Source organism: Carassius carassius, chromosome 42 (genome assembly GCF_963082965.1).
Source record: "Carassius carassius chromosome 42, fCarCar2.1, whole genome shotgun sequence".
Classification (NCBI taxonomy): Eukaryota; Metazoa; Chordata; class Actinopteri; order Cypriniformes; family Cyprinidae; genus Carassius; species Carassius carassius.
The window spans coordinates 20,361,507-20,433,595 of NC_081796.1; the positions used below are offsets into that span (position 1 = coordinate 20,361,507).

At 36.3% G+C, this 72,089-nt stretch overlaps 2 protein-coding genes across 9 annotated transcripts; one reads left to right on the forward strand and one right to left on the reverse strand.

Annotated features, from left to right (window-relative positions):
* Positions 1–1,723: 1,723 nt before the first annotated feature.
* LOC132124135 (zinc finger MYND domain-containing protein 11-like) lies at positions 1,724–14,822 on the reverse strand. Of its 7 annotated transcripts, none has more exons than XM_059534983.1 (17): positions 14,628–14,822; positions 12,481–12,612; positions 12,229–12,388; positions 11,035–11,052; positions 10,667–10,699; positions 9,101–9,262; positions 8,034–8,111; positions 7,820–7,912; positions 7,651–7,738; positions 7,499–7,554; positions 7,272–7,349; positions 7,072–7,190; positions 6,557–6,800; positions 6,393–6,461; positions 6,029–6,322; positions 5,705–5,890; positions 1,724–3,772 (listed from the first exon to the last, which is right to left on the reverse strand). In XM_059534983.1, exons 2-17 carry the CDS (start codon positions 12,594–12,596, stop codon positions 3,650–3,652), a joined length of 1,917 nt encoding a protein of 638 aa, XP_059390966.1. In that variant the 5' UTR covers positions 12,597–12,612; positions 14,628–14,822; the 3' UTR covers positions 1,724–3,649. The 7 variants fall into 7 exon arrangements, with proteins under 7 accessions (XP_059390966.1, XP_059390964.1, XP_059390965.1 ...); XM_059534981.1 differs by having other exon boundaries at positions 11,035–11,058; positions 14,628–14,820; XM_059534982.1 differs by lacking the exon at positions 14,628–14,822 and adding an exon at positions 14,466–14,589 and having other exon boundaries at positions 11,035–11,058.
* Positions 14,823–19,639: 4,817 nt separating this feature from the next.
* Positions 19,640–51,571, forward strand: vipr2 (vasoactive intestinal peptide receptor 2). 2 transcript variants are annotated; one of them, XM_059534989.1, is made up of 13 exons: positions 19,642–19,911; positions 25,300–25,402; positions 28,102–28,209; positions 33,135–33,229; positions 39,092–39,189; positions 39,553–39,688; positions 40,804–40,954; positions 42,496–42,556; positions 42,729–42,798; positions 43,807–43,898; positions 44,352–44,487; positions 44,957–44,998; positions 50,617–51,571. In XM_059534989.1, the coding sequence occupies exons 1-13, from the start codon at positions 19,852–19,854 to the stop codon at positions 50,788–50,790; spliced, it is 1,326 nt and encodes a 441-aa protein (XP_059390972.1). In that variant the 5' UTR covers positions 19,642–19,851; the 3' UTR covers positions 50,791–51,571. The 2 variants fall into 2 exon arrangements, with proteins under 2 accessions (XP_059390973.1, XP_059390972.1); XM_059534990.1 differs by lacking the exon at positions 28,102–28,209 and having other exon boundaries at positions 19,640–19,911.
* The last annotated feature ends 20,518 nt before the right edge of the window (positions 51,572–72,089 follow it).

Here is a 72,089-nt window from a genome sequence, read left to right on the forward strand (position 1 = left end):
TCAAAAAGCAGGAAGCAAAAACTGAGAAAAACCGTCCCCTGCTTTTTCCGATTCCTCCATGTTTAATATCATTGTACAAAGCTGAAGGTGAACACAAAGTCGGTTGATATTGTGTAATTATGTACAGATAATAGTTCTTATTTATTTTGCTCTTTTTAGAATTGGTGAGCGAAGACATTTGGAAATGTTTTCCTCATTAAATAATATTGCTGATATAAAACATTGTATCATCTTGAGTGAGTAGTATCACATCAAGTCTATGTAAAAATATAAATATACATACAAATATATATAAAAAAAGAAAATATATATATATATAAAATAAGATCTACGAATCACCAATGATGCATTTCTAATGCAGTACTTCCCACTTTGCATGGTGTCTGTTGTAGAGAGAATCAACTGACCGATCGAACGGTTAATAATAGGAACTCATAGGACTTTCAAGACGATGTCAAACATGCGGAACAAATGCTTCGGGTTTTCTAATGGAAACTAAATCGCTACGCCCTTTCCGAGAGAAAACGAACCCTAAAAATGTGCCTGGAATCTTGTTTACATTTGCTTTTATGACTCAAATCTGCACCGCGATTTGTTGTGTTTTTATTTGCTTGGATTGATTTTTTTTTTTTACTTGTCTTATATCATTTTTTTGTGTGATTGCATCCTTATTTATTGACGAGCATTTTACACAATTGCGTTTTTGTTTACTGCTCAAACATCACATTCGATACCATTCGTAAGCGTTTTTTTAATTTAATGTACTAACACAGATTTTGGTATTTTCATAAAATAACTTTTACGTTGGTGCCTCACAGTTTACTTTCATCCCTGATCAGCTCACGTGAAATTGATCAAGTTCTTGTTTTTAATCGGCTTATGTGGGGAAATCACCTACATGCTAAATAAATGCCGGCATATTGTTGGCACAAGCAATATGGGCAAAGCATGAAACATGACCAACTGGCTATAATAATGCAAACAATAGTGAAGAGAGAAAAAGAAGCGTGCCATTATTCTTTATTGTACCAGCTGCATTAGAAGTACGCATTTTCTGCGCACCATTAAATCGCCATGACAAAACGGAGCAGGCCTATTCAGGATTTTCTTCTTCACATCCTGCCTCAGTGATTGATAACACGGCAGGCGTTAGACAATAATTTAGGAGATCTACTGCAGTCAGATATCAGCACCCTCTGGCCTCCTTGAGGTCTGTCTTTAACGCAACCTTTCATTTCATGTGTCATTGACATCAATTCTGTGTACAGGAACTGAGTTTACCCTTATTCAGAAAGCAACGATGCAATGTTCCCTTTTTTTTGTCTGTTTGTTTTTAAAAGATGAAGGAAAGAAGTCTTAACCTGTTCGGAAGCTTTATTGTTGTCATTCCCATACAAGCAGAAATGTTTCCCCATTTTGAAAAGAAAAAAAAAATGTGCACACAACTTTCAACCTGTGAAGTTATTTCCCTTTTTTTTTTGGAAATCTGGACTTAAGTGAGAGAGTCTGCATGGTGTATGTAAATATTGTTGGTTAGAGAAAAAAAGACAAAAAAACAATTTATTTTGTATGGTGCAGGTGTGTTTGAAATTCTGTTTTGTACACGATTAAAAGTATTAAATTACACTTTTATAGAAGCCTGCTTTGGCCTACGTTCACAAAATATGGTGCAATAAAGTGCTTTGATTGGTAAATTTGCGTTACAAAAAGATGCAAAACAACCACCGGTTGATATGTTTATTTAAACATAGTACTGTTACATAATGTAATGCAAGAAAGGGGAAAACGTTTACATCACATTTTAATTTGTATGCACATGAAAGACAGGTGTTTGTATAGCAGACTTCTTGCTGGGTGTCGAAATTCTCAGTAGTCATTACTCTGTCCGCATAAATATAAGTTAAAAAATAAATTTAAAAAAAGGGTTACTTGCAATTACAAAGTGGTGTCAAATTACCCTAGAAAACCAAAAAGGAGACATACTGCATCACCGATGACACGCAAGAACGCAGATTAACATTTAGGCCAAAATAAGGACACACAACCTGGTTTCATGCAGACTGGAATGGAACATAATACCGTTATCACTTTCTTTTTTTCTTTTTCTTCTTTTTTACAGATTGACTTTATCAAGTACATAGTTAATGTGTTCATGAAATGTACATATGCTAACGTGCAAACGTCATCAGTCACTGTTAGCTGCAAACAGTTATTTACATGTAGTGCAACAGTGAGGCTGGGAAGGGAGCGAGAGAGAACTAGGGCAGGACAGAAACCTGAATGTAGCAGACGTGATTTAAGACGCATCCAGAACTTTAGAGGGAAACAGAATACAGGTTCACCCAGATATGAATCTGTGCAAAAACATTAGAGAAGGACCTCACGTTCCCCTTCATCCTTCAACTGATTGGTTCTCCTGGTCGACATAGTCAAAACTCTCTAAAGATAGATCTTTCTTAGAAATGTATTGCAATAAAGGAATAATAATTTGCCTAAAAATTCTAATTTTGTCATTCATTCACCCTCACATCGTTCCAAACCCGTCTGACTGATGTCTTGCAAAAAAACACAAAAGGAGACGTTTAGCCGAGTGTCCAAGCTGCTCATTTCTGTGCAATGAAAGTGGATGGGGACCAAGCACGGCCATTTACTTTCGTTGAGCAGCATTTCAGAAAACCAAACAGGTTTTAATAATTTGAGGGTATGATGGCAGAATTTTTATTTTTATGTAAACTATCCTTTTAACTTCTCTCTTAGGGTCAAAAAGTGCCATGAACGGTTATTCTTAAATGATAAAACCCTATAGCTTTAATTTCTGATTGTTTAATTTACACTGATCTCTGTACAATCTTAAAAGTCTGATAAAATTTAGATTTTTAATGAGATCTTGTCATGATGAAATCAGGTTTTTTTCTGTTTGGGAGCACTGGGAATAGTTCATACAAACGAATTCGCCCACACTAACAAACCTCTTTAAAGATTCTACTCAGCAAAGATTTAGTACACTTAAGCTACAGAAATGGACCCCAAAATCAGCACATAATTTAGTTTCTTCATTGAAAATGAAGGCGTATGTGTGTAAATGTGTAACCACGAAATGTGCATATTCATTAAAGGAAGATTGTATCATTCAGACAGACATGACTTGCCATCTTTAAACCCTGTTCCCAAAAAAAGACAATGACATCACAACCACTGATAAAAAACAAACTGTCGAGTTTAAAAGCACCAACTTCACTCAATGCAGGAGGCTGACATGATCCGCTTTTATAAAAAGTCAAATATCTACATAGCTTCAGATTAAGTTGTTTAAAAAGATTACTAGTACTTCACATTTCAGCTAGTCTGTATGCAAGCAAGGCTGATTTCCGTCATACAGCAAATAAAAGGGTAAAAACAAAAAGGAATATGCAATGAGATACCGTAAAAAATCCAAACATACAACCATCTTGACGAGGATTGTGAAATCCCGCGCTGGCTGCCCTGTTAGCATTCACCGCAACTCAGTAAAATGTTCTGGTAGAAGTGTCCTACGAGCTGGAGTTTAAAATGCTGGCTAAAAATCAAGAATCCATGGGCAGGGGGAAGGTGGTGAGTGCTAAAATCTATCCAATAGCGTGGCTCGTGGAGTCGCGTGGCCCGCTGCAGCTCATCTCTTCCGGCGGCAGGTACGTTTGTGATCGGCGTGCCAGTGCTCCTGCTGGCATTTGATGGAGCAGTACGACGTGTTCCAGCAGCAGTGGTACATCGCCTCTTCTTCACAGTTGTAACACTGAAAGACAGAATAAAGAGAACAATGAGATGCTAAAAGACTTGCACACGAGAGTTTTGTCCAGTAAAATATCCTCCTGAAATCAACATTCTTATTGGTGCATTTCCTATTGAAACAAGATGTGAAAGCACCCTTTCCCTTTAAAAAAAGAAAGAAAAAATACACAACCTGCATGTCTGTTGAATGGGATCATTAGATTGGACAAAAATCTAAGTGCAGGAGGAGTCATCAATATCTTTGGTTTGTTTTGGCAGTACAGAGACTCAATTTTAAGTGTGTTTATCTGCTAAAAGTTACGTTTTTGTCAACACATAGCACACTATCTTAGAGATTAACCTCAAAGCTAACATGTGGACTAAAAACCCAAAAAAACTCGTTATTTTGAGAGGTTGTGTGTAGAACTGGGGGTGGTTGATATGACCTAAATCTTGGGTCACAAGAAGAGACATTTCACAATAACAATACTAGACTTATTTTTGCTAGAAATAAGGTTACAATAACAATATATGAAATGTAACCATTGATTTGTTTGTTAAATTAAGAGTGTTTGATTAACATTAATAACAGACAGAAGCAGGAATTCCAAATTCTTTTTATGTTCAACTACTCACGTTCAGTTTAAACACAATAAGCAGCGAGAGACTGTGACGCGCTTTGGCGCTTTTTGTCCGTGTGCGAGTGAATGCAGCTCTTTTTCGGGACATAATGTGCTTTTATCAACTACTTTTAATATCATATTTAATATGTTTGCTCCAAGGAGTCATCTAACGCGTATTTGAATGTTTATACATACAGCGATACAAACATTATAGCGGTAACACGACGATATCACGTACTGGAAAAAATCATAGTTGCCTAGTCACGAGGTATTGTTTCAGAGCATTTCCCACAAGACAATTTTGGAGCTCAGGTGAGTAATATGCTGGAGAACCATTGCTCATCTCCTAGCAACACGTAGAAGTTAGAAATAGATTGTAAATACAACATGTTGGCTAAATTCATTTGCATGGGGAAAAAAAACTAATAAATCTAATTAGAAAAATAATGAAGATCAGATTCTTAAGAAGATTTCAGGAGGAGATGCTCTTCAACAGATCATGAGTCACATGTGAAGGAATTTTACCTGAGTTTAGTAATATTATATTAGCAATCATAATGCATTCAAAATCTGCGTACTATTTTTCCATTCCAGAGTCGGTTTCGATCTGGTTGAACGGAAGCTTATAAAAGTCATAACTTTTTTTTATTTTTATACAAATGTTGTATCTGATCAGTAACTAGGGAGTAGTGCATGTGCAAAAATGCGCAGTTTTGAATGTTACAGCATTATTGCTACATTTACCCCCTTTTTATTCATTAAAAAAAAAAGTATGAAATTTAAAAATGTACTTGAATCATCACATTAAATTCATAAGAACAAATAATTTGACTGCTCAAAACCAGTCCAAATTTGATAAAACCTACATGTTCATTTTGTTACAAAACAAGTAAATTACTCTGGAATGTTTCAAACAAAATATAAATATGATACATTTTTCATGCTGCAATGGTTTATCAATAGGGGTGCATATGTTGATGTTTATTAACAAAGTTCAGTTCCAAAAGCATGTACAAGATATAGGATAATCTAAAAATATATTTTACAGAAGTATTTTGACCAAGTCCCTAGATCATAATAAAATGAATAAAATCATGTGGTCAAAGTGGACCTGAACTCAATACTTAATCATTAGAAATTTAAATCGGTGTATTTTCATAGTCTTGATAGATTTTCAAAGTTTGGTACTATAAACAAAGGATTTATTTCTTTTTTTTTTCTTTTTTACTATATCTCTTCCATGTCAAAATTGGACCTTTATGCAGCATGATTCGACTGTCTGGTGGTTCTAACAGTTTGTATTTACACAAAAGATCTTCTGACAATACACTCACCCACTGCTTCTTCTTGGTCTGGGAAATAAGTTGTTTGTGCTGAGCTACCATCTTTTTCATCTCCTCCATGAGCTCCTCTTTGCATTTCTCCTTCACCTGTTTGCACTTTCGGTCCATCTCAGCCTGCGTGCTGGACACTGCTTTGTTCACCGCCTGCCTTTTCTCTTCCTCCATCTCTGCTCGCAACTGTAAGGACAATCACATTGCTGAGTTTGCTCCAATTTCCCCCTTTTCCACCAACTTTCTTGGAGGAAAAGGGGTATCTTTGAATCTGGCCACAAGAGGGAGCCAAATGTCAGTCCGAAATGAAAGAACGTTCCTCACCTTGTCCAGAGCCTCCTTCAGGACGCGTTCGGTTTCACGCTTGTTCTCCGCTTTCATCATTTCTTTAACGTCGTTGAAGATCTTGGTGTATTTGTCGTGGCACATGTTTTGGCAGCTGCCTTCGTTGAGCGTCTGAGTGCCTCTGGGTACCATGCGAGGACCCGGTGAGGAAGAGGACGAAGACGAGCCAGACTTTTTGGTCTGGGTGGAGACAGATGTACGTTCTGGTTGATGTGGAACAGCTGTTGGGATCTCCTGGCTTGAGCTGACAGCCTCCATCTCAGGCTCCGGTTCCTGATATAACAGCAGGTGATGTGAACTCTGTACATCACATCTCATTCAATAAACCGGATATATTACAAACCTCTTCTTTGGGCTCGGCGACTTGGGAACGGCGGCTCTTTTTAGCTTTGGGCTCTTGGTTGCCTTTCAACTGTCAACAACATAAGAAACCCAGATATTAAATAAAGCAAAGCCAATCTTGCGTATTTAAAAATGAAATGGGACTTGTGTCGCCAAAATGCTCACCTGTTCATTGGATGTGGAGGAGATGCTTGACTCCGCCTCTTCTTGTCGGTCTTCCTGTCTCTCGTGTCTGTCCGACCTGTCATGCTTCTCTTCCAGCTTCCCCTTCCAGGTACGGCCCTCCCTCAGGAACCGCTGATGGAGCTCCAGTTCATCACACGCCTTCTTCCACCCCGAGCTGCGCTTTACCTGCAGCTGCTGCACGTTGACGGTGATCTCCTGGATGTTGTCAGAAGGAATCCATGCCCTGAAGCACAACAGAAACAAGTCTGCTAATTTGCCCACATACAGATCTATACCAGGTCAAAACTAGCTTTCAGTAGGGCTGGGTGATACAAAAACCATATTTTTATACAGATATTATTATTTATATACATACACATTATATACACACACATTTACTTATTCAAACTGGGATTAATTAATTGCACGTAACATTAAGATGATGCTTCGGAAGTCTTGTGATTGCATTTTTAAATCAAATATTGTTCATTAGCCTAATGTAACCCGAGGCTCACCTTTGGTGCTGGTGGCCAAAGAACCGGACATCCACCTGACCGCCCTCCCTCTGCATCACCTTGGCTGGCCAGTAACCAAATCCCTTCATCCTGGCCCACACCAGCTCATGAGTCGGACTCTGATCACAGACAAACATCCTTAAGTACATTCACAAATCACATATAAAGCTGCAAGAATTAATGTGTACGTCTGTGCTTACACATGGGTAACAGAACCAGTTGTCGGGTCGTGCATTTGAGAGATAGAAGCAGTGTCTGCACAACATTAACTCGTTCAGCTGGAACAAAAATAATTGCAAAATAACAACAACGAAAAAAATTACCTATTAACATAAGAACATTGTCAAAAATCTATACAGGGAAGCTTAACCATGTTTGTCAAGTGCCTTAAACAAGTTTAAAATTCCAGCTGTTTGCTCAGTCTGACCTCATGGCAAGTGTCACTGTAGAGAAGTCTTGCAATTTCGGTCTGATCACTGTTGACTGTTGACAGAGAATGTGGAATTGGTCGAGCTTACACTTGAATGAAGAGCACACGTGCTATTTCATAAATCACACTTTTGGTTCGTATTGGCTCACCTCCATGAAGAATGGCTGTGTTGTGAACAATAAGCTGAGCGTCAGCCCTGAACTCCTCAAAGCTCTTGTATTTCCCCTCTGAGATGTTCTGTAGGGGAACAGGAGGACATGCTGAGGCTGATGGTGGGACATGATCTTTGAACTGTTTCTCCTTGTGTTTTCTGTGTACCTCTTGTATGTTATCCACATCCAGAGGTGAGTGAATCAGTCTTCTGTATATGGGTTGCTTTGACTCCTTGCCTCTCTTGTGCAGGTCCACAGCCTGAAAGATGATAAAAGAGAGAAATCTGCTTCACATTTCAAGAAAACGCATGTGGGGGAAAGGCTTGATTTCTACACGATTAGTATGGAAAGAAAGTGAGAAGTGAAAGTGTGAAACCCACCCTTTCCTTCATACGTCCAAGAATGAACTTGAGGCATGTTGTCATTTCCTGTTTGCTCAAATTCTTCCTTTTACTGCCCTGTTAGTAAACATCACCACAAGAAACAAATGGCTCAATAACTACATCATAATCTGAGGTGACATACTCTTAAAATGCATTTGGGGGTTTAATGGTCACGGAAAAAAAAAAAAAAAAAAATCACAAACATGCATTTCACATTTACACTACTGAATTTACACTACTGTTCAATAGTTTTTTTAAGAAGTCTCTTATGCTCACCAAGGCTGCATTCATTTGATCTAAAATACAGTAAAAACAGCAACATTGTGAAATATTATTACAATGTCAAATAACTGTTTTGTATTTTAATAGATTTTTAAATATAATTTATTCCTGTGATGGCAAAACTGAATTTACAGCAGCCATTACTCCAGTCTTCAGAGTCCTTCAGAAATTATTCTATGCTGTCATTCTAATTTACTGACATTTGTTTATAATAATAATAATCATATTCTTCCATCAAATAAAAATTATCCTAAACTATTAACCTAAACTATACTACCTAAACTATAAGTTGTTGCCAAAGCAACATAAGAATGTGGCAAATTAGTGTATCAGCTAAAGTGGCTTTGAACATCTAATTCAGTCAGAATTTTCAATCTGAACTACCGTATTTTCCGGACTATAAATCGCACTTTTTTTCATAGTTTGGCTGGTCCTGCGACTTATAGTCAGGTGCGACCTATTTATCAAAATTAATTTGACATGAACCAAGAGAAATTAACCAATAGAAAACATTACCGTCTAAAGCCGCGAGAGGGCGCTCTCTGCTCAGTGCTCCTGTAGTCTACACTGAAAACATAGAGCGCCCTCTCGCGGCTTTAGACGGTAATGTTTTCTCTTGGTTTTTGGTTCTAAATAAATGCGACTTATAGTCCGGAGCAACTTATATAAATTTTTTTCCTTGTCATGAGACGTATTTTTGGACTGATGCGACTTATACTCGGGTGCGACTTATAGTCCGAAAAATACGGGTAGACGTTTTCTAACGATCTCTCTATACCCACCCTGCAGATGCCGCACTGCCAGTGAGAGGTTGTGTCCCGTGGCCTCTGGTCTTCAGACACACATCGGAGGTGGTAGACACGGAAGCAGCCGTCACACTCCAGCACGTCTCCAGGAAGGTGACACTCAAAGCAGTACCAGTCATGACTTTCTGCTTCCCAGTCCTGAAACACACACAGTATAGTAATGCACATCCCCGCCCACCTGGGCCACCGCCAAGCCCCCGGGAACAAAACCACCAATCCAGGAACGATTATTCTTTTCATGACCTGCAAATAAGTTCTTGACGATATGGATTGAAGAACAGCCCTCTTACTCTGAAAAGTTTTTTAAATTGGTGACCAGAGCCTTGAGAGACTACTCAAGCAGAAGTAAAAGCACCACCAACATGCAAAAAGCTTTTCACATGTCAATTAGGTTTTATAAATATGTTTTATCCAATGTATTTAAATTGTTTTAATTCAATATTTTAATATATATATATATATATATATATATATATAATTTTTTTTTTTTTTTTTTGGATCAACATTTGAAGCCAAGAAAACACAGAGTATGAGGGCTGTGCTTCTATAATTAGCAGTTTTTCCAAAGCACCAAGAAAGCAAAAATATAAAACCCGCTCATTAGTTATAATATGTAATGTAACAAACTAACATTAATCAATATGTTTGATATTATGAGAGGAACATAATTATGTTCCATTTTTGCATTTTGGTTCAATTTACATGACCATTTTTATGACTCAATGATGATTCAAATGAAATTCTTATTAACCATTTCCTTATTTACACAGGAAATAGTTCATAAAGCCTGTTTATGGCCTGATGAAAGCAACAAATTTCAAACAAAAAGTTCCACCATGTATTTTCAATCAAATGGCCATTTAAATCAAACCTTAAACATGACTAAATGTTCTTTGAAAGAAATGGTGAGCAATCACATTCTCACATGCCATGATCACATTCAACGCATGTTAAGGCTATCTTCTAAAAACATAATTGTCTACCGCACACACCTCAATACACACCAACACACAGCAGAGATATTCCACCAGATTCACTTTTCTGGGTAAAGTACAAAATCTGCAGGCTTTCACCAAAGTTTAACTTCAGAAAATGCTGCCACTGTGTGCAAATAGTTTTTATTCTTACCTTTAAAATGGGTTTAAACCAGTGTAAGAAGTAAACAGGGGTTTGAAGCAAAAATGCTTATACAGTGACAAATTCACTTTAAATAACTGATATGTTTCTAAAGAAGAAAAATATTAATTATTTATATTCATAAATATAGATTTCTAATTATTTTGACAAGGAATTTCTGTTAATGCATTCGGCATATACAGAACATGCCCTTATAAATATAAAAATGGAGAAATCAGCTCTGAATGTGCAAATATTGTTCTTGAATAAGCAAGTTAACTGCTGACACTGGTCTTAGCCCTGATAAACACCTTGTTAACTTGGCAAAACACAGCTCTGACTGTGACTGGTTCTGACACTGACATACAAATCTTGCAAAATTTGATTTGAAAACATGTAAGATTAATATGTGGGAAGCATACGCACATCTTGGATAAGAGCTTCAGAAGGCAGAGAGGGCTAAAGAAGAGAGAAATCACTAATAATGAGCATTCAGTGACAAAACAAGGTGCACAAAACCTCACACAGCACAGCACTGAAGTGAAACGAAGCTTGTTGATGCCAGTATAAATGGTGTGTATTATCATGATATTTTGATTGGCAGTTAAATAGAAGGTGCATTATTGATTTCAATTTAATGGAAAATGTTACATTTTGGAGGCAAATGTCTAAAGGCCACACAGAAGCTCCCTTCGTTTCAGCTGCTGTCCCATGCACAGGTTACACATACTGTTAACTAAAGGACAGATTATGTTATTAATTAAAGAAATCACAACAACTGGACGTGAACATACCTTGCTTCCCTCTGACATCTGCTCCTGCGATTGCAAGTGATCCAAAAAACATTGTTTAAAATCCTAATCTAAGAGCTGGGGTTGGCTGAAACTAACCACAGGCGCTCCTTGTTAGGAACTCGCAGGTGGGTGTTTGGTGTGTGTGAGAAATAACAAATATGAATCTATATTAGCTTTAATATTTTAATTCCAGGAATGTGGTTGGGAACCACTGACCAATACTGCTCATATATTCACAAATATGTTATGTACAGTAAACAACTATTCCAAAGTTTGGGGTCAGTGAGATTATTTTAAATATTTTGAAAGACGCTCACCAAGGCTGTATTTATTTGATCAAAAATACAGTAATATTGTGAAATATTACAATTTAAAATAACTGATTTCTACTCGATTATATTTTCAAATGTAATTTAGTCCTGTGATGGTAAAGCTGAATTTTCAGCAGCTATTACCCCAGTCTTCAGTGTCACGTGATCTTTCAGAAATCAACTGTAATATACTGATTTGCTGCTGATGATGGTTTTTTATCATCAATGTTGAAAACAGTTTTACTGCTTAATATTTTTGTGGAGATACATTTTTTAGGATACTAAAATGAATAGAAAGTTCAGAAGAACATCTCTTGGAAACAAGAAAAATGTAACGATGCAAAAGTCATGACTGTCAAAGTTGATCAAATTTAATAAAATGCATTTCTTTCAAACTGACCCCACTCTTGTGAATAGTAGTGCATGTAGAAAGGAAGTTCATACTTATCATACATATTTTTTTTGAATGAAGACCACACATCTAGCTGATGAAACCTGGGACAGATATGTATATTTCTAGCTATAAGCCATAGCCCAAAAATAAAGAGTGCTTCCTTCAAGCATGCTCTCTCACACAGCAGAGGAATCACACTGTGCATCTACCATCACTAGTGCACACGCAGGAAGCTGACAGCTGAAAACTCACTGCGAGTATTTTTTAAGCTTATATATAAGCTGAGGAACCAATTAAATGTCTTGCTGATGGTCTTCAGAAACACATGGCTGTGCTGGAGCCAGCAGCATATCTACATTTTGAGCTCTTTATTTAATTTGATTAATGTGTAGTAAAACCAAGCCATGTTTACCTTTAGCATTTTTATCTAGGAGGCATGTAGATTAAAGTATGTTGTTTAAAATAAACATGCTCTGGTTTATATCTCACCATCTCGTCTCCTGGGAGCCAGTATCCCTCCTGTTCGATCCCGGCCTTGGAGCCTTTACAGCCCACTGTGAGCGTCTCCACCACCAGACCGTCTTTCACCGCCAGAACTAGCTGTCTGGCCGTGTCTTTAGGGTGCATCCCATACATACGACTTAAATATCTGCACCAAAAAGCACAATGCCATCTCTTAGACATGGATTTAAATGTATACATTGATATTATTAGTATAGAGAGGAGAATTAAAGCATTTACTTTGAGATTCTATCCATGTTTGCGATTTGTTTCTGATTGCGGATGACTTCGATGGCTGACCAGACATACTGAACCACCTTGGGGTCCGCTTGCCTCTTTTTCACCACCCTTGACATTGTGGCCAGTTTCAACCTAGAATAATTAAACCAGGACAAGCCCTTGAACAAAATCTACACTGCTCACAATAAGCAAAGTACAGTCTGAAGAGATTAGGTGCTTATAAATAAAACAGCAAAATGCTAATATTTGTTTGTTTTGTCAGAAACGCATCAAATTACACACCATTAGAGTGCCTCTTATTGTGCATCGTAGTGGACAAACAATAGATCTACACAGAAAATGACACCAAACTTCATCATTAAGTCTCCATCTAAATTAACTCTGTTCTCTGTATAAAGAGCTCCTGCAACTATAAATCACATGTAAACCTAGGGCAGATATTCTTCTAGGATCTTCATTAAAAATAAAAAAATAAAATACTAACCAGGTTAAACATTAAGCTTTCTTATAAAACTGTTAAGAACAATGGTGTTGATGTCAAAAGATACTGAAGACAGCAACAAGTTCCTCATTATTATTACAGAGGAGCAGATTTACAGTCAAAATGACATCCATTTCTATAAAAACCCTCAACAGACTGCAGTATATTAGAATGTGGCATGATATGACCGTCACATTTATTGCTGTTGTGCATATACTGTAAGTTACAGCTTCTACATTCAACTGCCAGATGGTTCTTACAAAGGATAAAGAGTTGAAACTGCTTTTGTAGGCTGCTTTTTATTCATAAAAGTGCATCCTAAAGAGTTTCCAGGAATCCAAGACACACTTATTAATTAAATTACATAAATAAAGCTTTCAAAGTAAAAGACATCAATCCAATCAGCTTTTTTTACATGTAAATAAAGCCTTGGTTGATAAATGTTCCCCTTTCAGAACAGAAATAACTTAATGTGTAGAAAGAACAAGTAAAATTATATATAAATGTAACACTATAAATTGACTCATTAGGGGAAAAAAGAAAAACTATTTTAAGTCATTTGTACTTTATAACAAATTTTAAAGTGTACTCTTTTTTTTCGTGGATGTTTTTGTTGTGGTCATACTGACTCCTACAGGCCTGGATGCATTCAGTTTGAATACTAAATACTGTTGGTTTACAACAAACCTGTCTGTTATTACACTTTTAAAGCACTTTGGCTGAAAGTGATACGTAGTTTAATATTGTTATTATAATTACTGGCAACTTGGTCAATTGCATGGCTGTGCACGTGACGTCACCATGGCAGCACACATTAAGTGGCGACCCACTCCATGTAGAATAAAACAGCTTTTGTGGAATATATCTAGAATATTCGCCACATGTGTATTTACATCATTTTAATGCTATTAATTTAATTACGAGTCCGCATTTGTAATTAACATAATAATTCACTGAGCACTGTTTTGATGTGACCAGCGAGATCTGTTCGCTTTATTGCGCAATACATACGCAGAAAGGATGGGAACCGATCGAATGTTGGATCAAATGTTACTACAGCAAAGTTACAAGTTTTTGTGACAATCGTAACTTTTTTTTCACACTGTTACGGTCTACAGAATGTTGCCAGTGATTTATAAACCCCCCGCAGAAGACTACAGAACCACAACAGCTCATGTGATCCACAACCCGAGTGCTGGAATGCACGGCGTTAACGCATTAAGAACCCGATAATATTAACCAAGCGATCAAAACAACGTCATTTTAAAAGCCACGATGACTTTGACAGCTGTCTGTCTTATCAGTGATCAATGAAACCAAGCGCATGACCCGCATTTCGCGCACAGTGCCTGAAAGAAACGACAAACGGGTGTCTAACAGTCGCTAAACTATAAACATGAGGACATCGTAAACGCGCGAGCCGTTTTTGACGCGCGCTTCATATAATCAACCCGCAAACAATCGCGATTAATAACCCAAACAAATTGCAAATGGAGGGAAAAACCTTCATCGGTGCCTAGACATTCTTGTTGGTCGGTGAGCTACATGGACGCCATGTTGATCTCCCTCCCTCGCTTCTAGACAAAACCAACCAGTTGGGAGTGGATTTTTTGTTCCTCTTTGGTGCGAATGTCATGAAATCGAGCAGGTTTATGCGCTTACTCACCGCTGTCCGACAGCTGATCAAACGCCTCGCCGTTCAGTCGCACTTTAAGATGTAACGCAGCGCTTCTTACATTTGTGTTTCCGGAGTTAAATGTCAGAATTGTGGTTGGTTGGAGGAGCCCGGCCACACTTGAGAGCTCGGAGGGGGTAAACACACACACACATCTAGTCAGTGGCTGTGGGAGAACTCTAGTGGCTGAACGCTGCAGTTGCGCGCTTCACTTTGCACGTCTCACACATTGAAGCTCTTTTTCTCTCTCTCTCAAGCCTTCCTACACTGTGGTAGTTTTTGTGTATTCATAAATGGAAAATTCCAATTAAAATTTAACTTATCTAGCCTAGTTGTTTATGATTTGTGTGGCCTCTCTGTTAGATATGATGATCACATCATCTCAGAAATGTATTTAGTATAAATCCACAGCATGTTTTGGGGCTTGCAATGTTACATGAGCTGTTTAATTTTCAATTCAGTTTATTGGTTTGCAGCCCTATTAAAAACATCTTTTATTTCAGCTTGTTACCAAGGTAACATTTATCATTTTCATTCAAGTAGGCTACTGAAATAAAACTAAATCAACTAAAACTAATAAATGCAAATGAATAAAAACTATATAGATGTACAAAACTAATAAAAACGACAAAAACAAATGGAATAAAACTTAAAATGAAGTTGAATTAAAATTAACACAAAATGTAAAAGTAAAAAGCAAAATAAAAGGTTATAAGTAACAAGGTTGCAAATTTTACCTGCAGTAATTAAATATTATATTTTGACCAAATATTGTTTGTCGTAGTTGATAAACATTTATTTCCTATAAATCATAGAAAAATTATTTTGTGTAATAATTTTTTTTTTCACTAACATTTTAGGTAACTTTGTTAAGCAAGGTTGAGTTTAACAAATGCAGTAGAGTTTAACAAATGTCAGCAGCCTATGGCACAGGTGCCAACATAAGCATGCAGAGGAACAATCACTGGCACGTGATCAATAGGGAAAACTGTGTACAGACAAACATATTGACTGAGGTAATCATTCCTCATAGTCACACAGTCTGTTTGAATCTATAAATAGCCTACTATTAAAGTGTGAGCATTAACCTGCACTAGTCTACAGATGAGCGTGACTTCCTTACTTTGTTAGCTATATGTAATGCTGTTATGGGCAATAAGAAGTTATGCTATTAAAACCATCTCTATAATTGCATTGTTTTTACAGGTCCAAAAAAAATCACATTACAAAACCTGTAATTTCTTTCTGGAGTGAATGGGATAAACAGACTTTCCAAAAATAATTCGTGTTGACCTTTAGAAGAAGCTCCAGCAGATGGTGCTAAATTAACACACATAGACTGACAGCAACACGTCTGCAACCTACCTGTATAAACAAAGATGAACATACTGTACATAACAAATATTGTTTCTTTACGTCATCGCCTTTTCCAAGTTGTTAGTGAAAGTAAAACTGTTATTTTTCTCTTTGAGGTTTTACTGACATTGTACACTAATAATTCAATGCCCAACATGAATACAAATGTATGTCATAACAGGATGACAGAATGTCTTGGATGTCTGAATTTAAATTAGCTATTTAAAAGTCCCTGCTGCTGTGTCAGAGATCTGAACTCATATTCATAGGTATTCCACTGTTCTACTATTATGAGGCCTGAAGTACTTGGAACCCAAATATTCACAGTTCTCTGTAAAAGGTTTGCATGACCAAATTTATTATCTGTATGTGCTTACACCCCCACCCCTAATCCCACTTTTAATATCACAAGAAAATAATGAATAGTCTAAACACATCTCAATGTTAGACAAAATGTTTGTCATTATTTCTGTTACTCTGGCAGAGTCTGTGTAATAGGTCCTTTTTTAAAAGAAAGAATTTTGCAGGAATGAGAACACAGAAGATACATATTCCTGATCCATACATCACATCATATTTTTTTAACGAGTTGATAATGTTCTTATTGTTGATGCTTATATAAAGCTTAATGGAACAGTTTACCCAAAAATGAAAATTTATCTTTTTTTTTTTGTAGATTAGTTGTTGTTTTTGACTGAAAGTGATTTGAAAAAAAAATTCCATTCATCACTTGCATCTAATGGATCCTCTGCAGTGAATGGGTGCCGTCAGAATTAGAGTCCAAACAACTGAAAACAATAATCCACAAGTAATCCACACCACTCCAGTCCATCAGTTAATCTCTTGAAAAGCTGCATGTTTGTAAAGAAAGTAATCAAAGTCATTCACTTCTGACCAAAATACCAGTCCATAATCAATAATAACACACAGAAATGTTTTGGACTTTTTTCACTTAGAATAGATCTGAAATTAACTTAGAAACTTGATTTGTGCATATTTCTCTCCTGATTCAGAAAGCAGTATTATAGACACAGTTTATTATAATTGATAGCCTGAAGTCGATTACTTGTGGATTATTGTGATGTTTTTATCAGCTGTTTGGACTCTCATTCTGACGGCACCCATTCACTGCAGAGGATTCAGTGGTGAGCAAGTGATATAATGCTAAATTTCTCCAAATCAGTTGCGATGAAGAAACAAACTCATCTACAACATGGATTGCCTGATGATGAGTTTTCAGCAAAATTTCATTTTTGGGTAAACTATTCCTTTAAGCTTAAGCATGCACCAAGACATATTTATGTTTTAACATTAATAGTTCTGTAATATTGTAGCAGCAGTGTTGATCTTTATTGCAATGCAGATTATTTCATATGTTGTAATGGACTATTTTTCTCTCAGAAAAAGTTTTAGAACAGAATATTAATGACTTGTTTTCCCTTTTTTCCCTCAACCTATGAAATATCCCAGAGTGAGACTAGCAGTGTAATATCAGATTCCTGTCTGAGCAGAATCTCTTCATAATGACATGTCCTGGATCAGTCTGCTATCTGTGAGAACTATCAGTGCAGGTCTTACTCTATACTCTTTTCAGTGCACTCTCTGTTAATTTTTCCTTTTCAGACTTTTTGGGAAATGATATACCATTGAATTTCCATAGAAGAAGAGATCCTGTCTGGGTATTAATATGCGCATCTGACGCAAGCTGCATTTTTGGGGACGTAAATGCATACACTAAAAATAAAAAGCCATAAATGATGATCAACAACATTCCTTTGTGAAATGTTCCAGTGGACATGGCCTGGATTTGATAGAGTAATGTCTTCTGTTCATCCCTCCACACTGTCTATGATCATCAGGCTTGATTCAAAATAAAACTGGCTACTCATTTTTTATGCAAATGCATTAATTCAGACATCCTGTGTAGTTTGTCAGACCTCAAAATGTGCAGATTAAATTGTGTTCTTACCTGTCTGGCTATCGTCTGGTTTGCATTTGAATAAAATGCGTTCTCAAACATCACAATTGGGATAGTTTCATCTAAAGCTCATTATATGGTAGATGATTTATCGTGTGTCACATTAGCCCTAGGAGAACCAGGAGAGGTCACTGTCATGTCAAAGCCCAGCCAGCCATCTCCAGATTAACTACAAAGTCACTAAATGAGCAAATTCTCACATTGTATTGCATTCATTTCTTTAACATTATCCTTAAATTCACTCTTAAAAATACAGGGTTCTTTATTGTCATAAGGTTCAAAGAAGAAACTTTAACAATCTACAGAAATTTTACATTCTACAAAAGGTTCAATATAATGAAAAAATTTTCTTTAGATTTTAAAATGTTCTTCACACTAAAAAAGATGGTTCTTTTAAGAACTGTTAGTGTTCAGTGAAGGTTTCTTTAGGGAACCAAAAATGGTTATCCTATGGCATCACTGTGAAAACCCCCTTTGGAACCTTTATTTTAAAGATAATTTAAGAGTATAAATGAGCTGTACTTTATAATTATAACACTTGAGACAGATCTTTTTCATATAATACCATGTTTCTGTTTGATACATTCTTCTCCCATCAGTTCAAAGAGTGGAAAACTGAACTGTACTTCAGTGCTGAGAAAGTTATGATTTATTAAGCTGCTGTTTAGCTCAAGTGACCCGTTACACACACTGGCGGTATCTTTGGTGTCATTTATTGGGTAGATCTTTAAAAAACAGATATTGCTGTTCTAAACGAATCAGGTCCAATTTAATGGTCCATCAGTGTTCAATTCATACACTGTAAAATTATTTTTCCAAGTAATAAAACAAAAATTATTGGAGTATATTTGATAAGAAAATGCAATTTTAGTCTTTCTACGGTACTTCAAAGTTACACATTTAACTTGCTGTTGCTATGTGATTTCCAAAAATAATTAAAAAGAAAATAAATACTTGAAAATTGTTTCAAAGCCAATCCTACACCATTTTTTCAGTGTAGTTTCAAAAGTTAAATAGCAAACCCGACAAGCTTATTTTTTTTATTTTTTCAGCTTATTTACCTAAATGCTCTTCTCTCCAGATGAACCTTTTCACAAGTAAAATACATCAACATATTTGCGGAAGAGTGATTTTGTATGTTACATTTAAATTAGAATATCTTGAATGAATTCTGTCCTTGTGCCATTACAGAGGCAATTCGTTCAAGTTGAGGCAATTCATCACGTGTTTTGGTATAAATTCATTATATACCCTACAATATGTACTGGCGAAAAAAAAAACGTTTTTAATATTTGTGTACATTTTGCTGTTTCATTAATCATTTTATACATGACTGTTTTACTGTTTAAATGTTGATGAAAAGCCATTAAAGGCTGTTTAAAGGCAGGTTCGATTGGGACTACCTAAACTGGGGCATGTTGTCTTTAAAGGTCAAAATGTGTTCAGTGACTGTCGACAAAACGCTTTTGTGTAGCCAATGATTAGAGTATGTGTCTATACAGAGACCGACTTTCAAACTAAATCTACTCTGAGAAATATTTACTGACCTGAGTGACCCAAAATCAGATAAACACTCAAAGTGTTTGAAATGAATGCCAGTTAAACATCTGCCCAAGTGCTGGCAGTGTAAGATGTGTGCATAAGGCTCATCTAAAGCTCTAAAGGAGGAGGAACAGAATCAACCACAGCCTCCACTCAGCGGGCGCACGCGCTCGCTCGCGCGCTCTGCCCGCCTGCACACTGCACATGGATTTGGCGCGCTCAGAAGTGTATTCAGCGGACATCTCGGCGCAAGTGGTTTGTATGACTTCTCGCTCTTGATGCTGAGGACTGCTCAGAACTTACGCTAAAGAGAGATATTATTTATGAAACCAGCAAGGAATGAAGATGAACCTCGTAAACAACTGTTTGGCTTTCCTCGTAGTTTGGCACGCGCACGCGGTAAGTAATGACCCTACCTGCGCCGGTATTTTTAGTTAATCAGCCTCAGGTGCGCGCCTTCAACTGTCAATAGGGAAGATGTGTTTTCATAAGGACCGTGTTTCAGTAAATATCAAATTTGAGTGAAAAGTCCAAACACTACAAATGCGAGTTTTCTCAACTTTTGGTTTTGTATATTGGTTTTAAACCTAGATCAAAACGTTTAACCATTACAGTATCCTCCAAACTACTATATTTTAGCCATAGCTGTTAGGTAAATAAGTTGACACTAAAACCATGCTTGCATGTTCGAGGTATCAACTGTATAATTAAATGAATGAACTCTGTCTTCAGTGTTTTTCACAAAGGTCATGTCAAGTTGACACTTATTTATATTATATTTATAGTTTCAATTTATGAATTAAACAAATATGAGTTACATTTCAAATGTGTTTTGTGCAATTGAAAAGCTTTATCGAGCAGCTTCCTGCTATAAAAATCATGGAAGTCATCTTATTTGAGCTTACAGTAGCCACAGTTTGCCAGGTTGATCTTAGCCCTGCTGATCTATCATTAAAATCTGCTAACTCTAAATGACCAACCTGGTCTAGCTAAAAACCATGTCAAAACCAGCGACTATCAGAAGAATAGCACATAGGCTAACTTTTACATTTTTGTGTATTATTTTGTGCTTTGTAATTGGTTTACTTTTTAAAAAGCATAAAATTGGCTGTTTAATGTCTGGATAAGTTGTGACAACACACCCTATTACGAAATCCACGGTTATTGGGGCATGTTGTCACAGAAGGTCAGGTACATTCTGAAGGTACATTCTGAAAAAATCAGAATTTTATGTGCAATCTAAGGTAACCACAATTTCTTTTTCTTTTTTTATATTTGGTTTATTGATCTTCGCTTTGCAACAATCTCTAAGCTTTCAGTTCTGCTTGTGCTGTTCACTCTTAAAGTCTCTCAAATATATTAAAAAGAGACATATCACATAGTGTTTTAAAGGAGCGGTCAGAACTGGGTCAGGGCTATTCTAGACAAGGTCTCTGTGGTGATTCAGGTGTTTCGCCCAAAGGGCTCTCACAAAAAGACTCATCGGGGCACAGGCTACTCAATTTCATTCTGTGGAGTATAAAACTGGTGGCTTGCAGACAAATAAAAACCTATATGCTTTTTTGCTCAGCTGAAATTTGAATTATTTTCCTTTAATATTTTAAAATGCATGCAAAAATGCTTTAAAAGTACTATCAACATTGATCTCCTAATGGACTTTTGCAGATATAAAGCCTATAAACGGTCACAAGAACAACAACCAAATATTCATGGTACAGTCTCTAAAAAGAAGTCGTAATATCTCATGCATGAAACAGAATGGCTTAGAAGATAATACAAATGAGCAAATAAAAATAATTTAGTGTTGTTTATGCTTTAAACAAGTGAAAAGTACCTAATATTTAAGAAATGTTCTCTGAAAACAAGTCATATTATCTTATGCAATTTTACTTCTAAGGTTGATTTATGTTGTTTTAAGGCTGTTTAGAGTTTTTTTCTGAAAAAAGTTACTGGTCAAAAAAGCAGGTTAAATACCAAGGTCAAAGATAAATAGAAAATTGATGCACCATAAATAAACTTATATAAGCTATTGTTTACAAGCCATTGCTGTTAATCTCGTTTTAAATAAGACAAAGCTTATCTATTCAAAAGTCCATTATTCAGTTACTTATCTTTTAGATAATCAAACATCTCTTTATGACCTTAATTAAAGTGCAACACACTGTCCATATGGCTGCATCCCCAGAGCCACAGATACACCATGTAACACACTTACTTAATGTTAGAATGCTGGAGAATTTTTCAAATGTAATTCATATCTGTGTAGTTTGTCTTCTACAGGGTTTATGCAAAAAGAGGACTTGGGTGAGAATTGAGAATGCACTCAAACATAATTGTTCTGTGTGCAGCATTTTTCATATTTATATAAAATAAAATGTTCTTGTTGTACTACTTTTTTTATTTTATTTACAGTCATTTGTAAAACTCATGGAATTTCTGCTCCCAGAAATCCTTATGATTGCGTCCCTAAAACTAGGTTTTCAATCCATGGATCAAGAGGTATCATCAGATACTGAAGACATATTACACAGAGATCCCATCAAAGCTCTGAGAGGAAGTTATGTGTGGTTGTGCTCTATTAAAATTCAATCCCTGACCAATTTCATACAGCAACATTTAATGCCATTTTTTATTTTGCTACTCCTTGTCCTCCTGTGGTATGATGGTATTGTATCATATTTCTGTGACAGGCTTTTGTGGACCCGAAAAATACAATGTTTTAGTTTTTTTTTTTCTCTCTAAAACAAATCCCAACCTCCTATGCTGTACAAAAATTAAAATAATCCAGAAGATATTTTTTTCACTCAATACTTTGAGTACTCAGGGAATTAAAAAAAATATGTATTTAAATAAATAAATTAATTATAAAGCACAGAATGATTCATGAAACAACAGAAATGTAAAAGGTAGCCTACAGTATGTGTTATTCTTTTGATAAAAACTTAGGGTTTGAAACGACACAAACAACAATATTCCATTAGGTTTTTTCTACTAAATACTGTGAGTAATAATAATAAAAAAAGAATTTCTGCATTGTTTATGATAGTAATAACACAGCTTTCCGTGTGTTGCACAATTTTTTAAACAAAGCAACAAAATCTCAGAACGCTGTTGACCTTGAAATGCATTTCTTATTGTCATTGGGAAAGTGTTTAATTACTTTTAAAGCGATGCTTTATGTTCTTGTGTGAGAAATGGAAAGTTGGCTTGCAAACTAGAAAACAGTTGCACAACTGCTTTTCATCATAAACACGAGACCACACATTCTCAGATAATCAGATGATGACATTTGCGAAGTTTCATGCTTTCCAGCTGACCCACTTCAGCTCTGTAAAGGTCTGCCAGAATCTAGATTCGCCTCATGCATCTTAAGTAATCTTGACTATGTCAGAAGAGAAACAGATTAGCACAGAAACACATTGGCAATCATTAAACTTCAACAGTCACACCGCTTTTGTGTGTGGCATTTCAGAGCAAAACCATGTTTTATGTACTAACCACCCGCAATCCAGTGTAACCAGATGCTGTCTGTGCTGTGCTTTGTCATTGTTTCCAGTGAAAATAAAAGATTAGTAACGACTTTTCATTGTAAGTAAATTTTCCCCATAACCTTCAAATAAATTTGTAGTCTTAAAAAAAAAGCATGGAAATGAGTTTGTTGGCAGTTACTCTTGTGGGGTTTAAGCATGAATGAGCAGGAAACTGTGTCACATGCACAGCTCTACAGAAGGATGCAAAATGAAATTACAAACAAAATAGGGTGACTGAGTGACATTAAAAAGTTCATCTTTGTTAAAATAAAGATGTAAATGCACTGGACATGCTGCCACTCTAAATGTGACTAAATGTTATGGCTACTTCGTCGCATTGTATGGGTCAAAAATGATTGATTTTTCTTTCATGTCAAATTTTTTTAGGACATTAAGTAAAGATCATGTTCCATGAAGATTTTACTTTTTTGCGACATTGTGACTTTTTCACATAAATGTTAACCATATTTACTTGAAACAACTTTTAGAGCTCTGATTATCTCATTTTGACATTTTAGTTACTTGCATCCTCATCACTTAGTTTACTTTTAGAAAGTGCCACTCTCAGGTGCAGCTGTTTTACATGTTTATTGCACCAGATTCTCCCCTTTCAACTGCAAAGTCTCCATTCGTTTTCCCAACAAATTATTTCTGAAAAACATGTCAATTCCCATGAAGCAGAAAGATGAGTCAGAAATGTGCCTGGGTGACCGGCTGCTAAACTGGGACAACAGACTTATCAGTACTGATACATGTGATGCACTATCCTCACAAATGTCATTCAAATAAGATGTACAAAAGGAGCTCATTTGGATATTTTTAGTAGTGCTGAGATGTTTGGATTCAGAGTTTTGGTGATCCACATATTGAATCCATTCTCTCTCCGTGGAAGCTGAGAAATCGATGAAAAAACTAAAACCTGGTGAGAATGTCAAATGTGTTTTCGACTTGGCATTTGCCCTGACCGTAATGATCCAGAATAATCTTGATCCAATCACTCATACCATTAGAGTGTGTGGTTATCTTGCTAGCTGTGATATATAGGGAAGAAAGCCCTGCTCTCGTCAAAGATGTAGCTCAAGATTTTGAAAGAGATTAGCAATGACAGACTAAAAGTGTAGGCTTATGTTGTCTTCTGATCTGGGGCTGATTTGTCTGTGTGCTGCTCGCTTGGAAAAACCTGAAGCCAAAGTGACTAACAGCTTTCAAACACATAGATAAGACGGTGACCTTGCATTAAAAACATTTGGGATTAAATATGTCTAAATCATTTTTAAATACATGTTCTAACTCTTTTACATCAAACAGAATGCTTGTATTTTACATTTTTTAAAATCTACATTTTATTTTCAAACAGCCTGTATTTTCGGAATGATTCTGTATCATTTTCCCCCACATTTATAAAGCAAGATGAGTTCGTTTATTCATTGGAACTGATTTGGAGAAATTTACCATTACATCACTTCTTCACCATAGAATCCTGTGCATTGAATGGGTGCCGTCAGAATGAGAGTCCAAACAGCTGAGAAAAACATCACAATATAACACAAGCAATCCACACGATTCCAAACACTATGTGTTTGTGATGAACAAATTTATAATTTTTACCTCATCATTTTTTTTTTTTTTTTTACTTTAAACTGTTGTTTCCGGCTAAGTTGAGTCTTCTGTCTATAATATTGCTGTCCTGTGACAGTCGTCTTGTCTGATTCAGGAGAGAAATATGCTTGGGTCAAGGACCGTTTAAAAGTACAAACAGTCTAAATCAGTTTCAGACAAATATGTTGTGGATGTTGTAGGACATCAAAGGGGGTGGAGTTTTTCACTGGAGGAAGCGTTATTATTGATTATGGACTCTTACTTTAGCCAGAAGCGACTGTTTCAAATCAAAGCTCCTTGGATTTGTTTCTCACAAACATACAGCCTTTTGCTTCCCAAGACATTAATCGACGGACTGGAGTGATGTGGATTACTTGTAGATTATTGTGATGTTTTTATCATCCTGACGGCACCCATTCACTGCAGAGGATCCATTAGATGCAAGTGATTTAATCATACATTTCAAATCTGTTGTGATGAAGGATGGCCCTGAGAATGAGCAAATCGTTTTTTGGGTGAACTATACCAAAATGAACAATCAAATAAAAAAATCAATGATATGAAAAAACACTGACTGAGACTTTTTTTTGTGTGTTACTTCTTGGCAGGCAGTAGCATTGAGATCACACGGCTGATTTTCTTTCCTTTGCCCCCTAAGGTCAGCGGGAGACATGCAAACTGTCACTTTCTGTATGAGCTGCAGATGGCTGAGAAGGAATGTTTGGGCTTGCTGGCAGATGAGCTGCCTCCACACACTAATGGTACTGTATTAGTTCACGTGTGAGTGCACACGCACAGTATATCATCTTCTAAATCCACTTACAGTGTCTGTTCTGTACAATATTTTGAATGGACAGAATGTGAAACAGCATTTCACTCGGCAATCTTTGAAAGATGTGAAGTGTTGTGTGTATCTGTGTCATGTTCCCCATAAACAGTACAGTGAAAGAAATGTGAATGAGCTCTAGCCACAATGTTTGTCCTACATAATTAGTTAATGTCTCATTGTTTTTCTGTTGGCATGCAGCGTTTGCTCTGGCAGATGTACAATCACATTTACTGTTGGATGATAGTGGTTGAGTAGCTTTTGGCTCCAGCTTTTAAGGTCAATGTTGAATTTTATATTTATATTGTTTGGAATGGACATGACCCACATGTAGAAGCCCATTTTCATTTTAGAATTGTTTTTATGTCTCACAATTGTGACATTATTTCTTGACTTTCTTATTTTAAACTTCATCTCATAATAACTTTTTTTTTATGTTTTTGAAAGAAGTCTCTCATGTCCAGCAAACCTTCATCAAAAACACAGTAAAAACAGTAATATTGTACTATAATAACAGTTTTCTATTTGAAAATGTAATTTATTCCTGTGATGGCAAATCTGAATTTTTAGAATCTATTACTCCAGTCTTCAGTGTCACATGATTTTTCAGAAATATGCTGATTTGGTTCTTAAGAAAGTTTTCTTATTCTTAGCAATGTTGAAAACAGTTGTGCCTGTTATACTTTCAATGAAGAGTATTTTTTGAAAGATAAATTTTTTGTAACATTATAAAAGTCTTTATTGCCTCTTTTGATCAATTTAATATATCCTAGCTGATTAAAAGTATGAATTTATTTCAAACGGAACTCTTAAAGACCTCAAACTTTTGTATGTGTTTTTATACTTCATAAAGTGATCTAGCCAAACCAAATTGATCTAAGTGAGCCTGGATGAAGTAACAGAAGATATATCACTTTTTAATTGTATAAAGGTTTTCATAGTTTTATGATGAGAGCATGCATATCCTACGTTGAAGCTTTTTAAAACCCAGATGTTTCAGAGATGACTCAGTGTTACTGATGCCTGTGTTTCAAAGGACTGTGTTTGAAAATGTTCTGCTTTTTCTCAGCTCATATCATCGCTGGTCATTGGGCAGCAGTCAATAACCATGGGGGACCACTTTCGGCATTTGTTTATTTATCTGACAATTCTAATATTAAACAACTACATTTAAAAGAAGAAGCCAAACACACTATCAATATGCAGTCATAGATCAAAAATCTTTTCTTTATTTTTTAAACCTTTGAGGTGTATTGTTCTTTATGCTTTGCTTCCACTTCGGAATAAAGTCTGAAGTGTGGGAACGACCCTGCTTTGCTTGTGTTTGCCTTTTTGACAGTTGTATGGTGTCCATCAGTGGACAGATGTTCCAATTAATGGTAATTATTTGGCAGTTAATACACACAGGACTTGGCTATTCAATTTGGCGAAATGAGTGACAAATCCCTCTGGAGATGACTGCAAAAAAGCAGTTTGGACCACTTAATGTATCCCACATTTCTGATGGTTCATAAAAGGACATAGTGGACTGAGCACTGACCAATCAGAGACAATGTTTACTGTGTCTTAAACAATGCTTGAAGAGTGACATATTTTCTCTTAGTTTAGATTCCTTATTTTCCCTCAGAAACAGCCGGCTGTTTCAGAGAAGAAGCAGCTGTTTAAAGGAATAGTTCCCAAAAATTAAAACGCTGTCATTATTTACTTGCCCTTGTGACATTCCAAACCTGCGTGATTTGTTCTTCTTTGGAAAAAAAACAAAAGATAAAATTGGCTTTGGCTCTTACCCCAAACTTTTGAACAGTAGTGTATAATATTATAAAATATTTTATACCGGCCACTCTTTTCCATATACAGACTGGGAATGGGTGACTGGCCTCTCAAGATCCAAAAAGCACCATAAATGTGTCATAAAGGTGATCAATGTGACTCGTGCATAATATTCCAAATCCAAATGTGCTATATAGAGTATTCCACAGAAGAAAAAAATCATACAGATTTGGAACCACATGATGGTGAGTAAATGATAAATTATGAATACTACAAATTATGTAGTAACACAGAATTTAAAATGTTTAGGTCAATTATTCTTTCAGTAGGCCTTCATAAAGAACTGCATGCCCTCTTTGCTGTGATGTTTCTGAGAGCGTTGTAGATGATGATGTATGGTGGTGTGATGTCATCGTCAAACCTCTTTGACCATCTTTCTATTTATGTCCAAACCTTCACAACACACTCATCTAACCATAAATGCTGGAATGTGTCCTGTCCCTGTGGGCCAGTCTCATGAGATCCAGTGACTCCCCCCCCCCCTTTTTTTTTTTTGGTTGTACTGTGGTATCTAGCCTATGCCAACTGAAAGGCGAATTTGAGTAATGTTTGTAGGCTTAGCTTAAAAGATAAAACGTATTTAAATACACTCAACACATAAAGCAGAAAACTCTCAAGAACATTAGTCAATTAATGCGGATCTTATCCTAAACTAAACATTTTCCCAGGTTCCTATCAAACACATGTCAACTTTCTCACGTGCATTGCTATAGTAATATTACTGAAAGTTCTGCTATTTCAGCACATTTTAAGATCCAAATGTGTTGAGCTTTTATATTGTTTTCTGGTTCTACCTCCTTACAGGTTGCAGGGGGATCTGGGACAATATTTCTTGCTGGCACCATGCAGATATCGGAGAGGTGGTGGTCAATACTTGCCCTGCTGCCCTAAAATATTTTTTCACCAGAGATGGTACATTTTACTTTAATATCTACAAACTGTCATTAATCCATCTTAACTTGATGCTGAGAACAAAAATCATCTGATTTCATGCCAAGTGAAAAAATGAATGGTTGTCACACACTCAGAAGCATCTGGGGAACCACTAATTGCTCTTTTTAAGATACTTCATATTGTAATAATTGTCAAATTGGATATTAATGAAGAAATGGTTGACAGTCTTTTAAGGAGAGCTGTCCTTAACCAACAGATGCCTAGATGTTCTTCAAAGGGTTTCACCTGATACAAACCTAAACATGTTCTGCCATGGAATTAAGCTATAAAGCCCGATTTTGTGAAGTTTATGATTATGATCTGCTCACATGTGCTCAAACCATATAAGTTATAAGTCCAGCTTTTTGTAAATAAATAGTGTGAACTGTGTTGATTGTGAGCATGCATATGTGAGTGTGAGTAAATTAATGAGGACGGGAGTAAACTGAAGGCTGGAGTGAGTGAATCATGTCTTTCCCCTTCTGCTCGGACATGCTCATTGACCCGTGGACCCGAGCTGATGGCACAGAACCAGCTTTACACCCTTTCTTCCCTACAGAGAAGTTGTTTGTCAAGCTGCAGAGTGTGGCAGTACATACAGCCCTGATTCCCCAATCAGGCTATTTTCAGTCCTTGCGAGCCTTCTAACCTGCTGGCTCAGAGAGGTCATGCAGGAACACATGAACACATGGTGCCACTGGATATCCACACAGTTAAGGAGCCAAATTATCCAAGAACATCTGGAAACACATGCTGACTTATGGTTTTATAGCACACGATTATCATTTCCAATCAAGCTTTCTAATGTATGGCTGAACTTTTTTTAATGAATCACTGTCATCAGCATCATTTATGCTCCATTAGCTGTTACCCCAGATATTATCTGCTGTTTTTTTCCCTAAAGTAGCTCTCAAAAGGCAATGCATTGCACTTTCTCAACCCAGTGTTTGGAGGAATATATTTCCAATCATTTGACAGGTTAATGGATTGTAAGGGGTAGAACATATATATATATACAGTGACAGGTTAATGGGTTGTAAGGGGTAGAACATATATATATATATATATATATATATATATATATATATATATATATACAGTATATATAACTTGTTCTCATTGTACGAGGTAGATTCAGGTGTTTCGGGGGTTGTGTGGGCAGTAAATGGTTCAGCCTCCCTCTCCTCTTCCTCAGCTGAGCTCATGTATGTTACATCCAGGGTCCAGTTTTAGAGGAAGAAAGTATGTGGTGTGTGTTTATATAGTATATATATATGTGTGTGTGTGTGTGTCTATCTGTTTGTGTGTGTCTGTGTGTGTGTGTGTGTGTGTAAACCTAAAATGGATTCCAAATCACAATTATTTTAGAAGTAGCTTTTAACATTATTTAAACAAATTAGCATATTTTGTGGGAAAAGTATAAATTTACTTACAGAGATGAAGAATATGAAATTAATAAGTAAATAAATACTTTTCCACTTTCAAGTTTATATATATTTATTGTGAAATATTTATTTATATACATTTTTTTCTATGGACATTGTTTATTTATGTATAATAATTAGAGCAGCTGTGCTCACTCTCCAGTGTGTACTAATAAAGACAAAAACATAAAAAAATAATTATTTAAACTAATTATAACAAATAGTAATATAAAATTAACGAAAACCATAAAATAGTTGTTACCTGAGATTTATTTTTGGTACTTTTTTGAAAATGGTAACCAAAAATAATATATAAAAAACCTTCATTTCTCCTTTTCATTGTGTTTATCTTGATGTACTAAAGTACCACTGAAATTAAATTAAATGAAAACTGAAAAAAATTTATAAAACACAAAAGATAATAGTAAACTAAATTACTAAAATATTAATACTTTAAAATATTAATAAAAACAATAATATTGTTATAATTATTCTAAAACCGTTCCAAAGATTATACCTAGCATTTGATTAGAAAATGTAATATTGTGAAATATTAGTACAATTTAAAAAAAAAATTCTATTTTAACATAATTGTCAAATTTAGGGGTCCTTTGCATCAAACAAACAAAAAAACTGGATTTCATTACTGCGATACACCTGCCTTCTGTATGGTAGCCCTCTGGAGGACCTAAAAAATGACCACGTATAGCCTTCTTTCTGTCTTTGTTGCTAATGTCATGCTAGACATGAAGGTTTTGGACTGATGTGCCATGCACAGAATGGAAAGTAGCTGTATGTCAGGCTTGTGCAGCACAAACCTCTGTGCCTTTGCTTTTGTGTTCCTGAATGGCAGTTAGAAGCAGCAAAGCAGTCCCGCATTGTGCTTCCGCAAAGCACTTATGCTCATGGACAAATGCATGTTTGATTACCGCTCTGACAATTTCAATTCAAGATAAGAGCTCACGTGATGACGTACATTAGCGGATCCCTGTGAATAGGACAAATAAGGTGCTCCAGGATTTCAATGATGGGTCAGTTGGCACTTTTATAAAGCCTGAATCTGTCTGTTTGTACAGACAGTCTCTTTTGTTGGGCTTGTGTGTGTTTGAGTGTCTGTATGCACATGTGTATGTTCTGATCTGCATGGCTGGGTGTGTGTGAACATGTGTGGGTGTGTATTTGGGGGATTTGTTTCAGGCTGGACATGGACAAAAATAAATCTCCATGTTGATACACGTCAGGGGAGTTTACATTCTCTCTCTCTAGCAAAGTGATGTAGTTGTGCTCGCCCTCATATCTGGCCAGATGAAATGCCATTAAATATTCATTCTGCTTTCTTCTGAGTCCTAAAATATACATAGAACATACTCATGTCACGAGAAGCTCTGAGTTACACATTAGAAGTAGCTGCTCTGAAGTGTTTTTTTTTTCACAATCACATAGTATTGGTTTTAGGAAATATACAGAATTATGTTGTAGGTCAGTGTTCAACTCAATCAAGTCCAAAGTGTGTTAGATTTCTGTGTGTTAGTTTTAATTATTATTTTTTTATTAAATAATTGAATGCTCATTAAAGCTGAGGCCATTTTTTCCTCTCTGGGGGAAAAAAATTAACCAGAAAACAAAAAGCTTCCAAATTAAAAAGATGAATCCTCATAAAATAATTTTTTCATACTAAAATATATTATATATAAGCTTGTTTCCCGCCAAAAGGAAAAAATAAATCAATAAATAGATGCATAAATAAATAAATAAGGTCATTTAGATTTTTTTATCTCACAATTCTGACTTTTATTTTCTTGCAATTATGAGAACAAAAAATCAATTATTATATATAAACTCAGAGACAATTCTGTTCTTTGGTTTCTGCCATGGAATAAAAAATATAAAATATATTAGCTTTTATAATAGATGGATAATCTTATTTCACACTTCAGTTTTTTCACAATTGCAAATTTATTTCTCACAATTCCAGTTTTTCTTCACAGAATTGCGAGTTTATATTTTGCAAGTCAAATTCGATCTTTTTATTAAAACAAAAATCTGAATTGTGTTTTAATTTTTTTTTAATTCTTCAGAAATGGGCTTCCATAATTTACTCTGTGCAAGTAAATGAAAATGTAATTGTTAAACGATATTTTGTGTAAAGTATTGGAGTAATAAAATTGACTATGACTTTTTAGTTTGTTTTTTCTTACATTACAAAATTGCAAAAATACATTTTTATAATTATACGTTTTATTATTATATTTAATAATAAATACAACTTTTACATAATTTTCCAATAGTTTTCTGGTATGGTTTGTTTACTTATACAGGTTGTTGTCTCCTCAAATTCAACTGGGATAGAATAAAGTATTTTAACATGTTATCTTTAAAATGCATTGTTCTTTTGTTCTTCACTCTATCCAGTACTATTTTTAAATCAAATATTATGTTTCAGCCTACTGGTTTTCCTTTACAGAGGTCTGCTGGGTGTTGTAATGTTTGGTTGATGTGTAAATGTGTTCATGTACTGTTTGTTAGCCTGCCAGCTGCTCCTCTCCAGGTGTAATGGTGGTCATTGATGCAATGCAACGTGTAGGAGGCTGTTGTTTCGTTACTGAGAGTATTAGCAAGCCTACACACAGACACTTTAATGCATGAAACACAAATTTTCTATATTTATACTTAGCACTCAGCCTCTGCCTCTCAGCCTTGACTGAATGCATCATTGATGTACAATGCTATTCCATTATCACTGGTGCCATATGGATTTACAAGTATATGAGTGAGTGCAACCCATGTAGCTAGAAATCACACCTAAAGAAAAGGCACAAAAAAAGAGTCTCTTCACTAATCAAAAAGGAAAATATTAGAAATTCTACTTAAAGTCTATTTTAGGACCATTAAGATTTTTGCATGGTGTATGCAGTGTACAGTACATTCAAACCCCTGATTCTCATTATGACCTGTCTCATACTTGTTTTCTCATTAACATAACTTGAAAAAAAAAATTATATTGCTATGCTGAATAAATACTTTTCAGTGTAAACAACATTTGTTTTTACTGCCTTGAATTTAATATTCATTAAGGTTACATTTATTTGATCAAAAATACAGTAAATACAGTATTATTGTGAAATATAAAATTTTAAGGAGCTGTTTAATTATCATAAAAAATAATGGCAAAAATTGCAGTGGTACTAAATATAAGCTTTGTTTTATTCATGCAAAATGTTTTGCAAAATATGTTTATTTCTTTTGATTTTGGGTGAAACATTTCTTGGCATGCTTTATTTAGCATCACTCTATTCTTGATGAATTTTTTGATTAGCTTATTTTTGTTTAGTTTTCTCTGATATCTCGGGGCCCTCCGCGACGTGCACCGTTGCGAAGTGTTACCTACCAAAACACTCACTAATGCTGCTTGTCAGTCTAAATTGCCATTAATCACTCTGATAAACTGGCCGTTAACAAAGCAATGTCTGTTTGTTTTAGGCATCATTAGCAGGAACTGCACTACGGAAGGCTGGTCCGACGTGTATCCCAGCATCAACAGCGTTTGCTCTGAGGCCACCCCCAATGCAACCAAGGTGAGAAACTGTATTTATGCAGTCAGATCTTTCTCAGAATTAAAAATAGGGCTTTTGATTGTACACAGTGTTTAGGATCATTGTGCTAACCATCCTGAAGGAGTTACACATGAATGGCAGTGGTAAAGGAAGATATTTTGTCTGAAAGGCACTGTTGTTCTTTCCACATGTGCTACAACCACAGAAAAATCACTGTGTGTGGATGCTGAGGGCACTACAGGACCCTGAACCTTTTAGTGCCCACCATCCAGCCTGAATCTATGCCAGCTGGGACTACCTTTGGGGCAATGTTTGTGTGCATTTGGAAATGCAAGTGCAAGTGTGTGTTCATGCGTGTGTTTGACAGAGACAAACAGTCAGAGAGCCGGCTCATGTGTAGTTTCATGGGGTATTTTAATCAAATTGCTCTCCATATTATATTTCTTAGGATCCTGAATTTAGAGGCAAATCATTTTAGATCAAGACCAGTTAAACTGGTTCATCAGACCAGTGAGGTGTTTTTATAGCAGAATATTAAAAGAAAGAAAGAAAGAAACTATAAATGTCCAGTAACATGTAATGTTTTGTCTTATAACAAAATTACATTCTCCCGGTTCATGTCATGAAACAGCCAATTGCCCAATAACAATCAATTAAATTTGCTATTCTGTTTTATTAACTCATTATTTACATCTACATCAACCCTAAACCTAACATTACAATAATACAAATACAGTAATTAATTGTTATTCAGTGTAACAGAAATGACGCAATATTGCACCTGCAGATGTACAGAAAGTGTAGTTAGTTATTCAGATCAAACCATGTACTAAAGATTCCATCTTTATTAATATGGAAAATTAGTAGCTGATTTTACTATTAATAAGCTGAAATGTAACTGAGCTTACTGTGATTTATTTTACATTTATTCTTAAGCTGTAGTGACTGAAACACCCGGCAGAGTTACGAGAGCATCAGGGGACATCCCTTAAACCCAAATCTCTTTACCTTAAAAGGAATGAAAAATGGAAATCTTTCCAATGTAATTTTTGTAAATCATGAGATTTTTTTTGTGCTTGATTTCAGCTTGTATCCATGGCTGGTTTTGACATAAGATTTGTTGCCTGATTAAGTTTTCATGGCACTATTTATCAAATAAATTCTCTTAATAGAGCGAGCAGTGCTATGTTATGGAGGTAGGGAGTCTAGAGAATGCAGGGAATGAGAGGAACATTTGCAACATTGTATGTTGGAGGTTGTATGGAGAAACTGTCATTTTGACAAAAAGGAAACGTCTCCAGCATAATCAGATGAAACCTCCCCGGCCTACTAACTTAAACAGCTGTCTGAGGGAAAGAGCAGGATTCACTACACGGACTAAGTAAGGATTTAAATGCAAATGTTAAGTATCCCATACCCCGTTTAAGTTATTATTATAAATAAATGTCCTATTAAGTATTAAAATGTCCCAGATGAACACGAGTCAGTTGGCAGAAGTTAAAGTTCAGGCCAGGCATTAGTTGGTTATACACCAAAATGACATTAAACTGCACTGGAGGGAGTAGCGTATTTCAGACAAAAAAAAACTTGACGATGACAGAACTCAAATCTGCATTAACTCTAGAAAGTTGAAACAAAATCAACTTTTATTAGAGGGATTTTCTATAAAAATATCAGCATGTGTGTTTAATATTCTTTCTTCTGTCATGAGTGTGTGGTTTTGGGTGTTCATGGACACGCATCTTCTCCAGCAGTGAGGGCAAGCGCCTCTTATAACTGGATAAACAGCCCTCTGAAGCGCAGAGAGTTGTCAGCATGACTTGAGGTGATACCAAGGATCAGAGCAGACATGCTGAGTTGCTGACACATCGGCCTGCTCTGATTGGCTATATGTTGAAAGGAGATGCGTGCCGTGACTGAAGCAGCCTTGAAATGGTGCAAATCTGCTATAGACACAAAAAACAGGATGATCCAGCATATAAATTGGATTTGAACTGGATTTCATTACAACCTGTTTGACATCTCTGTAAGCAGAGCAACAGATACAGCTTCACAAATACAGTATTTTTTTTGTGGAAGCCCATTTCCCTGTCAGAGTATCAAAAATAAGAGAAAAGGTAATTGACTCCCCATCATCCTTCCCCCTTATTTATTTACTTATTTATACTGCTCAAAAGTTTGGAGTCAGAAAGATTTTTTTTAATGTTTTTAAAATAAGTCTTCTATGCTCACTAAGAATGCATTTATTTGATATCAAAACCAGCCGATGTTAATGAGCTCAGTCATCATTGGCTAAACTCTTCGCTTGTAACACACACATTATGTTTTATCTGAGTCAGCTTTACAAGGAAAAGCTTGTTTTATGTTTTACTTGCATATTGTTCTTTAATGTTTATAGAAATGGTACATCTCCATTGAAATGTTTTCCATCAAAATGATTGTCGATGGACTTTTGACATCACCCAGAGTTCAGCACGTGCTCTGCAGGAAGACGGTTGGTAGCCGTGTTGGTTGGGATGGTGCCCAGATGATTCAGCTCTACTCATTTGACCGATGAGCGGACAGTTCTGTGTTTTTCATTCTGATCCTGTGTCAGGGGAAATGAAACATTAAAGCAATTTCCTGAAGGGTACAGAGACAGTAACAGAGGCACATTCCCATCCTCTCAGAGTTAATTTGTGGAAATTAACAGAGATGACTAAAGTTGTCCTCCTAAGGCGTTAATAAGAACACCGATTGACCTTGATTCAAACCTGTCTGAAACCTGATTTCTTGAGCCCTGTCCTGCTTCGCTTGAAAGAAGTCCTGCCCCAGGACACTTTAGATAAATTAAAACATGCCCATGAATTAAATTGGATATTGATCTTCTAACCTTGGGGTATTGATTCTGTTTAAAATGACACTTGATATTCGTTTTAGGGTTCACAGCAAGTGATATCACCTGATTAATGTAGAGATGTATTAAATCAAGTTGTCTTTACATTACATGTCTCTTTACATTAGAGTGAAGGTTATATTTAACTTAAATATACTCTTCAGTAGATTATTACTCTTCAGAAAGGAACAGAGGCTTTTAATAGGTTCTGGCTTTGATTTGTTAAAACACATCAAAAATTTCTGCAGCAAATTGAATCTCAAAATGAATTAATGTTTTTAAACTGCTGTTGGTCTGAAACTCATGCCACTGGTTGAGCCAGCATTGCGACAACTGATAAATATTACATAGCAGTGTCTGATAATCAACGTTTCAAGATAATCAACCTCTTATTTTAACATTAAAGATGAGACACATCACCTTAAAGTTTAAACAGACTACTTAGACATCATGTAAATAATGCTCATGCTTTGCATGGCATGTTGAGGTCCATGTGCCATATTAGTGTCACTTTTAATCTGAAATTCTCCAGAAGTTTTCCTTGGGTATTTCGTGAAACACATACCACATCCAACAATAAATGAGAGACTGTCTGAAGAAGGAAACAGTCTCTCATATCATCCAAAGCCAACACACAGGCTGGTTTCTGTCTCCTCGTCTGATAACCTGCACATCATCTAGTTGTTTATGGATGATGTATTCCAGGCTTAGTATGAAATACATATGTCAAAGATAGCACCGAGTAGAGAGACTAGACAAAAAAAAAAAAAAAACTCAGTCACTGGTTTTACTTCTGTATTGATGTTTTTTTTCCACAACTTCGGGTATGTTTTTGATTGTTTGTCACATTTAAAGTAGTTTCTTTTTGTCACTTGAATGTTCAATCTTTTTGTTTGTTTTTGTTTTTATAGATTAAAACTCTCTTGGAAACTTGTTACCATACCTTGTTTTTTTTCTTCTAATTTTTAAATTGCTTTTATTTGTAGGTTTTATGTTTTAATCCTTGTTCCCAAAAATGTCAGTAAATTTAAGTATGAACTATTTCGATATTTATTGGGGAAATCCTTTATATAATTTATGCCTTTCTCCAATTGTGACCGAACAAATGTTTTGCCCTTTAAGGTTTTTTTTTTTTAAATAAGTTTACTTGTTTACCAATATACAACAGTGTCAGTGCAGAGCATGAAATGAAATATGAGACATGACGAAAATCAAGAAAAATAGTCTTTTTTTTTTTTCAAAATAGACTTTTTTTCTAAAAATAAATTCAATAGCCTTTTAAACACTTGTGAATTTCACGTGTATTTGTTTTACATAAAATGCTAACTAATTAAATTAGCCCAAGCACGACAACAGAGTCAGCCGTTTCATTACAGTAATGTAATTTTTTATTACAGAATGATATCAAAAATCTTTTGTAACCTTATAAATGTCTTAACAGTCTCTTTTGGTCAGTTTTATGTTTCTTTGCTGTACAAAAATAATTAACTCTTTTAAAAATATCTTTAACATTATTTTTTATAGTAGTAGTATACTGTATTTTAGTAATATTTTGACCTCAAGCTTGTGATCATTAGATTATAATGTGACATACAGTACCTAACACTTTACACTGTAAAATAAATTTGTGAATTTTTAGGCATTTATATATATACATAAAATATACACTATACATAATTTTTGTCATAATGCTCTGGAAACAAAATCAAAGACACATTCACATGCACACACTCAGACAAAAAAATGAACAAACAGACCAAATGTAGTAAAATATCCATCTCACGCTAAGTTTAGTAAGTTTTATTTTTAAAGAAGCGCAGGAGGAATGTTCCTGGTGGTGATGTTGAGTGGGTCTGTGGCTCCAGTGTGCCAGGTTGTAAGTCACACTGAAGGAATGCTGTTTATGAGTCTGTCTGAGCTTCATCATGCTCTTCCACCACCAACAGCCATTTCCATGCTTGTTAGTCATTCTTGATCTGTGAGAGAATTCACATTTAGCTTGTGTAGATTATTTCATCACATTTAAAACATGGCACAGAGGTTAAACTCGTTGCCTGAAAGTGGGGTAAATGTAAATGGGTTTTTAAAAGACGTTTTGTATGCTGTACTCAGTTCAATATAGGAACAGTGCTACTGACATTTTTTTTTTTCAAAGTAGTGATTAATACACAAAAACCTTATTGCATTAATGTATTGTTTTAATTCGAAAAATGTATCTTTAAAACCACTGATATGTAAAGGTAATAAAGAAAAAATGATTCAGACTAGAACAGTTGTGGGCTAAATCTGTGATTTGGAAAAACAGTATGTTATGTATTTCTTTGACTTAAGGAAAGCTGTAAGGGATATAAGCATTATGTACTGTAGACTGTTTAACATGGTTTTATAGTTGGGTCTTTTTTGTTGTATGCCTATTTTGGAAAAAGTGCTGTAGTTGTAGCAGCAATGTATGTGGCACTTTGAGGCAATTCAAAGAATACCATGGTGGTTGTCTGTGATATAGCCATTGTATTTGTTCAGAAAAAAGGCATGGCATGGCATTACTCTGGTACCTGATAAAACATGACCAAATGGGGATTTTTTTACTACTTATTTTGTATACAGTATATGTAAATTGGGATAGTCTGGTATATAGATTTTGTTTAACCTGAAATTATTTCATATACCCTATTTAAATGTATTATTTTTATGTAAATGAAATGAGAACCAAACATATAGTATACTGAGGAATGTGCAACACGATTGGACGATTAGTGTTATTGAGTGATTTTCGCCATAGTGAATTAGACAAAGAGTTTTACCAAATACCAGCTTTTTTTTTTATTTACTTTAAGTATTTTTTTATTTAATTGCATTTAAATTGCATTTAAAATCCCCCACAAAAGAAACATTAGTTGTGCATTTTTTAGTGGATCAATAGAGAAATGCTTACTGGTGTTTTAACCCACTAAAAATTAAATATTGCAAATACAAAGTGCTCCTCAGAATTGATTTCTCTCTCTGTCCAGCTTGTTTTCTACATGGTGATGAAGACCCTTTACACACTCGGACACAGCCTCTCTCTCATCGCACTCATCACCGGCAGCAGCATCCTCTGTCTGTTCAGGTCTGAAGCAGAGCCTTAAATAGTTCCAGTAGTTGTGTCTGTTTTATATTACGCTACACTTTGTATGGATGAATGAGCCTGCCTTATATTAATCGTAATCGTTGAGGGGTTGAATTTGGCAGGCTTCTGAACGACTATATTTTAAACTTTTTGACATTGAGGCTAAACATTATGCTTGGCGCTAGGTTTTAACCTGATAGTGTTTATCTATCTGGAATGAAATGAATAATTTAGGAAGTTGTCTGTTGATGTGATAAATGGAGCAGTGCTCAAGACTCTTGACTTTTTCTCACAAGCTAACTATAAGCACAATTAAAATAGAAAGAGGCCATGTTTATTTACATCTCTGTCTCGCTCCAACAGAAAGCTCCACTGCACCAGGAACTACATCCATCTGAACCTGTTCTTCTCGTTCATTCTGAGGGCCATCGCTGTGCTGGTCAAAGATGCCATTCTGTTTTCCCACGAGAATGTAGAATGTACAAAGCAGCCATCACTGGTTAGTGAAATCACCCATCCTGAAGATCCACAAGTCAATTCATATAAGTTAATGTTGAATGTACATTGTTATTATTATTAGAAAAAATTTAAATTAATACTTTTATAAAAAAAAAAAGTGATTTATTAAATTGATCAAAAGGGACAATAAAGACATTTATAATGTTGCAAATTATTTTTATTTTTATTTCAAATAAATGCTGTTCTTCTGATCTTCCTATTTGTCAAAGAAACCAAAATAACATATCAGGGTTTCCACAAAAATATTAAGCAATTAAGCTTTTTTCTTTTTTGTTCCGTGAACAAACTCGATTTGTAAATTCGATTTACAAGACAAAAATACAGAATTCTGAGCTTATATTTTGCAAATCTGAAGGTAAAATGAACAAAGTTTGATTAGATTGAGAGTTAAATAGTCGCAATTATCATTTTTTATTTATTGATAGTTTTCAACTGGTAATAAGAAATGTTTATTTATTTATTTTTAGGATGGAATTAGCATATTAGTCATTTCATATTAATGGCTGATGAAAAATACAGCTTTGCCATTAGAAATAAATTACACTTTATAATATTAATATTTTTACAGTAATGTTGTACTGTATTTCTATAAATAAATGTCTGAGTGAACATAAGATGCAGCTTTCACAAACATAAAAAATTCTTATGACCCCAAACTTTTAAACAAATTTTATTGTATAATTTCTGCACAATTTGTGACTTAAAAACAGATAAAAACAGTTTCTCAACACTAAAACCAGAAGTTGTCCTACCAGATGCTTCAAACAAACATAGCAATGTTTGAAAGAGCTAATATTTTTCAGGAAGTCCACCTTCAAACTGTCTGTGCACATTAAACTGGGTCATGAGACAGTATTCTAACATCGTAAAAATTATACACTTCACCTTTAAGGGTCTGAATTGAGCTAAGCCAGTTTTTTAAAGCATGAATAGTCAACTAAACACATTTTACGCTTCATCGGTTTTAAAAGGGTGTTATTTCTGTCACTACAGACCCTTTAAAACCCCCAAATTTGTACTCATGTTTGTTTGTCACAGTCTTTGGCATTTCAGAGATAAGTAGTGCACATTGAAGTTCTCTATGCTTGTGTTTAGATTGGTTGCAAGGCCAGTCTGATCATCTTCAACTACTTCATCATGGCAAACTTCTACTGGTTGCTGGTGGAAGGACTGTACCTACATACTCTACTGATGGTCATCTTCTCTGATAACAGACACTTCATTATCTATCTCCTCATCGGCTGGGGTAAGTCTTCATTTGAAACACTGACCTTTTTAAGCTGTTTCCATTTTCCAAAACCAATTGTTACTTTTCAGATTCACTTTTCAGTCTTTTAAAGCTATTCATGTCAGTGTTTTCCCATACAAGCTGGTATTTGAGTAAATAAAGGATTATTCGAGTCTAAAGCTTAGAGATTTTCTACTTCCCACTGCATTTGATGCTTGAGCTTTCATCTTATCTGACACAACCACATGCGTGCATAGAAAATCATTTGAGAACACACACCTCTTCACGGTGTAGCACTGAATGTCTCTGCCTTAATTCATTCAAGCACTTCTGAATAGATGTCGCTCACTACTCAGAGGAAAAACAGTGCAGGGAACAAGATGACGTGCCATCGGTCTTGATCAGTCTGTTTGTCTTACATTATGTATTAGTATGTCTTTGTAGTTTATTGTGTCCCTGGAGTTTCCAGGCGAGAGAAAGGAGAGCATGATCTTCATTCATTTCTAAAGCACAGGCTTGGGTGTGGCTTGCTAGACTCATCATATCAACACCTCATTGCTTCTCTTTCATCATGACAGTGACGACCAACATGGCCTCTTTAATCATGTTCTGTTTACCAGCGCTTCCTCCCCGGCTTTACCTCTGTTTAGAGATAGTGCCTCACATCCCCACAGGAAACTATTGAAACAATAAAAGTAGCAATTTCTCAGCAGGTGTCTAAGCAAATATGCTGTGTCCTAAGATCACATTATCTGTCTGTCTATCTTTATATATCTGTCCATCTGTCTGTCTATATGTCTGCTGTCTATCCATCTAACTGTCTGTCTGTCTATCTGTTCCTCTGTCTGTCTGTATGTCTGTCTACCTTTCCCTCTGTCTGTCTGTCTGTCTGTCTGTCTGTCTGTCCCTCTGTCTGTCTGTATGTCTGTCTGTCTATCTGTCCCTCTGTATGTCTGTCTGTCTGTCTATCTGTCCCTCTGTATGTCTGTCTGTCTATCTGTTCCTCTGTCTGTCTGTCTGTCTATCTGTCCCTCTGTCTGTCTGTATGTCTGTCTACCTTTCCCTCTGTCTGTCTGTCCCTCTGTCAGTCTATCTGTCCCTCAGTCTGTCTTTCTGTCCCTTTGTCCATCTGTCTGTCTGTCTGTCCCTCTGTATGTCTGTCTGTCTGTCTGTCTATCTGTTCCTCTGTCTGTCTGTCTGTCTATCTGTTCCTCCGTCTGTCTTTCTGTCCTTCTTTCTGTCTGTCTTTCTGTCCCTCTGTCTGTCTGTCTGTCTTTCTGTCCCTCTGTCTGTCTGTCTGTCTGTCTGTCTGTCTGTCTGTCTGTCTGTCTGTCTGTCTGTCTGTCTATCTATCTATCTATCTATCTATCTATCTATCTATCTATCTATCTATCTATCTATCTATCTATCTATCTATTTATCTATCTGTCTGTCTGTCTGTCTGTCTCTCTGACTTTCAGTCTGACTGTTTGTCTGTAGCCTATATTTACACTGATTGTACATAAATGAATGTGACCACTAAGTCTCTTGATATTTGATAATTCCTGTTCTTCCTCCAGGATTCCCCACCGTGTTTCTGATTCCATGGATTGTATGTAGGATTTACCTTGAGGACACAGGGTGAGCAGTTGAGCACAGCATAATCAGACAGTGACAGAACTCACATGAGTCTCTTAATAGCGGATATTTAAACCCGAGAGATTAAAATGAGGCAAAAGAAGATGAAATGCATTCCCATTTGCTACCGCTGTTATGAAAGCACTTGTAACTCTTTGATGTCTCCTCATAACAGATGCTGGGAGAGAAATGATGTTCCGATTCCCTGGCGGGTGATTAACTGGCCAATCATGGCATCTGTTATTGTGAGTATAACCTCACACCAGCACTTCTAAACACTGAGACTAGCCTCATGTTGTATGTATTATGTCAGCCAGAGAGGGATTCTGCCGGCAAAGCAGACGGGGATGTGCTGACTCTCACGAACAGTTTCCATGTCCTGGATGGGACGTGAGCGCAGGCATGTCAGGAAACTCTGTCACAAGTGCCTCTCTCAGCACACGTGCCAGGACTCTTTCTTGTGTCCGCTGTGCCATTTCCATTTTGTAAACCCTCACCTGTAAGAGATCAAATGTCTAGCAAAATTTTCTAGCAAATTTGCTTAGTTCTGGTGTGTTTAGATAACTCTCTCACAGAACTCTGCACACAATCTCTCTGCTACCCAGAATGCCACTGGTAGATGAACCTTTGGACAAGATGTTCTGTTTTGGTTTACGTTTTTATGCTGGGGTTTATTATGGGGAACAGAAACAGGTGGCTTCTTTTGTTTCTACTATCTTTCTGATGGATTCAAACAAGATAAAAGATGATCAAATTAAATTTGAAAAATTAAAATCAAATTAAATCCAAGACAACTTTTGGTGCATTCAGGGCATATATTTTGTTAACTTGAATGACATTAATGTTTCTAATGTAATTTTAAAGGCCAGATCAAATCCTTAAAAGGATAATCAGCCAAAAGTGAAAATTTTGTCATCATTTTCATAATTTTCTTTTGTGGAACGTAATGAAGATATTTTTGCCCATTCAATAAAACTCAATGGTGTCAACACTGGACCTAAAAAAAATCATATACTATTAGTTTAGAATGACCTAAAATGGTGAAAAGATAAATTGTGACAATTTTAATTTTTTTGTTGAACTGTTCCTTTAAGACATTGTGTTCTGTTCTGTAATCTGGTTCAAGTCTTACAATGTTTTGAGAAGTTCTTGTGTCAGATCCAGTCAAGAGTGGTAATGTTTAGTCTGGATAATGTCATTGTATAAAAGAGGAATGATAAAAATATTTTTCTCTTCCTTTCTGTGTTCTACAGTTAAACTTTATTCTGTTCATCAGCATCATTCGAATCCTGGTCCAGAAACTGAGGTGTCCTGATGTCGGAGGAAATGATCAGTCCCAGTACAGGTATCCCAAATGGATAACAACTAATATTCTATTCTGCAAACATTACATCAGGCACCATGGTTGAACCCTCTTAAATGCTATTCAGGTCATAGCTGAGATCTCCTTTTTAAATGTACCAGGAATTGCATTCTAGCAAGAATTTCAGAAAAATGGTTGGAAATGGATGGCTGCATTCCACTTTTATCCAGGTCTTCCACTATCTATTGTGCATTGCTAAATGTGTATGCATTGAAATGGGGGTGAAATATTTATGCAGTGATTTGTAACAATCTGAGTTTTTTGTTCTTCTGAAGGTAGCACATTCTGCATTTTAGTGCCCTGTTGCTAATGCACGAGAGGCTGTGCTCTATTTGATGGCTCTCCCAGAGCCTATTTGACAAAAATGGCCATGCTATCATAACATCCCGCCCCATCACTCCGTTTAAATTCTGTTACTCCTTTTTCTGTTTTTAGGAGGTTAGCCAAATCCACACTTCTCTTGATCCCTCTCTTTGGCATCAACTATGTTGTTTTCGTTTACATCATAGATGAAAATGGAGAGATGGAAAATTATAAAATATTCTTTGACCTTGGTCTGGGATCTTTTCAGGTAAAGAATATGCCTAAATGTGTCACTAGTGATTATATATATCTACTTAAACATTCACTACCGTTCCAAAGTTTGCAGATTTTTTTGATGCATTAAATTCATCAGAAGTGATATTAAATACATACATTGTTATAAACAAATCTATTCCAAATAAATGCTGTTCTTTTGAATTTTCTACTTATCAAAGAAACTAGCAAAAAAAAAAGTATCACGCTTTCTACAAAAATATTACACTGAAGACTGGAGTAATGGCTGAAAATTCAGCTTGGCCAACACAGAAATAATTTACATTTTAAAATATATTAAAATAGAAACAGTAGATTGAAACAGTACTTTTAATTTATAATAATATTTCACAATATTACTGTTTTTTTTTCAAATAACATTAAAAAATCTTAAAACTTTGGAACGGTATATGATGCTTTATCGGTTAGTTGTACCACATTAACTCTTTGTGTTCCTTTCACAGGGCTTGGTGGTTGCGATTTTGTACTGTTTTTTGAATAGTGAGGTTAGTCTACAATTTTATTGACCTTTGATGCATCTTACTTTAACTCTATTCCAAAACCTGAGCTGCTTACTGCCTGCATGGATTTTTGAGACTGTATCCTAACTGTAATTAAATCTCGTAAGTGAGCAATTTAAAAAACTTTAAGTAAGCATAAAAAAAACATTTTTACTTATCAACTTTTAGTTTTCCACCTCATCTACCATCATTGATTTCTTTTTAACTGAGCTTTTCTCAATGTATTCTAAAAACAAGGTATTTTAAAGTCAGTGTGATAAAGTTACAGCACGCTTAATTTCTGTGCATATGATGCCTTAAAATTCTACATCCTCAGGCAGCTCACTAGGTTTTGGAACAGAGTAGTAGTTTTCCTTCCTAGTTCAAATCAACATGAAACATTCACATACCATTTAATTTTTATTTTTTTTTATTTTATTTTTATTGAAGTTGCATGACATAAATACACATTTGGTCATATAATACATACCGTATTTTTCAGACCATAAGTCGCACCTGAGTATAAGTCGCACCAGTCCAAAAATACATCATGACGAGGAAAAAACATATATAAGTCGCACTGGACTATAAGTCGCATTTATTTAGAACCAAGAACCAAGAGAAAACATTACCGTCTACAGCCGCGAGAGGGCGCTTTATGTCTTCAGTGTAGACTACAGGAGCACAGAGCAGCGTAGAGCGCCCTCTCGCGGCTGTAGACGGTAATGTTTTCTCTTGGTTCATTTCTCTCGGTTCATGTCAAATAAATTTTGATAAATAAGTCGCACCTGACTATAAGTCGCAGGACCAGCCAAACTATGAAAAAAAGTGCGACTTATAGTCCGGAAAATACGGTATTTTGATCTTGTCCTACAACGCCTTCTTTTTTCCCCCCAGAACTAAATGACCCCCCCCCCCTTCCAACCACAATAAAAAAGAAAAGATTAAATTAAAATAAACTGGTAGCAAGAACAAACAAGGGGAGTGTCCCAGGTATTCTATTTTACATAAAATCCGATCTTATTGGCCTAATAAATTCCGAGAATCCATTACACATCCTTTCAAACCTATCCATTTCATATCTAACAGTGTACGTCAATTTTTCCATAATGTAAATATCATGCATCACATCGACCCGATTTTTCTTTCTTGGCGCATCCACCTTTAGCCACTTCCTAGTAATTCCCTTTTTTCCTGCTAGTAGCATAATTTTAAACATTTTACAATTCAGATTTTTTTGCCTTGCATATTAAGTCTTCCCAAATAAAAAGTCAAAATTGAAAGGGAGATTAACCCGTAATATCTTGTCCATACAATCTTGTCCATACATTGTTTGAGTTCCATCCAATATTTCTCCATCGAAGGACAACTCCAGAAAATATGTACATGATTTGCATTCTGTTCCCCACATTCCCGCCAACAGCTTGTATCCCGATATTTTGTCTGAGCTGGAGTTCTAAAATATCTCACTAAGTTTTTCCACCCATGTTCCCTCCAAGTTAAGGATGATGTCACTCTCCATATTTGTTGAGTGAGATCTTCCCATTCTTCATCCATCAATTTTATATTTGCTTCATTTTCCCATTTTTGTTTTATGTAGTGTGTATCGTCTCCTTTTAAAGTTTCTATCCCTGAATATATCTTCGAAATTAGTTTTTTGTTTAGTTTAGATTGGTATGCAGAAATAAAGAGTTTAATAATGTTTACCTCAACATCAAAATTTTCCTTTTTTATATCTTGCAGTTATAATGCTTGCAGACTTGACACACTAATATTTAATATATTTCAAATCAGCAACACAATCTGAGGTGAACTGTCACATTAATGTTTTCTATGACGCTCAAATTGCGTTAAAGCATATTTTAGGTTGATACAGCTAGCACGCATGTGCAGTCTCGAGCGCATTTCATGTTTCTATGGCAACAAGTGAGGGACACTTTGACCGCCAAACCACGCTTTACATTTTCTTCCATTTTTATAATAATATAAATGAACCGTTTAATCTTAAAGTTTTATTGGTCAGATTCAGACTCGACGCAGAGCAGAGAGCACAGAGATGTTAGCAAATAAATAACATCATTGGCCATGGCAATGCACGAGCGATCATTATTATAGTTCAAAAGGGCAAACAGTTGAGGTTATTATGCGAGTTAACTCGAGTCAGAATGTACATGTGCACAGTTGCATTTGTCATCCGTCACCGTGACATCAAGAGGACTTTTGAAGCTGAAATAATGAGTGGATTAAGCTTGGACTTGGAATAATGAGAGGAATAACATGGATAACTTTCTTGTCTGAGGATTGTAATGCATCACAGGCAGTCAGGTACAAGGAAGAGAGACTACGGCTCCTTAAATTAGGTAAGACAAAAAGCTGTATTTTTCGCAACAGGTTTATTGACTTGTAATAGCAATTTAAGGTGGAATATGTGACATTCGGGTCTGTGTCTTCCCGACAGGTTCGGGTCCAGCTTTCAAATAATAGACGGGTCCAGGTCGGGTCCGGGTAGGCATTTCTCGGATCTACACTAATTTGAGGGAATTCTTCTATCTCTCACCTTAAACACAAATAAATAAATAAATATAAAATAAAAATGAAAAAGTAAAAAAGAGAAATTCTGGAAACCCCTGGATCAGTCGTTTGCCTCCGGCGTCCTCCTAAAAGCTTGCAGTCTCTGCTTATACCTAGGTCTAGCATCCGCTTGTCTTCTATCGTTCGCGCCTCGGTCACGGTGCCAAGTTAGGCGCTTAATCCTCTCCGTCACGTCCTCCGTGGACTGCACGACCTTCACTTGATAGCCCCTGCAGCCATGTCCTTCGTCGCCTCCTCCACTGAATCATATGTGCATGTCCCGCCATTGTAAAATTCGTTCAATGGTGAGTTCCAGGGACGGCGGTAATTCAAGCTTTTCTCTCAGGAGGGTCTCGATGAAAGCGACCATCGACTGAGCCCCTTCTTCCGCTCCTTCTTTTAAGCCGTGAATCGTGATGTTGTCCCTTCTCAAGTGACCCTCTTGATCCGTCTGTTTAGCTGCAACTTGATTTTGTAACTCTAAAAGTTCCAAAGTGGCGTCCTCGATATTTTGAATCCGGTCTTCTGACTCCGTTATGCGCCGCTCTGCCTCATCCATCCTGCTGTCTATTTTTTGTATGTCCTCCCGAATTAGTTTGAGGCTTTCCCCGTTCTCACTGCGAAAGTCTATTATCTCTTGCAGCACAATGTCCAGAGTTGCCATGTTATTAGATGAATTCTGCCGATCTAGCTCGTCTGCTTTGCTCGTGGCATTGCTAACTTCGTCCTCGGCTAACGTTGGCCTCGTTGCTAGTCCTGACTGATTTTCAACGTCTCCCATATTTCCAGTCTTCCTCGCTTTCCCTCTTGTCATGATCCTACCCCCTTACTTTAATGTCATAATTTTAATGTTTCCAATCTGAGACAAGGGGTATTTTAAAACTTTGATCGGAGAGCTGTTACTCTATGCTGCTGCCATTACCAACGCCAAACCGGAAATCTCCACAACCCATTTTAATTCTTTATGAGACGTATTTCTGAGTGAAAAAGGAGATAAACATACACTGTAAAACCCGACAAGTTAACTTAACTCAAACCATTTGAGTAAACAGATATCCTTAAGTTATGTTAACTCAAAACATTTGAGGAAACCGGTTGCCTTAAACCGTTTAAGTTGAAAAAACTAACAGTTATGAGTACTCTGAACTTAATTCAGATGAGTTCACTGAAAGAAGATATACATTGCAATTAAGTAATTAAGTGATTAATTGAGTGATAATTGAGTTTAGTGATGAACACCTGCTGTTAACAAACAGAATCACTGAAGAAAAGAGAAACACAAGAACTACTACAACTGACTTCAGACACAGCCTTAGATGAAATCAACTGAAATAAAATACATGAAATCTCTCAAGATCTGATTAAACAACCCCACAAACAGCATCACAAGCTCCACTTATTAATAACCAGACTGACTTTATTTCTGTCAGACATCTACAGAAGATCTTATTGAGAATGAACTAAGGTTTAGATGTTGATTTATTGTTTCATTTGAAGTAACCATGTTAGAGATCAGTGTTTGCTTTAGTTGGGCTCTTGACCCTTGACTTCTGTCTTTGTGTTTTCTCTGGCTGTTATAACCATGTGTTTCTAAAACACATTTGTTGTAATTCAAAAGCCCAGAAGAAATGCCATCAGGTGTTAACCTGTACCTAGGCGTAGGATGTTGTACTTTATATTGGCGATGGTAATCATCAATTATTGAACTGTACGGAGTCTAATCTCTGATGAAATAGGCATTGTGTAATTTGATTGATTATAGTAAAAGTTATTTTAAGAGCCAGTGGTTCTGTGATAATCAGTTAATCTGAATGACTTTTCAAATAGTGTGGTCTTCTACGGTGTCAAACAGTCACACAAAGACATCAATAATCAGAATATGAACCTCAACAATGGTGACCATAAAAAAACATGCTGCAATGCATGCTGGGTACTACTGTAGTACAAAACTCATCCATGGCTCCCAGCATACTCTGCAGCATTTTTTTTATGGTCACCATTGTTGAGGTTCATATTCTGATTGTTGATGTGTTTGTGTGACTGTTTGACACCGTAGAAGACCACACTATTTGAAAAGTCATTCAGATTAACTGATTATCACAGAACCACTGGCTCTTAGAATCACTTTTACTATAATCAATCAAATTACACAATGCCTATTTCATCAGAGATTAGACTCCGTACAGTTCAATAATTGATGATTACCATCGCCAATATAAAGTACAACATCCTACGCCTAGGTACAGGTTAACACCTGATGGCATTTCTTCTGGGCTTTTGAATTACAACAAATGTGTTTTAGAAACACATGGTTATAACAGCCAGAGAAAACACAAAGACTGAAGTCAAAGGTCAAGAGCCCAACTAAAGCAAACACTGATCTCTAACATGGTTACTTCAAATGAACAATAAATCAACATCTAAACCTTAGTTCATTCTCAATAAGATCTTCTGTAGACGTCTAACAGAAATAAAGTCAGTCTGGTTATTAATAAGTGGAGCTTGTGATGCTGTTTGTGGGGTTGTTTAATCAGATCTTGAGTGATTTAATGTATTTTATTTCAGTTGATTTCATTTAAGACTGTGTCTGAAGTCAGTTGTAGTAGTTCTTGTGTTTCTCTTTTCTTCTGTGATTCTGTTTGTTAACAGCAGCTGTTCATCACTAATACTCAATCAGCACTCAGTTAATCACTTAATTACTTGAATGCAAAGTTTTAAAACTTACATGGTTTAAATCAAGGCAATCTGTTTACTCAAACGGTTTGAGTTAAGTTAACTTGTCGGGTTTTACAGTGTATAGGATGAATTGAATGGGTCTTGCAAAAGTTGCCTCTATATGAAAGGTGGTTGAAGGGAAAGAATTTTTTTCCTGAGGAAGAGCAAGTATAATTAAAGTCTGATGAAATAATAATGCCCTGAATCAATTATAATAAAACTAGAAACATATTTTAAGCATAAATTGGTTCAGTCTTGATTTCATGTTGACTTGCCACCCTGTGTGTGGCTGTGCTAATGCTAAAGACCATGCTAACAGATGTTTGGCTGCTTTGCAGGTCCAGAGCGAACTCAAGAGGAAGTGGCGGAGTTTGTGTTTAAAGCGTTACATCGGTCGTGACTACCGTCTGCACAGTTCATCCATATCCAGGAACGGCACGGAAAACATGGTCCGATTCCATCGGAACTCCAGAGCCCAGTCTTTCCTACAGACTGAGACAACCGTGGTGTGAGACCTCCAGAAGCGGCGCTATATGAATCATGTTCTTACTTCACTGCCCCTCAGCCAACAACTCAGTATTTTTCAAAAGCTTTAAGCTGAAGAGGACAAAGCTTTCTGAAACATGAGATTGACGTGCATATGATATGATGAGGATTCAGCATCTCTGAGGCACAACACTGTTTTGTCAGTATACAATGCAAAATCTCGTTTCATAGCAAATTTTGCTATAAACCACCAAAATAGCACATTAAACCAAATCTCTGTGGGATAATATTGGTGGCATTAAAAACTACAATTCCATTTTTTCAGATGCAGATTACATATACATTGCTCTTTGTAAACTCTTTCATTGCATTAGGGTCAGATTATATAATAGTGTTATGTAAATGCTACTTAAGGCCCACAGCAATTTTCTAAGACGTTCATGGAGACACAGCGCCAAGCTATCAACTCAGCCACCTCACCAAGAACATGTTTTAAATGAATTCAAGAAGTGGGTCACCTCTATGCCAAACTCAAATGTGAGGTTTTATAAAGAGGACATTATGGCTGGAGGTGTCCAAATTAGCCAGGGACTCATTTCAAGAGAGCATGTCTTCAGATACATGTTGAAACTGAAAAGTCAGTCATGCATTCAAACAAAAAATGGTGATTGTAAGAAAAAGCAAAAATTATTTAACTGATATTGAACTGTTCTTGCATCTACAGCATTTCATAGTGTTATGTTGTCATTATACTACCCCTTGGACTTTTTCCCCCTCTTGTATTCCTTGAAGAAAAGCCACAATATAAAAAAAGGAGAACTGAGGAGATTCAGTATAGTCTTATAAATTAAATGACAAATATGTGGCATAAATATTTAGTTCGACCACAAAAAGGTGTGTCCAGTGATAAACCAAACCAAGACTCGCTGACATTACTTCACAAACTCTTTTATTTCCACTGATCAGTCATTTTAATAGGTGTTGATGGTGTTTCTGATTATTTTTGCTTTTGTGTTGCTCTGCCTCACATTGTCAGGGGGGTTGGGGAATTGTACACTGCAATGAATCCGGTGCTCTTTCCATTCAGCTGAAAAACAGATAATTAATCCAGTAGACAGCTGGATGCAGATTTAGGACAAGTGAACTGACTAAACAGTGAGTGTGAAGGTGTATGAAAGTGACATTTCAGTGTGAGCTGTGCTCAGCGTTATTGTCGCAAACAGATTCTGGGAACTGCGGTCCAGAGACTTCACGATGGATTGGAGAGGAGATCGGATCTCTTACAGCCAGGCCCGAGGAGTGAGAGGTCCCCAGGACACCACGTGTGAGGTTGTGTTCATTTAAAGTGACACAGATGCCATGGGCTGGGGCATTCATCATCATTATCAGATAGTCAAAGGGAGAAGAAAAGATGGAGCTTTAATTAGAGCTGCCAGAATTGAATTGTGGCTAAAGTATGCCTTCATTTTGAAAGACGTCATGGTCTGTGAAGAGTATGGTTTGTTTGACAGATGCATTTATGATGTAGAAAAATATGTAGAAACAGGCCATAATGTTGTGCACTTCTCTTTAATTGTTTAACCATCTGCAATGCTTAATTGGAAAATTGGAAAAGTTTTTCGGTTCTTACATTTTTGCTGAATGTTTCTTGTAGACTGTATTGAGATTTTTTATTAAATGTGAAAGTTGTTTTTAAACAGTTTTTAGTAAGTTTGTGCATTTGATTGATACACTGAAAAAAAATATGTAGAAACAAATTTCACCATTATTACACAGCAATTAACAGTGAATAAAACGCAAAATCTGAAGTAGAAAGACTAAAATGGTATTTTTTTTTGTAAAACATACTCCAGTAATCTTTATTTACAACTGTAGTGGTTCTTTTTTGCCACCACTAATGTAGCTGATTTAATTTGAATTAAATTTTCAGCACATATTCCGCTAACTGAAATTATTTAATACACCAAAATAATTTGCTAGTGCATTGTAGATAACGTTGGTAGGGTTTGTGTTTATGATCCTAGATCTTGAGAACAATTAATGAGATGCTAAAAACGGACCAGTGAAATATGATTACACTTTTCCCTTGCTGATAAACAGATGACCTTCACCATCAACACAGATGATATCACACACAGATGATGTTGTTTCCACTCATTTCCCATTCTATTGCTGTATGTTGTCTTTTCACCTTCCTGTATTCTCAAAAAGGAGTGAACATGCTTCTACTTGGAGAAAAGTACAGAGAGAGTAACAGCTCTCATTTTCATGCTGCTGACCTCCACATTCACAGTTCATAATTCATTTACAAAGCAAGTTTGTTTTGTAATTTTCAAATTTTTATTCTCGCCCTCATGCCATCCAAGATGTACATGTTTGTTTCTTCAGGAGAACAGATTTGGAGACATTTGGCATTACAGTACATCACTTGCTAACCAATGCATCTTCTGCAGTGAATGGGTGCCATCAGCTGATAAAAACATCACAATAGTCCACAAGTAATCTATACCACTCCAGTACACCAGTTAAAGTGTTGTGAAACGAAAAGCTGCATGTTTGTAAAAAACATACTGTATCTCATTAAGGTGTTTTAACTTTAAACTAGTTTAAATACGAGTCTGTTGTCCTCTCACTTCAAAATTCAGCATTTGTTTAGAACTGTTTTGGACTCATATGTAAACAGTACTAGTATCTTTGCATATCTCTGTCCTGATTCAGCCATAATTACTTTTTCACTGGAGAAAGCAATATTATTTTTTTGAGGACTCATATTATAAAACAAATTGATGGATTTTCACAAAATGTTAATCGATGGATTGGAATAAGCCAGTTAAAACACTCAGAATACCTTAGTACAGTGGTTTTCAACCTGTGGGCTGCGGCCGGGGGGTCGCAGTGGTATTGCAGGTGGGCCGCCAATTACTATTAAAAGAAATAATAATATATAGAAAAGAGAGTTCTCTGCGCTTCTGTAATCCACAGACAAACTGGTGCAACCAGGGCAGGACAAAACAATTCAAACAAAAGGAATCGCCGGTGCAGCACAGATGTCTACTGATTAAATTATTTATTAAAGGTGCATAACAAAAAATAAATGACTAACGTTTCGATGTGGTTACATCTTCATCAGAGTCCTTGGAGAGAATGAGCAATGAAGCCATTAATAAGGATCATCAACAGGTGTGATTAAGGGGGCGTTGGCCACCCAAAACAAATACATCCCTCTGAACCAAGGTGTCACACTCATAAAACAATCATTAAAGGGCAAGTGCCCACATTATTACAAAGATCACAATACAATGGGAGTAAAAATATATTAATCTTAAACACTGTATTTTAATATGCTTAGGTGTTTAGGTGTTTAAAGGAAGCATGTTAAACTCAATTCATCATTTAGACCTAGAGGTTCTCGAGTGTTAAGTGTATGTATCCAAAACGCTTCCCTGCATAGAAGTTTATTAATAATGTCACCACCTCTGGGTGAAGGTAAGATTTTCTCAATTCCCCAAAACTTCAAGGAAGCAGGGGAACCATGCTTGGCCTGCTTATAGTGCCTCGCCATGGCATATGTTAAGTTCTGAGTACGAATTGCTGTTTTGTGTTCAGCTATCCTCAGTTTAAGTTGACGTTTTGTTTGACCTATGTACACCAGTCCACAGGGACACTTCAGAAGGTATACTACATGAGTACTGTTACAGTTAATAAATGAAGAAATAGAATATTTCTTACCAGTACGGGGATGTGAAAAATCTTTCGCATTGGTCGAGTTGGAGCATTGCGCACAATTGCCACATTTATAGAAACCCAGAGGTGGGCTAGGAAGCCAAGTAGTAGAAGGTGGGATACTCATATCTGAATGAACCAATCGGTCACGAATGTTACGGGCACGTCTAAAAATGAACCTGGGCGGCTCAGCGCAGATGTCTTTGAGTGTCGGGTCACTATTAAGAACGTGCCAATGTTTGCGAATGATGTTCTTTATTCTTCCTGCTGCTGGAGTGTAGCTAGTTGAAAAAAATACTTTAGATGTCGTATGAGGCTTAGGTTTTTTCTTTAATAATGAGGCACGGTCTGTGTTAAAAGCCCTATCCCAAGCTTTAGAAATATCAGATTTATCATAACCTCTTTGATCAAAAAGACGCGCTAGGTGGGCTGCTTTTGACATAAATTCACTTGTGGTACTACAATTTCTTCTGACTCGTAAGAACTGGCCCACTGGTATATTACGAATCAAGTGAGGTGAGTGATTACTGTCTGCTCTTAACAGGGTATTCCTGCTAAGAGGTTTACGGTAGATAGTAGATTGTAAGATATTATTTACATCCTTAGAAATGGTAAGGTCTAAGAAATCAATGGACTGCTTGTTAAACTCCATAGTAAAAGACAAATAATCTGTAGTAGAATTTACATAAGTCAGAAAATTATTTAACTCACTAAGTGTGCCCTTCCATATTAGTAGAATATCATCTATATATCTGCGCCAAAGTGATATTTTGGAATGGAACGGGTTATTTTCAGTGTTCTCTATATATTTTTCTTCCCATAGGCCCATCACCAAACAAGCATATGAGGGTGCAAACGAGGACCCCATTGCAGTCCCCTGAAGTTGTAAATAGAATTTATCATAGTATTTGAAAAAGTTATTAGATAAAATGATCTCGGCAAGATTAACAAGGAATTCTGAAGGAGGCAAAACATCAATGGGGCGTTTGGTAAGGTAATACAATATGGCTTGTAGGCCTATATGGTGGGGTATGCATGTATAGAGACTTTGTACATCCAACGATACAAGGACATCATTGCTTTCACACTTCCAATTGTCAATCAAATTTAACACATCAGTTGTATCCCCAAGGTATGATGGTAAACTGTGAACATATTGTCTTAAAAAAAAATCAACAAATTGAGAGAGAGGTTCGGTTAGGCTGCCTATACTAGATACAATGGGGCGCAAAGGAGGGTCATCAAGTCGTTTGTGAATTTTAGGTAAACCATAGAATACTGGACATCGAGGGTGGTCAATAAGTAGAAAAGCCTTTTCTTTATCAGTAATCCAGCCTTTTTTATGAGATGTATCAATAAATTCATTAATCATATTTTTTGTGCTGGAAGTAGGATTATGAGGAAGGAGCTGATAATGTTTTTCATCATTTAATAATTTAAATATACCACAATCGTAGTTCTTTAAGCCCATAACCACAACAGCGCCTCCCTTGTCAGCTGGACGAATAATAATGTCATGTCTAGATTCCAAAGAGCGTAGCGCATCCAGTTCACTTTTTTCCATATTTTTATTTTTGGGAGGAAAGGGCCTACTTATTTTAGCCATGTCTTGCTCAACTAGCTGACTAAAAGTGACAATGGTAGGATTTAAATTAGAAGAGGGTAAGAACCTTGATTTCTTTTTAAAGGGAGTCATTTCTCTAGGGGTCAGTATATGATTGGCAAGGAAGCAGAAGGAGGTTTCTTAGGAACAACCGTCCACCCATGCCTAAATCTAATAGGTACACGCCTTTTTCTACAGCGAGTGAGAGAGACTCCTCTGAAGATCTGAGTGACGTCGGAGGCGGCGCTTCACCATATCTCCGTACTGGTAAGAAATATTCTATTTCTTCATTTATTAACTGTAACAGTACTCATGTAGTATACCTTCTGAAGTGTCCCTGTGGACTGGTGTACATAGGTCAAACAAAACGTCAACTTAAACTGAGGATAGCTGAACACAAAACAGCAATTCGTACTCAGAACTTAACATATGCCATGGCGAGGCACTATAAGCAGGCCAAGCATGGTTCCCCTGCTTCCTTGAAGTTTTGGGGAATTGAGAAAATCTTACCTTCACCCAGAGGTGGTGACATTATTAATAAACTTCTATGCAGGGAAGCGTTTTGGATACATACACTTAACACTCGAGAACCTCTAGGTCTAAATGATGAATTGAGTTTAACATGCTTCCTTTAAACACCTAAACACCTAAGCATATTAAAATACAGTGTTTAAGATTAATATATTTTTACTCCCATTGTATTGTGATCTTTGTAATAATGTGGGCACTTGCCCTTTAATGATTGTTTTATGAGTGTGACACCTTGGTTCAGAGGGATGTATTTGTTTTGGGTGGCCAACGCCCCCTTAATCACACCTGTTGATGATCCTTATTAATGGCTTCATTGCTCATTCTCTCCAAGGACTCTGATGAAGATGTAACCACATCGAAACGTTAGTCATTTATTTTTTGTTATGCACCTTTAATAAATAATTTAATCAGTAGACATCTGTGCTGCACCGGCGATTCCTTTTGTTTGAATTGTTTTGTCCTGCCCTGGTTGCACCAGTTTGTCTGTGGATTACAGAAGCGCAGAGAACTCTCTTTTCTATCGACTACTACCAAGGCCAATAGGACAGGCCTCCACGTTCCCTGCTGCACGCTGTGAAAGAAAACAAGATGACCAGCTTTGAATCTATTAATGCAAGTACAAATGCACGATCAGAGACATTATCTTTTACTGATGAACAAGGTGCTAACATTATTGTGTCACACTCTTTATTCAAAGACACGTTTATGCCTCCAGTGCCTAATATACTGTCACTGACTAGAGAATTAGAAGATTTGAAAAAATCAGAGTCCAGATTTCTTTGGCATTCCATAACTTTATCAGAATATTGGAAAGCCAAGCGTATCCCTCGAGGTTTACGCATGAACAAAATCCCGTCATTTGGTCTGGATGATCAACCCTTCATGCAAAAATGGGAACACATTCTAAATAAATGCTCCCTTGATCTTATGCTCTTGATAATTGAGAAGACCAAATCTGAACAAGACAAAATAAAAACTGAAGTGAAACGGGTAGAAGATGAAATGAAGAGCAAAGTTAATGCAGAAAAGTTTGCTGAGGCTGCTGAAAAAATCTCTTCTACTCTATCTGGCTTTGTGAAGGACTTACAGAACTATAAGATAAGGAAATATGAACGGGACACTAAAGACTATGCAGACGGGACAGTATATGATTGGCAAGGAAGCAGAAGGAGGTTTCTTAGGAACAACCGTCCACCCATGCCTAAATCTAATAGGTACACGCCTTTTTCTACAGCGAGTGAGAGAGACTCCTCTGAAGATCTGAGTGACGTCGGAGGCGGCGCTTCACCATATCCCAACTCCACTTCTTTTTTGGATCGAGGTTACAAACGCGAAAGACAAAGACGAGGCGGGGCTCAAGGGGGAAGAAGAAGAGAAGCCCCACCACCCACGCGCTGGTCCCCGCGGAACCTCCAGAGGAGACTGTAATCAATATTTCGGACATTGACCTCACGGATACAGAGAAAGTAGTGCTTCGCAAAGGACTTTCCTTTGCCCCGTCGAATCAAAGTGACTCTTTCTCTCTTAAAGTGGACTCATTCAAATTCTTTAGACAGCTTCACCTTAAACATTTCTTTTCTAGGTCCAATGTCTTATCCAATGGTCATACTGTATGTAGAAACTATGATTCTAATACTAAGGAGACCCCTAGAGAAATGACTCCCTTTAAAAAGAAATCAAGGTTCTTACCCTCTTCTAATTTAAATCCTACCATTGTCACTTTTAGTCAGCTAGTTGAGCAAGACATGGCTAAAATAAGTAGGCCCTTTCCTCCCAAAAATAAAAATATGGAAAAAAGTGAACTGGATGCGCTACGCTCTTTGGAATCTAGACATGACATTATTATTCGTCCAGCTGACAAGGGAGGCGCTGTTGTGGTTATGGGCTTAAAGAACTACGATTGTGGTATATTTAAATTATTAAATGATGAAAAACATTATCAGCTCCTTCCTCATAATCCTACTTCCAGCACAAAAAATATGATTAATGAATTTATTGATACATCTCATAAAAAAGGCTGGATTACTGATAAAGAAAAGGCTTTTCTACTTATTGACCACCCTCGATGTCCAGTATTCTATGGTTTACCTAAAATTCACAAACGACTTGATGACCCTCCTTTGCGCCCCATTGTATCTAGTATAGGCAGCCTAACCGAACCTCTCTCTCAATTTGTTGATTTTTTTTTTAAGACAATATGTTCACAGTTTACCATCATACCTTGGGGATACAACTGATGTGTTAAATTTGATTGACAATTGGAAGTGTGAAAGCAATGATGTCCTTGTATCGTTGGATGTACAAAGTCTCTATACATGCATACCCCACCATATAGGCCTACAAGCCATATTGTATTACCTTACCAAACGCCCCATTGATGTTTTGCCTCCTTCAGAATTCCTTGTTAATCTTGCCGAGATCATTTTATCTAATAACTTTTTCAAATACTATGATAAATTCTATTTACAACTTCAGGGGACTGCAATGGGGTCCTCGTTTGCACCCTCATATGCTTGTTTGGTGATGGGCCTATGGGAAGAAAAATATATAGAGAACACTGAAAATAACCCGTTCCATTCCAAAATATCACTTTGGCGCAGATATATAGATGATATTCTACTAATATGGAAGGGCACACTTAGTGAGTTAAATAATTTTCTGACTTATGTAAATTCTACTACAGATTATTTGTCTTTTACTATGGAGTTTAACAAGCAGTCCATTGATTTCTTAGACCTTACCATTTCTAAGGATGTAAATAATATCTTACAATCTACTATCTACCGTAAACCTCTTAGCAGGAATACCCTGTTAAGAGCAGACAGTAATCACTCACCTCACTTGATTCGTAATATACCAGTGGGCCAGTTCTTACGAGTCAGAAGAAATTGTAGTACCACAAGTGAATTTATGTCAAAAGCAGCCCACCTAGCGCGTCTTTTTGATCAAAGAGGTTATGATAAATCTGATATTTCTAAAGCTTGGGATAGGGCTTTTAACACAGACCGTGCCTCATTATTAAAGAAAAAACCTAAGCCTCATACGACATCTAAAGTATTTTTTTCAACTAGCTACACTCCAGCAGCAGGAAGAATAAAGAACATCATTCGCAAACATTGGCACGTTCTTAATAGTGACCCGACACTCAAAGACATCTGCGCTGAGCCGCCCAGGTTCATTTTTAGACGTGCCCGTAACATTCGTGACCGATTGGTTCATTCAGATATGAGTATCCCACCTTCTACTACTTGGCTTCCTAGCCCACCTCTGGGTTTCTATAAATGTGGCAATTGTGCGCAATGCTCCAACTCGACCAATGCGAAAGATTTTTCACATCCCCGTACTGGTAAGAAATATTCTATTTCTTCATTTATTAACTGTAACAGTACTCATGTAGTATACCTTCTGAAGTGTCCCTGTGGACTGGTGTACATAGGTCAAACAAAACGTCAACTTAAACTGAGGATAGCTGAACACAAAACAGCAATTCGTACTCAGAACTTAACATATGCCATGGCGAGGCACTATAAGCAGGCCAAGCATGGTTCCCCTGCTTCCTTGAAGTTTTGGGGAATTGAGAAAATCTTACCTTCACCCAGAGGTGGTGACATTATTAATAAACTTCTATGCAGGGAAGCGTTTTGGATACATACACTTAACACTCGAGAACCTCTAGGTCTAAATGATGAATTGAGTTTAACATGCTTCCTTTAAACACCTAAACACCTAAGCATATTAAAATACAGTGTTTAAGATTAATATATTTTTACTCCCATTGTATTGTGATCTTTGTAATAATGTGGGCACTTGCCCTTTAATGATTGTTTTATGAGTGTGACACCTTGGTTCAGAGGGATGTATTTGTTTTGGGTGGCCAACGCCCCCTTAATCACACCTGTTGATGATCCTTATTAATGGCTTCATTGCTCATTCTCTCCAAGGACTCTGATGAAGATGTAACCACATCGAAACGTTAGTCATTTATTTTTTGTTATGCACCTTTAATAAATAATTTAATCAGTAGACATCTGTGCTGCACCGGCGATTCCTTTTGTTTAAATAATAATATATTTAATGTATGTAAAAATGTCTAAGTCATAACATAATAACACCATTTCATATATATAATTAAATAACAAAAATAAATATTAAACTGTAACTATGCTTCCACTATTCGAGCTCGCTGATTGGTTTAAGAATTAAACACCAATTTGTCTTAGATAATTTTGCTGCGTATGCTACAGAACACAAATTCAAACATGCATAAATGGCTGTCAACATGTTCCCTCCTGACTGCTTGCTGCACTGACTGTATACTCGCTGCCGAGCTCTGCCTGGATCTGGTTTTCCTGTTTTGCAGAGTAGTGCCAGCCCGAGTTATTTTCTGTTCATTGCCAGTTCATTCAATAAATACAGTTAACAACCTAGCTTCTGAGTACTAAGTTATTAACCCAACAGCAGCGGGGTCAGTTAATTTTTTTGCAGTGGGCCACGCAAACATATGTGTTTGGTTGTGTGGGCCGCGAGTTGAAAAAGGTTGGGAACCACTGCCTTAGTAACTGCATAGCAATTCCTGGTACACACCAACTTTCATTGAGGCAGTAAGTACATGCACAATCCATATGTCCTTTAAAAAAATGCAAAATAGGCAAGCTGAGAGTCACAATTTTGTCATAGGAATTTTTAAAAGTTGTGCTAATGTATTTTTGTCACAACTTCAAGAAAATTAGTAAATTAAACGTTTTCTTACATTAGACAACCTCAAATGTCTGACTTGCTAACTGGCACCTGTGTCCTATCCCTTCACCCGAAGAATCTCCAGATGCTTCATTTTGGCAGTGATTCATCATGATTCATCCTGACTTATCAGTGCTGTTGACCTCTGCCTCAGCTAAATCATTTGACATGGGTCTTAGGCCGTAATGACATGCATCCAATCCTGTGACAAGAAGCCTGTGGATGTGGTGATCAGTGAGTGGTTAGAACCGTGTGCTTAAAAGCCAGCGAAGTGAAACCTCCACACACTATACTCTTGGGAACTGCAAATCTGCCTTCAGAATCCCTGCATCGGATGGAAATAGACCGGCATTTCAGAAGCACACTGACTAACTTACTGGTATTTGTATCTGGGTGGCATGTGCTTTAGAGGAATAGAAATTGTCTTTTGGGATGCTATGACCGGTCACTGACCCACGTTCACACACACAGTGTCTGGGAGTCTTTGAAAATATGTCGTCTGTTTGGAACAGCTGTACTTTTCAGTTAGTCCCCTGTTTGTCAGTGTCACCTCACAGTGAGAAGTTCCTTGTGTTCATCAGTCAGGACGATTGTACACATTAACTGACCCGTTCCCCTCTGGCCTCATCAATATCTCCTGCTGTAACAGAAACCTCTCACTGAGATCTTGTTCTTTTCTGAGTGGACGTACGTGCCCAGGTCAGTCTGGAGTGTATATGTTGAGATTGATGCCAGAAAAAAGTCAAAACCAACAAACATGTACTGTACATATTTATAACATGGGATGTGTTCACCCGTACAAAATTGCTGGGCTGGGTACCATAATAGTATCAGACGGTAATACTATGAAACCTTGATATACAGTATACCGTGGTAGAGAGTGATTCACATATTTCTATGCTATGTTTTTACATGGTGCTCAAAGAATGCCGCTACATTACCATGGAAAAAATTATTATCTTGGTACATATACAAAAACTACAGTATTACCATATTCCCAAGTCCAAAAACCAAAATATTACCCTAGTGTGTGTCCAAAAACATGGCAATAAATGTTGTCTTATTTTCAAATGGTTTGACAAGGATGCTTTGTTTTACATTGTTCTCAAAGGTACTGTAAAGAATTTAGTACCATGATATTATGGTAAATGCCCAAAATTTGTGGCATTAGGTTGGAACTTATTAAAATATGGCATTATCTTATTACAAATCCAAAAATTACAGTATTAACATGGTAAATGTTCAAAAAGCATGGTAATATCTTGATTTTTTATGCAAAAACCATAATAGTACATGTCCATAAATGTGGTATTTTCTTAGTACATATCCATAAACATAGCATTCATGCAGTGAGATAGAGAGAGATATATAGATATAAAAATATATATTCTAAAAAATATATGGAATATATGGATACAAAGCAAAGTATTACCATATTTCTGGACCCGTACCAAGACAATATAATGTATTTTTGACCTGGTATCTTGGTTATACAGTATCACCCTTTTTTACTTTTCTTTTATTGTATATGTGCTATTGACCATAGTTTCAAGGTAATGCCATGTTTTTTTGATGGTTTATGTTTTTGTTTTTTTGTGTGTGTGTGTGTGTGTGTGTGGGGGGGGGGTATTAACCATGTTAATAATGTTTTTTGATTATGTAGCATGACAATGCAATGTTTTTAATGTATATGTCAGAACTGTTACCCAGTCTTGATGCCTTTGGAGGGAGAAATATCAGATCAACACCAGGTGATGCTGAATTTATGTACGTGTCTGATGTTTGTGGCACTGCTACAGTAAGGTGATGGAGTCAAAGATTTCCACTGGCTCAGATGGACAGAGCAGCGTTTAAGCCAGACAGGCAGCAGATGGAGGGTTTACACACGTTGAATAATGAATTTTCTGACCAGGAAAAAAGAACATTCTGAGCTCCATCTCCAGGGACAGGTCCAAAATATCCATGCAGTACAGAGTAAATGGGCTGCTGATGTTTCTTAAAGGGGTCATATGATGCTACATGTACCTTTACGAGCTTTTTGAACTGAAATATGTGTTGGCAGTGTGTGTAACCAACCACCCTAAAAATTATAAAAAAAAAACACCCAGTGTTTTTATTTTATTTTTTATCTGCTCAAATATTTACCCCTTTCTCGGCGGGGTCAGTAGAGCTCATTAACATTTAAAGGAAAATTCTACAAAACGGCTTGTTTTTTACACTACAAATGAGAAATTTTAACCAAACTATGTTACAAACTTTTCATTAATTCCTTAAGAATCATACAACCCGAATTCCGGAAAAGTTGGGACGTTTTTAAAATTTTAATAAAATGAAAACTAAAGGAATTTCAAATCACATGAGCCAATATTTTATTCACAATAGAACATAGATAACGTAGCAAATGTTTAAACTGAGAAATTTTACACTTTTATCCACTTAATTAGCTCATTTAAAATTTAATGCCTGCTACAGGTCTCAAAAAAGTTGGCACGGGGGCAACAAATGGCTAAAAAAGCAAGCAGTTTTGAAAAATTCAGCTGGGAGAACATCTAGTGATTAATTAAGTTAATTGATATCAGGTCTGTAACATGATTAGCTATAAAAGCTTTGTCTTAGAGAAGCAGAGTCTCTCAGAAGTAAAGATGGGCAGAGGCTCTCCAATCTGTGAAAGACTGCGTAAAAAAATTGTGGAAAACTTTAAAAACAATGTTCCTCAACGTCAAATTGCAAAGGCTTTGCAAATCTCATCATCTACAGTGCATAACATCATCAAAAAATTCAGAGAAACTGGAGAAATCTCTGTGCGTAAGGGACAAGGCCGGAGACCTTTATTGGATGCCCGTGGTCTTCGGGCTCTCAGACGACACTGCATCACTCATCGGCATGATTGTGTCAATGACATTACTGTATGGGCCCAGGAATACTTTCAGAAACCACTGTCGGTAAACACAATCCGCCGTGCCATCAGCAGATGCCAACTAAAGCTCTATCATGCAAAAAGGAAGCCATATGTGAACATGGTCCAGAAGCGCCGTCGTGTCCTGTGGGCCAAGGCTCATTTAAAATGGACTATTTCAAAGTGGAATAGTGTTTTATGGTCAGACGAGTCCAAATTTGACATTCTTGTTGGAAATCACGGACGCCGTGTCCTCCGGGCTAAAGAGGAGGGAGACCTTCCAGCATGTTATCAGCGTTCAGTTCAAAAGCCAGCATCTCTGATGGTATGGGGGTGCATAAGTGCATACGGTATGGGCAGCTTGCATGTTTTGGAAGGCTCTGTGAATGCTGAAAGGTATATAAAGGTTTTAGAGCAACATATGCTTCCCTCCAAACAACGTCTATTTCAGGGAAGGCCTTGTTTATTTCAGCAGGACAACGCTAAACCACATACTGCAGCTATAACAACAGCATGGCTTCGTCGTAGAAGAGTCCGGGTGCTAACCTGGCCTGCCTGCAGTCCAGATCTTTCACCTATAGAGAACATTTGGCGCATCATTAAACGAAAAATACGTCAAAGACGACCACGAACTCTTCAGCAGCTGGAAATCTATATGAGGCAAGAATGGGACCAAATTCCAACAGCAAAACTCCAGCAACTCATAGCCTCAATGCCCAGACGTCTTCAAACTGTTTTGAAAAGAAAAGGAGATGCTACACCATGGTAAACATGCCCCGTCCCAACTATTTTGAGACCTGTAGCAGAAATCAAAATTGAAATGAGCTCATTTTGTGCATAAAATTGTAAACTTTCTCAGTTTAAACATTTGCTATGTTATCTATGTTCTATTGTGAATAAAATATTGGCTCATGTGATTTGAAAGTCTTTTAGTTTTCATTTTATTAAAATGACTTTTTGAAAACTTTTCTGGAATTCGGGTTGTATAAACTTGGAAAATGGGCATCCTATGACCCCTTTAAATGCTCAGCACTGGGCACTCAACATGAATTAGGAGCTTTGATGTGGACGCACATGAGCTAGAGCAATGAACTTGATAGATTTTATTGGATTTGAGGGTGTAATAGTCCATAAGAGATGGTTTGAAATTATACAGTCCCAAGAAAAACATCCCTCTATTTCATCACATAGATTAATGACACAGCAAGGACGTGAAGTTTTATATTTATTTATTGATTACGTTCCTGGCTTATGACCACTGTTGTGTATTTAACTGTCTCCATTATTCTTTAAGGCACCAGAAGCAGACACAAATGGTATAAAAATTCAGGAGACAAGACTTACTCAAGCCAGAGGAAATAGTTATTGTTTTTGAAACATATTTTAAAGCTGCTGATCTAAGGAAGAAAAGCAATGGAGAACAGCAAGATGCTCACAAGAAGCCTAAAATTTTCTCTTTCAATTTAGGAAAATGCTCGTTTGTGACCTTATACACTGTTCTCTGTCTCCCTCTTTTGGCCCTCACAGGAATAAAATAGTATACTTATTTCTGGACATATCTGCATGTCAATTTACTCAGCGCCCTCTAGTGGAATGGTTCTATACAAGCACAAGTTGTGTCATCAAAACCAGCGTCCTGCATGAAAGTCCTGCTACAAAGAGTGCATGGCGGCAACACGTGCAGAATTGTGACAGCAGCTGTTGAGCTAGATGCCACATTTGACATTTAAAATTCTGACATCTATAGTTCATTGCTACATTACTATAAAGTGTACATAATGCTGTTATTACAACCTACCTTACTGTTGGGTGTGTTGTAACATTATGTGAGGTAAATAGGCTACGCAAATCATGCCTTTATTTGGTTATTCAAATTACCTGGTATTTAAAAGAAATAGGTAAGCATTATTTATAAATTCTGTATATATATATATATATATATATATATATATATATATAGATAGATATAGATATATAACACAAAAAACAAGCATGTTTTTTTTTTTATCTATATATATATATATATATAGATAGATATAGATATATAACACAAAAAACAAGCATGTTTTTTTTTTTTTTTTTTTTTTTTTTTTTACTATGCGTGTAAAATCGATTCAAATAATGTTATTTTTGGTCAGGGATGGCTAAAAGTATATCTGTATACTGTACTATGTAGCCAAATACCTCTTAATTTTATTTTAAATGAGAGGATATGCAGGTCAATTAGACCATTTTAGAATATTTTACTGAGCTCATATCATATCATACCTGAAAACCATTTTTTTATTATGACACTGAATTTCAAGAATTTACTTGACCCTTCAAAAATCTCATACAGAGATAAATCCAGAGCATGGTTTGCCAGGTAATAAACAACTGCAAAATGTCATAGTTAACTAAAAACTATGATAGTTATAAACCTACAGTAAATAAATTATTTTACTGGTTTCAAATGAAATTATAAATAACATCAAATAATGCATTACTGTGCATGGTTGAAAGATGTAGTAAAAAACATGCATCAGGTTTTTTTGCAAGTGATACAGGAACAAAAATAATGTTTTGTCACTTTAGAAAGTGATAGATTACCAGCTAACTACTGATTTGACTGAAATATAAATTAGTATGTAAATATCTGATAAAGTCTGCACAGTTTTTAATTCTATTTATTTAGCTTTTAATAAATCAGAATTTGAATGTCTATAGGTAACATAGGTAACGTGGAGCAATGACCTTTTTGCTGAACTCTGAAAGTGCAGAATGAGCACCTCCTCAATTGCACGAAACACTTCCTCTAGACAGCAGTAGCAGGGCAATCACAGCATCCCCTGGACCTAGTACCTGTTTGAGAACACAATGATCAGCATTTTAATATGTAAGTATGCTGTATAGGGATAAAATTGAATTGCAACACTATGATTACTTCATAAAGACCTACACTGTAAAATAGATTCATATAGTTGTTATGGTAAGAAGTTATTTCTACTTGATCTAACCCGAGTTTTGTTTGTAATCTAGTCTGGCTGATTCAGTCAAATTAAATAATATTTTTAATTCAGATGTTACCACACGAAGTGCATTGTTTACAGTGTATATATTATGATATAAATATTGTCTAATAGATTAGAGTAGATGTTAATGTTCAAATATATGTATCGTTTGTCATCATATTTAGATTAAACTTATGTTGCTTTGTTTTTTGTTGTATTATTTCATGTTTAGGTTTCACTGTTGTATTGGAGATTCTTACTGAAGGAGCATCAGTGAAAATTCATCCAGGAGGAAACACAACACTTCCCTGTAGCATTAAAAATGATAAAGAGATTACCTGGATCATTACAAATGGAAACCAAACATTTGTCAGAATTCTGAGACTAGAATATGTATATGGTTCAGAACCTAAACCAGAGCCCTCCAATATTCACCCCAGTTACGCAGGTCGGATAAGAGCTCTCAGTTCATCCACAAACACTCACTCTCTGCTTCTGATGAACATCACGAACACTGATCTCATGCTCTACTGCTGCACTGACTATAAGATTGAGCAAACTCACTGCACAAAGCTGGACTATGAAGGTAGGTTTTGTTTTAATTTTCTTCTATTAAGTACATTCCTAATCATTTTTTCATTAATTGCCATTTACTTTTTATTTTTGAACTAAAACAAGAGGAAAGAATTTGACCACTAACTTTGTATTGCTTCCTATGAATCAAAACGAATACTAAAGTAGAAATCTGTATTTTTCTGTGTTGTTGTGTGTAGAAGTGAGCACTGAAGATGTCGATGTCAGTCATGATCCAGTGATCATCAGTGTCGTCCTGTGGCTGCCCGTCTTCTGCTTGCTTCTGCTACTCTTACTGGTGTCAAGTGTCTATGTGTGTTGGAGAGGAACAGGACTGTGGAAAGGTAGATTTTACTTGAGCATTTCTACAATGGTTTTGTTCAATAATATGTAATAAATGTTTTCTTATTTCAAGGTTGTGGAAGAACTAATAACCTGAACCAGGACTGGATTCATATTGTTCAGGTCAAAATCTCTCATTAAATTGTTTGTTGGTAATTTGTAATTACCGCATAAAACGGTAACATTCTCTTTTTTTTCTTGCTTTCTAGGGTAAAATTGGACGAAGTGATTGGACACTGGCTGAAGTTTTGTATACAACAATACCTTAATTCATTATTACAAAATTATTTTATACACTAAACTTTATCTTTTATCTTTAATACAATTCGTAAGCATCAGCAAGATATCTCACATATTTTAAACAGAGACACTCTATTTATAGAAATTCTTCTAATAAAGTGACACAATCAGAACTGAAATAGAGATTTAAGAAGCTTTTTTGGATGCATTTTCTGGTGGGGATCTGAAGCAATGATTTTTTTTGTTAGACATATATTCTGTTCAGTGGCCTTTAACCACGTCCTGTTTTTCACTGCTGTCAGTAACCACATATATTGCTTTAGCACAATGAGCCACTAATGTGTGAAATGTACAGTGGTATCTGACCAGAGCAGGTCCAGAGAGACCGTGATATTTTCAGAGAACAATGGATGGAAATATGGTCACACCACTCAGAATGTAGATGAGGTTTATATCTGCTTGGTAGTCTTTGATACATTGCGATACATTGATGTTTGTTTAAAAGGTCAGTAGTGTGGACTACATTACGTGAACGTTTGACTAATGTCAACTGAAAAAATTGTCTGTTTGCCAGTGATAAAGGTCTTGTTAACACCTGCAAGTAACGCTTGCCATCTGATACATCACTGTCCAATGATCATTTTGACAAACTGTCACATGAATAAATATTTTAGATACACTTCAGTCTTCTGAATCTGGCCTTCTCTCTGTTCCTATAGTATTGCATCTATTTCATAATATAAATTATTATTATTATTGTCATAATAATCAATTATGACAATAATTTTGTTTGTGCATGAAGGTAAATTTTAGACTTTTTAAGACTAATTAAAGAGATAGTTTCAGGAATAAATGGAAGGGAACACAATACCAGGGGATATAGTTAACTAAAACTGCAGAGAGAGAGAGAGAGAGAGAGAGAGAGAGAGAGAGAGAGAGAGAGAGAGAGAGAGAGAGAGAGAGCAAAAAACAACAGCCTTTAGCTAAAAAAAAAAAAAAAATCACTTAAAGGTGCAGTGTGTAGATTCTAGCGGCATCTAGCGGTGAAGTTGCGAATTGCAACCAACGGCTCAGTCCCCCGCTCACCTCTCCCTTTAGAGAAGCTACGGTGGCCGACACAGGTAATGATGTCGTTGGTAAAGACAGCAGAGAGCAACGATATTTCGGAATTATATTTAAGGAATTATATTTAAGGAATTATATTTACTTTATTCAATAAATCGTTGTTATTGCTAATGTTAATGTACTTGTTCATCATTGTGTCAGTGTTTTATTCGCAAGAACAACAAAGTTACGAAACGCGTTCAGTAGAGCGGTTTGTCCGTTTTGGGCTGCTGTAGAAACATGGTGGCTACTTCCACATAAGGGGACCCGCGGTGTATGCAGATATGCTCAATCTAAGGTAATAAAAACATAACGGTTTATTAAGTACGGTCTTTATACACCTCTGAAAAAAATAGTTATGTATATTATATTGCATTTCTGAAGGCTTGAATATGTCTGCTCACAAACACTAGAATATGGGCATATGGAAATGCACAATAAAAAAGAAAAAAAGGAAAAGAAAGAAAAAATTGACTTGTCCCCCAGTACAAATATCTAAAGATTCATCAATCAAGATACATTCAAGCAAAAGGACAGAAAAAGTCTTGTTTAAGTTCATGAATAAACAAGAACAGATACCTGCCAGTGTGTTCAGAAATATCTTATTTCAAAGGGAAATTTTGTTTCCATACCCCAATGACAGATATTTATTCTTGTTTTAAGTGTAAATTTAAATACATCATTAAAACTTTATATCTTTATTTTGCATTTCTGTTTCAATTTAAGTAATTTTTTTAAGGGTTAGGGTTATGATTTGTATTGAAACAATGGCTAGGTACTAAGGTTCGGTCTTTAAGTGGTATACACTCACCTAAAGGATTATTAGGAACACCAGTTCAATTTCTCATTAATGCAATTATCTAATCAACCAATCACATGGCAGTTGCGTCAATGCATTCAGGGGTGTGGTCCTGGTCAAGACAATCTCCTGAACTCCAAACTGAATGTCAGAATGGGAAAGAAAGGTGATTTAAGCAATTTTGAGTGTGGCATGGTTGTTGGTGCCAGACGGGCCGGTCTGAGTATTTCACAATCTGCTCAGTTACTGGGATTTTCACGCACAACCATTTCTAGGGTTTACAAAGAATGGTATCAAAAGGGAAAAACATCCAGTATGCGGCAGTCCTGTGGGCGAAAATGCCTTGTTGATGCTAGAGGTCAAAGGAGAATGGGGCGACTGATTCAAGCTGATAGAAGAGCAACTTTGACTGAAATAACCACTCGTTACAACCGAGGTATGCAGCAAAGCATTTGTGAAGCCACAACACACACAACCTTGAGGCGGATCGGCTACAACAGCAGAAGACCCCACAGGGTAACACTCATCTTGTACATTCCTGTGTATCTTAATATTTAAGACTACAGTAAAATGCACATATGCACATTGTACATCCCTGTATATCTTAATATTTAAGACTACAGTTTACTTTCATGCACATTATTTTGCGTTCTATATTTGACCACCATGTACCCATCCTCTGATGGCTACTTCCAGCAGGATAATGCACCATGTCACAAAGCTCGAATCATTTTAAATTGGTTTCTTGAACATGACAATGAGTTCACTGTATCTCAACCCAATAGAGCATCTTTGGGATGTGGTGGAACGGGAGCTTCGTGCCCTGGATGTGCATCCCACAAATCTCCATCAACTGCAAGATGCTATCCTATCAATATGGGCCAACATTTCTAAAAAATGCTTTTAGCACCTTGTTGAATCAATGCCACGTAGAATTAAAGCAGTTCTGAAGGCGAAAGGGGGTCAAACACAGTATTAGTATGGTGTTCCTAATAATCCTTTAGGTGAGTGTATGAGAGTATTGTTGTAAAAGCACCACTAGAATGGTATAGATCACAATACTAAATACTGTATGTGAACACTTTATAAGCATTTTATGATTATAAGCATGCAATACATTTTTCTGACCAAAAATTACCATTAAAAAACAAATTAAATGCTATTGTAAATAATACAGATAACCTGTACCGATAACAGTATCATGTGATTAGCATCTGATACGACCGCTGTACTATGGCCCTGCCAACTTTTTGTTTTTGTTTTTTTACAGAGAAACGTGCTATTTGTTTTTGAACGTCTTGGTTGTGTATTGTTACTTTGTTCATGTTTATATCTGTTTATGGCTTTGTTGGGCTTTGTCTGTTTATGAATCCCATAACATGTGTCATGTGTTTAGTTGCTAGGCACATTAACAAGGGTTGCCACTTTATTTGGTTGATAAACTGCAGTACCTGCTTTGTACATTAGGCGCTGTTCTCCACTAGATGGCGCACATGTAACACAATGTAGTTAGTAGGGAGAAGAATATTGTACCAAATATTGATTTTTCCATTCAGTTACAGGTTGGTGCAGTTACAGCTAAATCTCACACCTCAACAACAACAAAAAAGTCTTAAAAAACCATTATAGTATATTTATAGTATCCCACACAAGAGAGAAAGTCATAGATTCAGATTGACAAGACGGTTAGAAATTATGACAGAATGAACTATATTTTTAATGATTCATCTTAAATATGATCAAATACAGTCCAAACTGTTGAAAAGAAATGCCTTGCTGTTTGTGTA

What these genes read in the sequence shown, in the direction of transcription:
- vipr2 (XM_059534989.1), top strand. Translation starts at nt 19,852, where the DNA reads ATGAAGATGAACCTCGTAAACAACTGTTTGGCTTTCCTCGTAGTTTGG. An exon ending in GCTGCCTCCACACACTAATG is followed by an intron (nt 25,403 to 28,101) that starts GTACTGTATTAG and finishes ACCTCCTTACAG; the next exon opens with GTTGCAGGGGGATCTGGGAC. An exon ending in GTACAAAGCAGCCATCACTG is followed by an intron (nt 39,689 to 40,803) that starts GTTAGTGAAATC and finishes GCTTGTGTTTAG; the next exon opens with ATTGGTTGCAAGGCCAGTCT.
- LOC132124135 (XM_059534981.1), bottom strand. Translation starts at nt 12,596, where the DNA reads ATGTCAAGGGTGGTGAAAAAGAGGCAAGCGGACCCCAAGGTGGTTCAG. An exon ending in CTGAAGCTCTTATCCAAGAT is followed by an intron (nt 9,263 to 10,666) that starts GTGCGTATGCTT and finishes TGTGTGTTTCAG; the next exon opens with GACTGGGAAGCAGAAAGTCA. An exon ending in ACAGTGACACTTGCCATGAG is followed by an intron (nt 7,350 to 7,498) that starts GTCAGACTGAGC and finishes TTTTTGTTCCAG; the next exon opens with CTGAACGAGTTAATGTTGTG.